Source organism: Mytilus californianus, unplaced genomic scaffold, assembly GCF_021869535.1.
Source record: "Mytilus californianus isolate M0D057914Y unplaced genomic scaffold, xbMytCali1.0.p SCAF_3, whole genome shotgun sequence".
Taxonomy (NCBI): Eukaryota; Metazoa; Mollusca; class Bivalvia; order Mytilida; family Mytilidae; genus Mytilus; species Mytilus californianus.
The window spans coordinates 45,492,381-45,553,328 of record NW_026262679.1 but is presented as its reverse complement, the minus strand read 5'-3'; the positions used below and the strand labels follow the sequence as shown (position 1 = coordinate 45,553,328).

Genomic DNA, 60,948 nt, shown 5'->3' with positions numbered 1-60,948 from the left:
GTAATTGTTTCCCGGACTTTCGCGCATACTATTGTATTTCTCAATAGACAGATAATATATTACAGTCGTTCCTTAAATGTTGGAGATGGTGGCCCAAATGTTGCTGAACAATTTTACACTTTACATGATACTGTAGTGGTGAAATTGTAACCGTGAGACTGCAAACTGGAATGATTATGATAACGAAATGCAACCGATTGTAAAAATTGGCGGTGCCAACGATAGAAAATGCATTCGTCTGATGTGTTTGAGCTTTTGATTTTGCCATTTGATAAGGGACTTTCCGTTTTGAATTTTCCTTGGAGTTCGGTATTTTTGTTATTTTACTTTTTTTGTAATGTAACGTAAGCTATTATTACGTGGTACGTATCTACGAATCTATAGAATCATAAAGCATCTCAACTAACAAGACATTATTTTCTTTACATAAGTCTAAGACGTTAATAACCCTCAAAATATTAGTACCGTGGCGAAAACGGAAAGAAGATGAGTTCGAAACTCAAAACAGTCCGAGCAGCACATCGGCGAGCAGTGATAAAGCTACTGAAGAAAGGAGACCCGGCAGAAAAATCACAACGAGATGTTGTAAAACTATAATCCATGAGAGAGCTGATTAAAACGAAACAAAAAACTTTGTCCGATCTAATAATGAATGAGAAGATTATGGAGATTATTGAAGAAGAAGAAGACCTCGACGGAATCATTTGAAGAAGTTGACAGATACGAGTTGGGCATACAGATTGGACTCATGAAAATTGAGAAGTACATCAAAGAAGTAAGTCAGTCCAAATATCAATCAGCATTAAACCCTAAAGTGCCAGATTTCATATACACTAACCCCAGCATGCAAGAACATTCAAATCCGATAAATTGGAACTTAACACAAACAAGCGTAAGACAGTCAAACATGCCGACATCTATGTCGTCAAATCATTACAACAAATTGCCTAAACTCAACTTTTCCCACTTTTGGCGGAAACCTACTAGAATGGTCAGCCTTTTAGGATCCATACAATTCTGCCGTACATGAAAATCCTTCATTGAGTGACGTATAAAGATTTAATTATTTGAAATTGCAATTTTACGGAGAAGCTATCTAGTGTATATCGGGAATGCAAATTACTAGTACAAATTATAACCAAGCAATACAAATTCTACACGAGAGATTTGATCAACAACACAAAATCATAAACGCATACATGCAAAACATGCTAAATTTGCCTGCACCAACGCCCGGCATTAAGGAAATCGTTCAGTGACACAATAGAAAGTAACATACGTGAACTCAAAGGAATGGGTCTATATCAGGAATCGAACGGAAGCCTATTAATACCAATAATTCTCAACAAACTTCCATGTTTTGTAAGACAAAACATTACCCGAGACCACGGTAATGACGATTGGGAAATTTCAAGTTTACGCAAAGCAATAAAGAAAGAAATTTGTATTTAAAAGGCCGCTAACGCCAATCGTACCGAAACCGATATTATCCCATTCACATCGTTCGTAACAGAAACTACAAATAAAAGATGGAAGTCAATAGGGTCTAAAGATAGTAACGACAATGGTAGACTTAAGAATAAAAGGCCGTGTTTGTTTTGTCACAAACCGCAATACCCAAAAGAATGTTCAAAGATCACAGATACAAATGTCCGCATGAAAATCGCCAAGGAAAAAAAGAGTTTGCTTTAACTGCTTCAGTAATCATAAGGTTTCGGAATGTAAGTAACAATAACATAAATCCTTAACAAAACCTGCCCATGAAGATGTACTAAGTACTACAGAAACACAGAGCGTCGCTATGCATTCTGCCGTTATAGCACATACCGAAATTTTATAAAAAAAAACTGCCGTAGCGCCCGTTTGGCATCATGATAAAAGTATTATGACTAACATTCTACTCGACGAAGGCGCCCAAAACTCATTTATTTCTCAAAAATTAATAGAACAAGAGGCTCTTAAGAGCCTGAATCGCTCACCTGTAATTTTTTGCTTAAATCTTTGATCAATGATTATTGTTGCTTTTCAATATATATTAATGAGTGGCTTAAAAATGCCATTTAAATGTTCTTTGTATCTGTCATATTTTCTTCAAAAGCCCAAAAAAAAAAAAAAGCATTTTACCCTTATGTTCCATTTTAGCCATATTGGCTATGTTTCTTGACATACAAGGAAATAAAATACAAAATTTATACTAGATACAAGTTTGGCTGAAATTGATTCAGCAGTTTCAAAGGAAAAGATTTTTTAAAATAAGCAAACTAGATGAACAAATTGTGAAAAATTGTCTTCAAAGAGCAATAACTCCTTAAAGGGTCAATTGACAATTTTGGTCATATAAACTTATTTGTAGATCATACTTTGCTGAACATTTTTGCTGTTTACAGTTTATCTTTATCTATAATAGTATTCAAGATGATAACCGAAAACTGCAAAATATCCTTAAAATCATCAATTCAGGGGCAATAACTTAAAAATCAGATACCCGATTTAGCTGGTAATTTCAGAGCAGGTAGACCTTGACCTAATGAATACTTTAACTTCTTGTCTGTTTTCCTCTAAATGCTTTAGTTTTTGAGATATAAGTCAAAAACTGCATTTACCCATATGATCTATTTTTAGCCATGGCGGCCATGTTTTTATGACGAAATAAAAAATAAAACACAAAGTTTATTCTAGATACCCTCAGGATTATTCAGCTGAAGTTTGGTTGGAATTGGTTCAGTAGTTTCAGAGGAGAAGATTTTTTAAAGTTAGAAAACATGATAAACAAATTGTGTAAAATTGTCCTTAAAGGGCAATAACTCCTGAAGGGGTCAATTGACAATTTTGGTCATATAAAACTTATTTGTAGATCTTACTTTGCTGTTTACAGTTTATCTTTATCTATAATAATATTCAAGATAAAAACCAAAAACTGCAAAATTTCCTTAAAATTACCAATTTAGTGACAGCAACCCAACAATGGGTTATTAGATTCATCTGAAAATTTCAGGGCTGATAGAACTTCACCTAATGAACATTTTTACATCATGTCAGATTTGTAATAATTGTTCCAAATTTGCCGCACCGATACATATGAATAACGTGTACACATCAACAGCTTGTCGTATTTAAGAGGATTACAACTTGCTCACCCAGTCACTACTCGTTGGAGCAGATTACTATAGGTCTTTAGTACAAGATGAAATCATTTGAAGTAACGGACCGACAGCGATTAAATCCAAAATAGGCTATTTGCTTTCAGGACCGATGAATACAGATATTAACACTAGACAATGAAAATCAACAACGATGAATGTTTAAGTTGCGCACAAACCCGCGGAGTGCAATTTACAGAAATTTTGGGAGATTGAGTCGAGCGGATTAGAGACGGACTCTGATGAAAATACAAAAAAAAACGTACAAAACCTAATGATTGAGTACCAAAACTCTAGCATAACTTTTCAGGAAAATAAATATGTCGCCACACTTCCATGGAAACCAGATCACCCAGATTTACCTACGAATGAATATGTAGCAAGAAGGAGGACCCAAAATGTTATGGCTAGGTTAGCTAAAGACCAGAATATGTTACATTTATACGATAAGGTAATCAAAGAACAGGAGATGAAAGAAGGTACCCTCTACAGAAATTGATCGCGAAAATGGACGAATCCACTATAAACCGCACCATCTTGTTAAGAAGGAATCAAACACAACCCTTAGAATTGTATTGTATATGACTGCAGTTGCCGTGGAAATCCAGATTTACCCAGCCTTAATGATTGCCTATTTCCAGCACCACCTATTTTGAATAAATCAACAAACATTCTAACAAGATTTAGATTAGGAAGATATGGATTCACAACAGACATAGAAAAGGCATTTTTACAAGTAAGACTTTACAGAGAAGACCGAGACGTCACAAGATTCTTTTGGTTGTCTGACTCAAATGACCGAACAAGTGACTTGACAATTTACAGATTTAAAGTTATACTTTTTGGAGCGACGTGTTCTGCGTTCATTTTAAACGCGACATTGTTGAAACATAAATCTATTAATGCGAGCAAAGTATCTACAATTCTACAAGAAGACTTATATGTTGATAATGTGCTAACTAGCATGGACTCCTAAGAATCAGCAGTGAAATACTTCAAAGAATCTAGAGAATTACTTAAACAGAGAGGCTTCAACTTAAGATCATGGATGTCAAACAGTGGCAAACTAAGAGATGTGGTCCAGTCCGAAAAAGTACTAGATGCAGACAAAGAGACAAAAATATTGGGGACGCGCTGGAATGAAGATTCAGATACACTCAGTTTTGCCGAAACGAAACAATTAACTTAAAAGATGGACACACAATTGACAAAACGGGATCTTTTGCGACAATCTTCTGCTATTTATGATCCGTTAGGACTACTCGGACCGATAACCATTTGAACCAAAATACTTATTCAAGAACTTTGGAAAAAAGGATATCCGTGGGACGACACACTACCGAAAGAAATTGAAAACTCATGGACCGATGTGAAGAATGACATTATACAAAACTGAAATTACAGAGACGAAGAAACCAGCGACTCTACTCTACACTTTTTTGTTGATGCAAGTCAGAAATCATATGGAGCTTCCGTTTACTTGAGTAAAGGCACAGTTTCAACAATAGTTATCGCAAAAAAACGAGTTGCACCCTTGAAAGTAATAACTTTACCGAAATAAGAATAAATGGCTGCAGTGATCAGAGCAGACTCGAAAAAGATGTAATAAAAAACTAAGGGACAAAAAGACCAGTATTATGGAGCGATAGTCAAATAGTTCTACATTGGCATACCTCATCGAAACCGTTAAACAAGTTTGGTGAAAGTAAAGATATTACTGAAACTCATAAATGGAAATATGTACCATGTGCTGACCTATAAATACGTCGAATAACTGCATCGCAATTTGAGGATTCGACATTATGGATGAATGAACCACAGTGGATAACGGATGAGCGTAAATGGCCCACGTGGACCGGACATGTGGAAATAAGCACTCAGCTATCCAATATCACAGGAACAGAGACAAACAGAATTTACGATAAAAACCCAAGTGATCCGCAGGGAAAATCACAGATCGTAGATATCACCAGGTATTCTAATTCACATAAACTTTTAACAGTGACTGGATACTGTCTTTGAAGTTCATACATAACTGTAAGAAAAAGCGACCGTATCGACTTAGAAGTTCACAAGGTGATAGTAATCTGACTACACTACTAACAAAAGAAGAAATTGCGCTAGCTATGAATTTATGGATCAAAGAGACACAACAGGACAGGTTCATGAAAGAGCTGGAAAATATTTCATTGATTCCGAAAATTAGATCACTACCGCTTGTACAACAGTTACATTCATATCTGGATGAAAATGGAATCATACGATGTAAAGGCAGAATACAAAATTCATCTCTAGAAGAAAATGCAATGTTTCCTATTTTATTACCAAAGAACCACAAACTTACCGATTTTGTTATTATTGACGAATATCTACGTAATCTTCAGGCAGGAGTTGGTCAGACAATAACACAGATAAAGCAATTCGACAATGTGTGATCATTGTCTTACGTAAATGCATACAATTCATGAAAATTATTGGTAAACCGTATAACAGACCGGAACCGCCACCACTACCAAAGGATCGAGTAAAAGACGCTATTCCATTTTGCAATACTGGGATAGATTTTGCCGGACCTCTACACATCAAGGATACATCAACACAACCGCGGAAAGTATACATAAATTATGTTTATTCACATGTGCATGTATACAAGCTATACATTTGGATCTTGTACCTGATTTGTCATTGAACACTTTTACCTTAGCATTTAGAGGTTTTATCAGTCGAAAAAGAACACCACAAACTGTTTATTCCGATAACGAATCTACTTTGTAGCCGCATCAAATGAATTACAAAGTCAGCTGAATTTGCACATCAACTGGGAAAACATTCCGAATGGAGTGCCTTGGTATGGCGGATGGTGGGAATGTCTAATTGGCTTAACGAAAATGACATTAAAGAAAGTTTTTCGGGGGCGCTCGTCAGCGAACAATCATTGAGAACAATACTTACGGAGATTGAAATAATTATAAACAATCACCAACTTACATATATATCTTCAGACATAAGACATCCCGAACCCTTTACACCGTCTCACCTTTTACACGGAAGGGTTATTTCTACGACAGGTATGCCCAACGACATACACAACGCGAATAATCAAGAAATTGATACAATCACTTCAAACAAACTATTTAAGAGAAAAAGACTTTATTAGACCACTTTTCGTTGGTCTAACGAATATCTTACCGGATTACGTGAATATCATCGAGCCTCCGGAAAACATAATGAACAAATAATATCTGTGATGTAGTTCAACTAAAAAGTACGGACTTCTAGAGACTAGTTACCACACGACTAATTGTGAAGTTATATCCCTTAGAACTAGTTCCTGGTGAATAATGACTGTTAAGTGATTTTTGTGAAGGACAGTTAACGTAATGTTAAATTTTCAAAAACTTTTTTTCAATGTGTTTTATTTATCGAACTTTAATTGTTTTGATTATTTATCATTCTTAAATAATTTAATTTCTTTTGCATTTTGAGGCCAACAGAATGTCAAGACTTTAGAACGTAATGTTATGTAATTGTTTCTCGAACTTTTGCGCACACTATTGTAATGTAACGTAACACTATTGTTACGTAGTACGTATCTACGAATCTATAGAATCATAAAGCATCTCTACAAGCAAGACATTATTTTCTTTACACAAGTCTAAGAAGTTAATGGCCCTGAAGATAGGTGGAAGTCCTATATTTAATCATTTTAGGGTGAAAAATATGTAATTATACAAATTGGGCGGATGATGTCATTTCGACTGCAGGACTCTCACTGAAGTAAGAACTTCAGAAAACATATTTAGACTAAGAATTTTGCTAGGTTACAATTTTATAATAGATTTAGGTTATCGAATGATAATTAAAACATACATTGTACAATTAACACTTACAGGATTAACAAAAGAAGATCATAGATGACGGATTACAGACGTGTTTGCACTAAGTAATTTCTTACGTCCCCCTTTTTCGGAATGTGACCTATCGAATTAGACTTATCATCGGGTTTGTACTTACATGAGCAACACGACGTGTTCCACGTGTGGCGCAGGATCTGCTCACCCTTCCGGAGCACCAGAGATCACCATTAGTTTTGGTGGGTTTCGTGATTGCTCAGTCTTTAGTTTTCTATGTTATGTTTCGTGTTGTCTGTCTGTCTGTCTTTTTCTATATTAGCCATGGCATTGTCAGTTTATTTTCGACTTATGAGTTTGAATGTCCCTTTGGTATCTTTCGCCTCTCTATTACATAATGAATAGAAACAATTTAACAATTAGAATGCTTATAATCATCATATATATATATGTAACGGAACGTTTTAAAAGGATTCTTATCCAATTTCAAAGTGAATGAAATTACATTGACGGAAAAATATACTGCAAATCAAATGTTTTTGACAAAATAATAATTAGTAAACAATATTGTAAAGACAATTTATGACAGAGCAGTTCATCAGTTCAAAATAGAATAGAGGATGGAGACGGGGAATGTGTCAAAGCCACAACAACCCGACTAATGATAAAACAGCCCAAGGCCACCAATGGGTCTTCAACGCAGCGAGAAAATCCCGCAGCCGGAGACGGGCTTCAGCTGGCCCCTTAACATTAATATATATATAATATATATATATATATATATATAAATAAGGAGATGTGGTGGTTCAGCGAAACGGACGCCACATATAAACATTCGAAACATATAAATGAACCAAAATTTAAAAAACCAAACAAGACCAGCAAAAGCTAGAGGTTCCTGACCTGGGACAGTAGCAAAAAAGCGACGGGGTTAAATATGTTTTGTGAGATCTCAGCCCTCCCCAAAACTATAGCCAATGTCAAATAAACAATCACATAGCAAAACGCACGGTAAAACTCAGTTTAGTAGAAGTCGATGTTTGAAAAGGTAACAGAATGAACTAAGCAAAATTACAATGATAAACATAAATTAACAATAGACTACTAGCCGTTACTAGTACTGACATGCCAGTTCCAGACTTCAATTAAACTGATTGAAAGATTATGTCGTCATCATATGAAAATCAACCACAATCCTGTTAGGGGTTAAGTGTCATGCCATCATAAATTATACGAGAAAGACATGCCCCATATCATGCCAACAACTGGTTTTAGAATAAATGTGTTTATTTCCGATGCAAAGACCCAATGAGTGCATCAATAGTAGTTCCAAAAATGCCATCTTTAATGACTTGACAACAGTATCGTTACTATATCTCTTGTGAATAAGTCTGTTTTTAAGAAGGTATTTAGAATAGAATAAGCTATTTTTTAAATTCATAACTAGCAGCGAAAGAGGAAATGGTACACATTTTATCTTTATTACCATCATACTTAAAATGGTAATCAGATATACAAAAAACAGAAGTACTTATAGGAAAAGAATTGAATTATGGATTACTAATCTTGACCTCTTTATCTAAATAAGACTAAATATGCAAAGTACTGATCTAAAAGTACATGCATTTACTGAAAGCTATAGGTCAAACCCAATTACAACTACTAAATAAATCATGTTTCCCTGACTAAAATATCAATCAGTACACATCCAATGAATTTAGTGTAGAGACATCATAAACAGTCTGTAAAAACATGACCTTGCACAATGCTTTAGTATAAGTATCTACAGGATGTGACCGTAAGTGTTCAAAACTGTATATGAATACATAATTATTTAGTTATATTTTAATGTATTTATGTTTCTATGTTAGTACCGATAAAACAAGATCTTATTACAGTGATAAATTGATAACCTTTTGAATAGTCTGTTAAATTTACTAGTAACATTTTTAGACTCGCGTGATTTAAGCAGAACATACTGCCTTTGTCTATTGTTAGAACACTAAATGTTGACATTTAGATGTATTTCAGGTTTTTTTGTGCTTAGTTAATAATTGTAATTCCCACACTTCCTTATACAAACATTCTGATGCAGTCTCATTGAAAAACTACTATAGATTTATGGCAAATTGACCTAAAAAAAAAAATTCACATTTAAAAAAAATAAATGTTGGGAATGCTGACCCAAATGTTGCTGAACAATTTTACACTTAATTACAATCATACTGCAGTGGTGAAATGACAAGAAAATAATACGAGACAGGGGTTAACTGTAAAAGAGAATGAAGTATGTATATGGAGCTGCTACTTATTTTATCCTGCGTCGTCAAAGGCAAAATCAGGTGTAGTAACCAATCAACTCCGTCCTTTCGTCTGTTAAAAAGACCCTGGGTAAAAAACTGTCGTCAAACTTTTCTTTGCTTCTATGAAAGGAAAGGATTTAATAGTTGGTATGCAGCTTTATAATTCTCAGTTGCAGCGTTAAAGTACTAACTGTTTGCCGATAATTTGAAATTTTACAACACTCATTGTACATGGAATATTTTCGTCAAAGTTTCCTTTGCTTCAATGAAAAGAGAATTATCAATCATGCTTCGCCATACATGTTACCACCTTGTAATTCAGTGGTTTTTCTTGGTTGCTGTCTGTCATATATGTTTTTAGTTTATTGTTTTGTTATAAATCAGGCTGTTGCTTTTTCGTTTGAATTGTTTCACTTTTTGTCATGTCAGAGTCTTTTATAGCTGACTATAAGATATGGATTTTGCTAAATTTTAAAGAGTATGGTGACCGGTAGTTGTACATGGAATATTTTCGTCAAAGTTTCCTTTGCTTCAATGAAAAGAGAATTATCAATCATGCTTCGCCATACATGTTACCACCTTGTAATTCAGTGGTTTTTCTTGGTTGCTGTCTGTCATATATGTTTTTAGTTTATTGTTTTGTTATAAATCAGGCTGTTGCTTTTTCGTTTGAATTGTTTCACTTTTTGTCATGTCAGAGTCTTTTATAGCTGACTATAAGATATGGATTTTGCTAAATTTTAAAGAGTATGGTGACCGGTAGTTGCTTGAATCCGCTTTAATTGGTCTCCCTTGGATAGTTGTCTCATTGGCAATAATGCCACATATCCTTATTGTTATACCTTTGGTTAACTTAACCAATATAATGAGGTATTTTAGAATAAACTCATCAAAGATACCAGGGTTAAAATGTAGTACGCCAGATGCGTGTTTTGTCTTCAAAAGACTCATCAGTGACGATTTAGACAGCTGGGATTAATCGGTCCATATATTAGTATAAATAATCTACAAAAATAAGATTTTAAGTTATATTTTAATATCCTACTAGTATAAAGATCCAAAATTTAACAAGTTTGTTATTGATCTTACCAGTTTCGCACTTCTTCCTATTAAGCAAAAAGAAATAGCTTCTTAAAGGGTGTAACCTGGCGAACGGTCAGAGAATCAAAAGTGGACAATATGGAAGGAAAACTACCAATAAGACACAGTCAGTAGTACATCATCAAAGCAAAACCTTATTGTCATGATTAATAAAGAACTTCTTTGTATTTGGGTATCCACAGCACAACCCAATATTTTGCAACCTAACGATGTTAAACAACAATATTTTGGCTTTGTTGTGTCGATTTAATATACTTAGAAAAGTATCATAATCAACTGAAAAGCCATTTGTTAGCAGATTTGGATATATGTCTTACAATAAGAAATATACAGAGCTATGAAATGTTGACTATTAAAATCTACATCACACAAAAATGGAACTCAGATCAGGTTGCTTATTTATTGTTATAGGTTTTGAATGATTCCTACATTACTAACTTGAGGCTCTAAAGGGCCCGTGTCGCTCACCTAGGTCAATATGCATCTTCAACAATCTACAATCTTCTAGATTGGAATATAATTTATGACTAAAATCTTTTTTTTTATTGATCTTGTATTGCTAATCGTTTTCCTGATGACAGTTTTTCTCAATCTTCTTATTGTTTTGTCCAAAGCACAAGAATGGTAAAACTCGTCATTTACGGGCATATACTACAAAAAATTAACAAGAAGATAACTAACAATTTTATCTATGCTGACCTATTTTCATATCTACTTCGTTGATCATAAAATAGAGAATAAAAACGGAATGCGTCAAAGAGACAACAACCCGACCAAAGAGCAGAAAACAGCTTAAGGCCAACAATGGGTCTTCAACACAGCGAGAAAATCCCGCACCCGGAGGCGGGCTTCAGCTGGCCCCTAAACAATAATGTATACTAGTTCAGCTAATGGACGGCACACTAAACTCACGCTTAACGGGGTTAAAGATGTGTTGTGAGATCTCAACCCTCCCCCTATACCTCCAGTCAATGTGGGATAAACAAACACACACCAATACGTACAGTAAAATTCAGTTCAAAAGAAGTCCGAGTCCGATGTTAGAATATGTAACAGAAGAAAGTAAATAAAATGACAATACTCAACATAAATTAACAAACGACTACTGGCAGTTACTGGCATGCCAGCTCCAGGCCTCAATTAAACTGATTGAAAGATTATGTCTTCATCATATGAAAATCAAGCAGAATCCCTCTCGTTAGGGGTTTAGTATCATACCATCATAAAATATACGAGAACAACATACCCGTATCATGCCAACAACTGGTTTTAGAATAAATGTGTTTATTTTCGATGCAAAGATCATATGAGTGAATCAATATTAATTCCAAAAAATGCCATCTTTAATGACCTGACAACAGTATCATAACTATATCCCTTCTTAATATGTCTGTTTAAAGATTTGGTTAGCTTTTGAGGTGAATGACAACAGTTTTGTGCTTTGTTTAGAATATGATCATAAAAGATGGGATGTGAAATACCTGAACGTATAAGATGTCTGCACGTTGATTTATATTTACGAATGATGTCCTTGTACCGATGATAAAATTTAGTAAAGGTTTTGATAAGTTTGTGTTATCGAAAACCCAGGTGTAATACTAGTAATTTCTCAATTATACAGAGATTTCTTTCGTTAATATCAAATACGTTGTTACATACACAGGCAAATCGAACAAGTTGAGATATATAAACCCCATGCCAAGGGAACGTCACCATCTAAAAATGGATAATTAACAATACGAAATGAAAAATCATCTCTTTTATCGTAAATTTTAGTATTAAGCTTTCCGTTAAAAATATAGATATCAAGATCCAGGAAAGGGCAGTGTTCATTGTTAGTATTAGCTTTATTCAAAGTCAGTTCAGCAGAACAAATCTCTTTAGTGTGCATACTGAAGTCGTCATTATTGAGAGCCAATATATCATCCAAATATCTAAAAGTATTATTAAAATTGTGTATCAGATGCTGTTTCGATGGGTATTTGTTTTTATGTTTCTATCTATCTATCTATTATAGTTTTCACGATGAAAGGCAAAATCGCAAAAAAAGTTAATGGTAAAAAATGTCATTTAAGGGCACTAACTTCTTAATAAATTTTGAGTTGACAATTTCAGCAATATCGACTTATTAATTTGTAGATCTTGCCATGTAGATCCTTTTTAGTATTTAAAGTTTCTCTCTATCTATTATCGGTAAAAAAAAATAGGCAATAGCACAAAAAATTGCTTAAACTCGTCATTTAAGGACAACTAAGGAGTTCTGCACGTTGACATGATTATAGATCTCGTCTTACTGATCATCTTTGCTTTTTAAAGTTTTTATTCACCTGTTATTGCTTTCAAGATAATAGGCAAAAACGTAAAAATCGGTTAAAATCATCATTAATAGGAATAAAACCCCTAATTCATAGCCCCAATGCTTTCTATGTTAAAAACTCAATTTCAAACATTCATAGCTATTTAGTCTTAATAAGTTCAAATAAAGTGACAATTATTCCATGTCAAACTACTTGTAAAAAAATCAACATACCTTTAATTGCATACTAGAGCTCACTGGTTCCCGGAAGTTTGGTAGCACAAAACAGGTACTTCTGATCAGAACAACAGATATGCCCTCCTATTCAAATTTCATATATTTTTAATTACTTAATAGAAACTTTCAACAATGGTTCTACAGTGATCCCAAGTCCTTAAGCTTTCATTTGGTACCAACATTATCCAAATATTTTACTTATTGACAAAGTTACAGCTATGCCTCGAACTATTTGTTTAAAATATGTACTACTTTCTTGTATGATCTTTCTGATTCTGAGTGGTTCTACATCTGAAGGGCAATAACTACAGTAAGGAATGGACTGACTATTTAGGCCATGTTGACTTAAGGTTATTATCCGTATAATATTGTAGTTTAAATCAGGCCATTGGTTTTCTCTTTCAAACTTGTTTTCACATTTTGCCATAAGAAAGGCATCTCATTTAAAAATATAAATTTCCAAAATACAAATGAAAATTGGCCTATTGGATTATTAAGTTGATCTATTACACAAGTGTTATTATGATATTGACTTGATATTAAGCAGCAATTTAAATTTTAATAAACTTGGGTAATACATAAAAGTTGTATCGGTTACGTAATAACGGTAACTCTTTGTCATAACAATAACTTATAAGCAAAGGGAGTTAACTGTTATTGCTCTAACTTGACTATCATGCATTTCTTTTTTGTAAGCTCATTCAATAATCTCCATAAAAGCTTCATATATGAGTTGCATCTGATATTTTATAATACATTTTATTATATTTTTCCTGTACTTAATGCTATATATTATAAAATTGTGTATTTTACTTTTTAGTTTTGATAATGACATTAATTTCTCAAATATAACACAAACTGTAGCCAAAAAGGGAAGTAATTTCTCCGCCTTTAAAACAAGAGGCTCTTAAGAACCTGTGTTGCTCACCTAGGTCTATGTACATATTCAACAAAGGACACTCTCATTGTAGACAAGAATTCTCTTTTATGTTGGTCTTGTTTTGCTGAACATTTTGTCTGTTAAGTTTCTATCTTTTTTACTTTTGCTCAAAACACAAAAGAGGGTAAAAAAATCCTTATTTCAGGATAATCACTCCAATAAAGAGTGGCAGTCTACTAACTATATTTGCAAAATTTAACTTGTTTGTAGATGTTGCCTTGCTGATCATTTTTGTTATTTAAAGTTTCTATTTATGTATTATAATTTTTATCATGTAAGGCAAAACGCAAAAAAATTGGTAAATATTGACATTAAAGGGCAATAACTCCAATAAGGAGTCGTCAGACAATTCCTCCATATTTGTCTTATTTGTAGATCTTGTCTTGCTGATCATTTTTGCTTATTTAAGTTTCTATCTATCTATTATAGTTTTTAAGATATAAGGCAAAAACGCAAAAAATGGTAAAAAATGGTTTCAAAGGGCAACAACTCTAATCATGAGACCTATTTGTAGATCTTGTCTTGCTGATCATTTTTGCAATTTAAAGTTTCTCTGTATCTATTATAGTTTTCAAGATAATAGGCAAAAATGGAAAAAAAATGGTAAAATTTGTCATTTAAGGGCAATAACTCGTATTAGTCCACAAACAGTTTGATGTAACTAGGCAATTGGTAGAGCTCAACATACTGAACATTTTTGCACCTGTCAGATTTTCTCTATTACAGTTTTTTAAATATTAGACAAAACTTGCATTTTACCTCCTATGTTCTATTTTTAGCCATGTCGGCCATCCTGGTTGGCAGCGGGGTCATCAGACACATTTTTGAAACTACATACCCTAATGATGATTGTGGCCAAGTCTGACTTAATTTGGTTCAGTAGTTTCAGAGGAGAAAATTTTTGTAAAAGTTAACGGATTATGATAGACGCCAAGTGATGTGAAAAGCTCACCTGGCCCTGTGGGCAAGGTAAGCTAAAAACTACCCATTGGTTGGGTCTGGGTTTTTTTCATGCGAACAAATTTTACATTATTTGTTTTGATATATATATTTTGATAAACAGTTGAATGGTTCATAGAGGTTAAAGCTTTGTTAAGCAATAATTGCAAAATATTCTTTTCTCACGTGACTAAGAAAACTAATGACATGCTACTACTAGTCTTTTTAGTGTTTCCTGTATAATTTTTATCAATATTTTGCACACAAAAATATCCTTATATGAAGCTTATTAACCATCTATGTGTTTTCCTTGCACACATTACCTTCCTAAAAGATGCTTTGTCAACAACTTGTGAAGCAACCTAATGCAAAAAGATTATGGTCAGAAATTGGAGCAGGTTTATAAGCTCCCATTATTTTCCCCTTGCAGTAATTGACATAAGGGGGCCGTTCATTGCTTAATATATGGTATGGGAGGCAGTACATTGACTTATGATTGTTCAATCCTTTAGTCTATGGATAGTCATCTCACTGGAAATCATACTTATCTCAATATTTTTTAATGAGGGTCACATTCAACTAGCAAAAGACATGATGTAGTGGCAAAAGTAAATATCTGGTTAAGGTGAAGTGAATCTAGATTGATTTATTGTTGATTATGTGAATAGAGAGGAATACAATGCTTTGAAAAAAATATTTATTTACTATCCACAAAAGCATATAGGAATAAGCTGGACGGACTTGCTTACTTACAAAAGTTAAAACAATGTAATAAAATATTCCATAATTTCACAACTTTTCTGAATAAATAACTCAAAATGAAATTTACTTTCATATTCATATAATCTTAGTTCTATTTTCCTCATGATTAAAAAGTATAAAAATATATTTTATTTTTCAATGAATATAATAACTCATTTTTTTATAGTTCCCTTAAAAATATAACAGATTTAATATAACGAAAGATATACATAATCACACATCATGTCGTAACTAATGCAGCTGCAGAATAACAACAAATCTACTACGAACATCAACAACAATATTTCTACAGATATGTATCTTAGAGCAAACATTATATCAGACTTAAAATGATAAAGTCTTCATTTCAAATCTTTAGTGTATGTCATTTTCTCTTTCACAATAAAATCATACTTCATCTCAAAGAACATTTCAGTTTTACATTCATTACCATTGCACATCATTTGAACAAAAAGGGATTTCAGATTTGATTACATAAAAACAGAGCTTCAAAATTGACACAGGAAATCATCTTTCATTTTATATAAATTTTCCAGTTGGTCACCTTGTAAAAACATTTACTTTTTCCATGTAAAAAATTTCTAATGTTCTGTCATTGCCTAAAATGTTTAGTTTTGTACAAAAAATGTAATGTCTGAGTTGTCATATCCTGTCACACAGAAGCCACGCCCACCTTTCTGTATAAACTGTCCTCCTACTAATTGTAAATCTGTTACAGACTCACTATATTTATATTCAATCTGAAATTGGAACAAAGAAAGTTAACATGAGATTACATAATATTTGTTATTCAAATAAATGTGATCAATATCATGATTTATTTGTTATCATAAGTAGATAAATGAAATCTATACAACTATCAAAATGTATAACTAAAACTCAGTTTTTTAAAGATATAACCACAATCCGTTTTCTTTTATGTTCTGAGCAAAATTATTAATTTCTCAGTACTTTATATGAGTAATATTTAAGGTGCGCTGATTTTCACTATTTTGAGGACACAAAAACTGAGAGAAAATATCAGTACTCACAAAAAAAAGCTTCTTTTCACAATAGGACACATTCAATATTACTCGCATAAAGCAAGGAAAAAGTCTGCAAACATTCAGACAAAAATAAGATTCATGTCTATGCATAGTATTCAGCTAATTTGCAGACTAAATTCTGCATATGTAACAGATTTAATCCACCTCCAAAAAAAGGGAATTGCTTTTAAACTAGAGGCTCTCAAGAGCCTGTGTCGCTCACCTGTATTTACTGATGCTTTGGAAATCATGTAAAATAAGGTTAAAATCATAATTAATAGTATTAGATATTAGATATTATAATGATATCTAAGATAATAAAAAAAAACTGCAAAATGTTTGTAAAATTACTAACTCAGGGGCAGCAACCCAACAACGGGTTGTCGGATTTGTCTGAAAATTTCAGGGCAGATAAATCTAAATTTGATGAACATTTTTGCCACCTGTCAGATTTGCTCTACATGCTTTAGTTTCAGAGATATAAACCAAAAACTGCATTTTACCCTATGTTCTATTTTTAACCAAGTCGGCCATGATGGTTGGAAGGCGGCGTAATCGGACAAATTTTTAAAACTAGATACCCTAATAATGATTATGGCCAAGTATGGTTAAATTTGTCTCAGTAGTTTCAGAGAAGAAGATTTTTGTAAAAGATTGCAAAAATTTACGAAAAATTGTTAAAAATTGACTATTAAGGGCAATAACTCCTAAAGGGGTCGACTGACAATTTTAGTCATGACAACTTATTTGTAGATCTTACTTTGCTGAACATTATTGCTTTTTACAGTTTATCTCTATCTATAATAATATTCAAGATAATAACCAAAAACTGCAAAATTTCCTTAAAATTACCAATTCAGGGGCAGCAACCCAACAACAGGTTGTCAGATTTGTCTGAAAATTTCAGGGCAGATAGATATTGACCTGATAATCAGTTTTACCCTATGTCAGATTTACTCTTAATGCTTTGGTTTCAGAGATATAAGCCAAAATCTACATTTTACCCCTATGTTCTATTTTTAGCCATGGTGGCCATCTTAGTTAGTTGGCGGGGTCATCGGACATATTTTTTAAACTAGATACCCTAATGATGATTGTGGCCAAGATTGGTTAAATTTGGCCCAGAGGTTTCAGAGGAGAAGATTTTTGTAAAAAGCTATAGACGACGACAACGGACGACGGACGCCAAGTGATGAGAAAAGCTCACTTGGCCCTATGGGCCAGGTGAGCTAAAAATGTACTACTTTACCTCTGGCAAAGTTCCTTCTTTTAACTGCCATACTTTGGCAAAAGTATCTTCACTAACAGATAAGATTCTCCCTGTTTCTGGAGCTACATCAATGGCATTCACCCATCTAGCATGGGCATTGACTGTAGCAGCTAACTTGGCTGTCTTGGCACAATAAACTCGTAACTGACCATCACCATATCCTCCAACTATGATATCATTCCACAGTACTAAACTACTGCATGGTACTCTGAAAAGATATATATATATATTTAGACCCCTCTAACAAGAAATTTGTTTTGCATGCACACGTATAAAAATTGCGGTTTTTATTCAATGCAATCATAGGTTTGAACGTTGTTTTCAATTTAGACTTGTTTATATTTATACAAGTCTAAATTGAAAACATATATATATATATATATATATATATATATATTTCTCTCATTCTTTGCCAATTTAACCCTTTCTGAACCAATTGTTAAAATAAAAGAAGAATGTGTCTGAGGACACAACTGCTCCAGCTCAATATTTGAAATTTTCCAAGTTGAAAAGTGGCATAATTCTTAGCATTGTGTATGAGTGTCATAAAATTTGCATGAAGCAAACTTAAGTTAAGAGTGCGGAAACAAAAATGGGATGGACGGCAAGACAGACGGATGGTCAAGGGTAACACTTAATGCCCCTGTTGCCTACTGGAGGACAGGGCATTAAAATTTAATCAATGAGTGATTGCCGATGATCTCAGTAGATAATTGGTTAAGTTAAAAAGTCATAACCTTTCTCAGCTTTCAGGCTAAATGACAGCTTTGATTTGAAATGTGCTAACACGTGTTACAGAAATAGCATTTGACAACTTTATGAAAACTGTCACTACACCGAAATAGTTCTTGTTTTAAATAGTTCTTTCGTAAATGTGTCAATGGATTATCAGATTTATCCACTGGTACCAATGTAAGAATCAAAATATACCAGTTACTAGCTTTATATATATAACAATGAAACCTATCTAACTTGAAGATTTTGATCAGATAAGAGGTTTCTGTCAAAGCATTGAAAAAAAATGCACTGATATACATTCACAGTTCACTTTAGACAGGTAACACTTTACTGATAACTTAAATAGCGTAAATCTCATGAAGGTTTCAGCTCTAACAATTGTCTACTCGTTATGTGCATATTTTTTTTCAACAAAGAACCACAGAACTTCTTTTCTAAAGGCTGCAAACTATCTCTGGTAAACAGGAATCTACTGTAAATTCAGAAATTATTGCGTGCATTTATTACTGCGATTTTGTCATTTTAGACTAAAATGCGATTTTAATTTTTGCGATATTGAGAAAAATCCTTGTTTAATTCATATAAAAAATTTCAAAATGCGAGTTTAAATTATTATGATTATAACCCTGTCGCATTTTTCGCAATAATAAAAACATCGCAATAATTTCTGAATTTAAAGTACTAAAGTAATGTCTATTGAACCAGTTATATTTTTGTAATACTTTGCTTTTTTGAGTTGTACTTGTCTTTTAAAAAATGTTTTAAACTAAAATGAGAAAGGTCAGGCCAAATTCCTAAATAAAATCTTGTCACATTTATACTCTTCCTTACCCTAAGATAGATTCTGTCTGTTTCAGTAAACTTTTAGATTATGTTAATTTCTGTGAACAATTAAGACTTACCCTTTCCCCATGACAGATCCTGTCTGTTTCAATGAACCATTAATACTCACCCCTTCCCCATGACAGATCCTGTCTGTTTCAATGAACCATTATACTCACCCCTTCCCCATGACAGATCCTGTCTGTTTCAATGAACCATTAGGTTGTAATGACCATATAAATATATTGCCTTGTTCATCACTACTGATCAGTTTGTTAGGTCCTGATGTTAAATCACATATTGGATGTTTATGACCTGAAATATAAGTCACAAATTTGTTATATGATAAATGAGTTGTTGAAATATTACCCAAAATATGACAACAAATCTTTACAAATATTGTCCAACCTATACATTATTAGCCCCCCAAAAATTAGTATAATGAGATGACCTATTACAAGGTATTTCAGCTGATAAAATCACAGTACGCAAATTCCACATGTACAGAGTACTCAATTTGCACACATTTTGAAAAGAAAAAAAATGTAGAGGAAATCTAATAGGTCTTCTTAGAGAATAAGTAATTCCCATTTTTATAATTTGCCATTATGCACATCTTTCAACATAGCTAAATATACTCAAAACGGTCACATTGTATTTCAACAAATGAAGTATCCAGTGCAAAAAGTAAAATTTACGGAATCGTTGCATGCGACGTACACAAAAAATATCATTTTCAAACACAAGCAATCAAAATATGTCCCAGGCATTTTTTTTATTACAAAAATCTTAGTAAGCATGGCTTATTGTTAAATAGTCTAAAAATGTGAAGAAATTAAACAAAACACCAGTTATGTGAAGTTAAGCATGTATGAGATTAAGGTACTATGCCTCCTCATCACAATCAAGGTTAATTAGTTGTCTGACAACTGAAATTTTCTTCTTCAGGCGACAGATAAACTATTTTGTACTGGACATTGATCGGTCTATGTAAAGTTACAGTCAAACCTAGGTAAACCGGTAAAACAGAGACTGATGCTACCAAGGGCGATTTGACATATGAGGATACGTAAAAAAAACAGTATAATACTATTTTTTTTGTGTCTGGGTGCAACTGATATCTGAAATTTCTAAAGCCAATTAATACACAATCGTCGATAATACAATGGTAAGCAGGCAGGGACACAAATCATGACATAACTTTTAATAAATAGATTATTACTGTATTTGTCACAAGTCAATAACTTCCTGTCAAACCTGTAACCTGAATAAACTGACGAACTGTCCAAACCTGCTCTTTTTCATAGTCGCATAGATGGTCTGTTCATACAGGTTTTACTTTATTTTCTAAAATTTCACTGGTTTGCATCTAATAAATTTAGTAAATATTATTTAGTATATCAGAAACACACATCAAAATATGATTTGATGATAATTCAAAAAGGTAGTTAAACAGGTTTTAAGCAAAAAAATCATCAAAACCATGTTGTTTGAACTAGTATATGTGTGCACGCAATTGTGCAGGTGTGAGATTTGATTATGCATCCAAATTCTTCAAAAATGCTAAAAATATCATTGATACCTTTATCTAACATTCATTTCAAGTATTTTCTTGCAGAAATAACCTGATAAGAACTACTTAAACTCATTTGTGCTTTGTAATGGTACATGGATTTTAAATATCCATCTCTAGTAATGTGTTTTACCATTTTCAAGTCAACATCTGGTAGTAAGAAAATGTGCTTTAAAAAACAAAAGTGAAGTTTTTGATCGAATAATTTTTGCATTAATAAAGAGTCTAAGGCAGATTTTAATATGCTGATGTTGCACACAATTTTACTCATTTGAATCCATATTCATGCAAACTACTATCTATTCCTTATCTGGTATAGGATATGCATGGGCTTAGCATGTTTATGTCCTTAAAAAGAAAAGAATGTCAACATTGAAAAGTGAAATAAGGCAGCTACTGGGAAGATCACTTTGGTTGACCGATTCTGCTCTAAAAAAATCATTCAAATACAGGTAAAACGGTGATTTAAATATTTTTTAATCATGACATGAAATCAAAAATAGAAAAATCATCATTATGCAATTGCAGGTGCTTGCCTGTGTATTTTTGTTTACATCAAGTCATATGACCTAAGGAATTCTTCGGAGATCAACTTGATGGTTAATTAGACGGCGTCTATTCTAAAAACACACGAAAAGAGGATACATTATGACAACTATATGAATTGTAAATTGTTTCTTTATGATTTATTGTAATTTGGATAGACGTTCGTTCTAGTATGCTATAAATAAAATATGAGATTTTGAGTCGAATTGGTTAATATGAATTTGACAGCTAATGCCACTTTCAACTGCTGATAAGATTTTAAAAATGCATGTATAATGTAAAATTGCTTCTTCTGATTAATGTTCTGAGTAGAATCCATATCTTGCACATTCAAATTCGGAATAGACCTTTATTAGACATAAAATATTTCCTTTTCTTCTTTTTTTTTTACTTTTAAAAGCTGGAAAAAACTTTGCCTTTAGAGAATATAAAATTTATTTGTTACAAAGTTTCACTTACCAACCAAACTTTCTTTCAGCATAATGTTAGTTCCCTTTGCAGGAACATTAAAAACATGAATTTCTCCAATCTGTGTTCCTGTAAAATATTGTACAAATAACCTCTGAGAGTATATATGTTGAACTTGCCTCAAATAAAAATAAACAACTGTAAAAATGAAACTTTAAAGTCTTTAAACAGCAATTTCTGTTGTAAATTCTCACAGCAAAATCCATAAAAAAAATTTCATCTGTCAGAGAAGAATTTGAAACAGTTCATTTCATTCAACCAAAAGATTAAAGATGAACCCATTATCAAATGTAAGAAAACTGCTTCATTTTTTTGGTAAATCATTATTTCTCTAAAAAAATCAATTTAAATAGAACTAGAAAAACTCAAGACCTCACATTAAATTATCCTTCATACTCCCCCATATGTGAAGCTATAGTAAAATTAATGTTTTGTATTGGGAAGCCACATACTCATTTAAATTAATAGATGAAGCACAACAGCAGCAGGTACTCAAACCCTGATCACATATACTGCCCGCTTAAATATATAGGGAGGGGTTCAAAATATAAGCTTTCCAGCACATATATACTTTTGCAGGATAAAAATATAACCTTAAAACACAAATAATACTACCAGGGGATAAAACTATAACCTTACCAAAACATATAAAACTATCTCCATAAAAATATAACCTTGCTAACACATATAAAACTACCAGGGGATAAAAATATAACCTTACCAACACATATAAAACTATCTCCAACTCCAGCAATACCTCTTCCATAATTGGTTTGATCTGAATAATAAAATATATTACAATGTATGAAGATCCTGACAATATAAATAAGAAGACATGGTATGAGTGCCAATGAGACAACTCTCCATCCAAGTCACCATGTATAAAAAGTTAACAATTATAGGTCAAAGTACGGCCTTCAACACAGAGCCTTGGCTCACACCGAACAGCAAGCTATAAAGGGCCCCAAAATGACTAGTGTAAAACAATTCAAACAGGAAAACCAACGGTCTAATCTGTATAAAAAACCAGAAATGAGAAACAACTATTTAAATACATATATGTGTTCAATGATAAACAAGTTCTTTAAAATGCTTTTCAAAGTAAGTTTTAGCTGTTACAATGTAGTGAATTGACTATATTTATATTTGCAGTGTGTTTTGTAGGGAAGCAAAAGACATCAATTTTAGATTCTTTGGCATGTCCTGGTACAAAAATGCAAATTGTATACATAAATGACAGGATAGGCTAAGGGCCTTATTTTGCCTAATTTTTAATGCAAAATCTAAACTTTTAAATTTCAGGTTTCCATGTACACATGTATATCTTTTTTCTAGATGCCAGGAAACAAAACTTTAAACTAAAAACAGACAAATTAGGATCCATGATGTCACAAAAATCACATGCTATTGTAATAACAGCAATATTTCATTCTTCAGTCTAATAGGTCCCTTAGAGTACATCATCCGTTCTACAGAACAAAATTATTATTATATTTACATTCATAGAATTATACTGAAAAAAAATGTTCTCAATATTTTAAAACCTCTAAAATCTCTACATTTTACTTACCTTGTGTATCAGAACTGCTAGGATCACCTAATGCATGCCAATAAATCATAGCCGATCCATCTGATTCAAACATCTACAAAATTAAAATTTGTATAAAGAAGTTTGTAAATATTTTACATTCAATTATGTATATAAATATTATATAGTAGGTCAAAACGATTATTTGCAACTCATTTCATGGTCCAGTGATCATATTAAAGGTGTCAATACTTAAGATTTAATAACTTTGGAATCAACAGTTGAAGAAATGATAAAAACTAACTGTTTATCTACCAGAGGATATTTGTTTAAATTTTCTGTGTTGTATCTGTGTTTTTTTTTCAGTGACTGTGTTGTTTCTAAGGTCTGGTCTATCCTATTTCTGGAAAAACTCTTTTCATTTTAAAGGTTCAGGCTCCTATAAAGTTAAAACATACATGATATCCAGGGAAGGCACTTTAAAAATTGGGTAACCACCTATAGAGGCAAATTAAAATTTCACTTACATTTCCACTTTGCAAAAACAAAGATGACACCCACCCATAGTTGAGATTTGGAAGTGCCTTCCCTGGGTCCCATGTTATTTTATATGGAACAGCCCTAATGTTTAAGATATTTACCAATCCATCATTTTGTGATAATTCTAACATGGTGACAACACCATAAATGTTTCATCAACGGATTTAAACAGACATAACCACTACAGGTGTCTGACCTTGTGGCACACATGAATCAACCTCCAGTTTTTAGCCAGGTTCTTATTTCTCAGTCTTTGACTCTTTTTTGTACGGAATGTTGACAAAAAGCAATTCACAGGATCAAAATTTATAGTGTTATTTTTTTTAAAGCTTTTTTTTACATCTAACCCCCTTGTTTTATTAATTTTGTATTTACATTGTGTCATAGATCAAATTTATTCGTTCAGTGTATGTTCACTTGTTTTTGTTAATATGTCTTTTGAACGAGTTAAACCATTTCAATTGATATATTATAGTGTGTCTTTCTATGTTGTAATGTTACAATATTGTTTCAGGTAGGGTGAAGGTTGGCGCCTATTAAAACGTTTAAACCTGCTGCATTTGTTTGCACGTGTCCTAAGTCAGGAACCTGATGTTCAGTGGTTGTTGTTTGTTGATGTGGTTCATAAGTGTTTCTCGTTTCTCATTTTTTATATAGATTAGACCGTTGGTTTTCCTGTTTGAATGGTTTTACACTAGTCATTTTTGGGGACCTTTATAGCTTGCTTTCGGTGTGAGCCAAGGCTCCGTGTTGAAGGTAGTACTTTGACCTATAACGGTTTACCTTTACAAATTGTGACTTGGATGGAGAGTTGTCTATTGCACTCATACCACATCTTCTTATCTCTATTTATTTGCTGCCTAGATATCAGTATACCCTTTTTATAGTGTAATATTTGTTTACCTTGTACATAAATGACATATTTATTTTTATATTTACGTGTACATGTTTTTGTAAAATACATTTTCTTGAATATATCATGATATTACAGCTTCATGAATGAGTTGTTGTCTCACAGACATATTCCATGGAATCCCTAAAGTTCATGTACATTTGTATTCATTTACATGTACATATAACAGCTTGCATAACTTACTTGTATGCCCCTTAAAGATGTAAGGACTAGTACTGTTCTGTTAGGTAAACTTATCCATTTTGCCTAAAAATAAAAACACATAAAATTAAATTATTGGTAGTTTTGGAATGTAAATCGAAGTGTTTCTTTGGAAAATTTTAAGATATTTTTGTGTATATGGCCACCATTTGTTGATGCATTAAAAGTTACAAAAGAAAATACACCAAGACAATTCATAAATTTTATGTTCAGAAACATAAGCAATAATTCTACAAGAAATCAATATTTGACATGATAGTTCTTTTCCAGCAATAAAAGCATTGATATCCTGAAAAAATGCATCTGTCATGCCTGTAAAATAACTCCAAGCACTCCATCCGGTTTAACTTTTTTTAGACTTGGATTGATTGACATATTGTATAGACAACTGTCTCTTTGTCACAAGAATCTTGTGTTGACCTTTAGATAATTTTGGTTAAATTGTTAGATTTCTGTCTCATAAAATTTGATGTAAACATATACCCTACATATTATTTATTCACGTCTAGGATTATTTAAGGTGAGTCCATGGACTCATTTCTTTTTGAAAGGAATGAGTCCCAGCTGATTTTTATGTGTCCAGTGTAAATTAATTCAAAAAGTTATAATCTGTGTGTTCTAGTTGGGATTCCTCCGATAGCATGATCTTAGTGAACAGAATTTAAACTCTGGATTAATCAGATTAATAGTAATTTTTGTAAATAATAAATTAACAAACAAATCTTTTGCAACCCCAGAGCTTTTTTGTTTCATGATGTTAATTTGTTTGATGGTGATGCTATTTAAAATGGTTTCTTTTGGATGTACTGCTACATGTACAAATGTACATGTATACATTGTAGAAAATTTCTAAAAAATACCTTTTTACCAGGTTGGTGTATGAAATTTATAGGAAGAACAATCTGAATTCAATAGCATACACATTGTACTAATGCAACTTTTGAAAAGTACATTGAATTCAGTCAAAATTCCATATATTATCACACACGAATGCACAGAAACCATGCAATAGATCTAGAGATGAACAAATACCAATGCTTTTGTTTTGGATGAATCAAATTAACATGGAACTAATTTTTAACTTCACAATTTTTTTTTCTTAGTTTAACAGTAAACACTGTATTCAGCATTTTGCCTTTTTAACAATAAAGTTCATTATAATGCATCAACTAATGTAAATTAAATTGAAAACATTAGAAAAAAAAAGTGAATATAAGATAACTTGTCATGCTTGTGATTGATTCTTTAAATTTAACAGCTCATCATGACATTACAAAGATGATACATGTAGGTATGACATGGTATATCCAGAGTTCTCGAAATCTTTCTTTCCCTGCTGGTCCTCACTATTATTTCTATTGCAAAATACCAAAATTGTGTCAGCCCATTGAAAATTTTGGTGGTAAAAACCTGTAGACTCCCACTTTTCAACAACTCATGGATCATATCATACATTATACCGGATGGATGGCTGTATGACATCCAGTGGAAAATTACAGGCATATTCAGGACAAGATGATAATGAAATACGAGTATAAACCCTGCTTTGTACTAGACCAAAACACTGAGCCAGATTTTGTATGTGCTATTTCACAAGGCCCATTTGGTTTTTAAGGGCGTCTAAATTTGCAGCCATATTCCCGTAAGAATGTGGCTACAATCTGATGCCTCCTGTAGAGAGAGTGCCATGTGCTGTTAAGAACCCTCGCTTCAACTCTTTGAGGTGTTGGCCATAAGTGGCCTGTTGCAAGGCTAAAATTCAGTCCCTATCAAATCTGGGACTATTATACTAATGGGACTTGAAACTGATCGATCTGTTGAGATTTTATTGCCCAGATAGCGGATTATTGATTTTTTGTTTTGATTGACAGCTTATCGTGTCACGTACATTCGGAACATGAATGTAAACAATAGACTTCAGCAAACAAGTCAGCATATATATAATACTGTTAATAAGTAGTCAAAATATTAGTGTTGAAAATAAGCCAGATATAGTCAAAATGCCGGCGCTTTACTTGACCGCTAAGAAAACAACGTGTCAAAGGTTAACAGATCATAATTAATCCTAAAAACAATAAATGTGCAATAAAAACAATGTTTACAACTTCAGTTCATAATTTATTCATATAACAAAAGTTACCCGGGTCTCATAAAGATATAGCCACATTGTTTTGAACTTTTGTGAACTTCGTGTTTACATCAATATTTCAATATGGCTGTGAACGGGCCTACTTTTGTATGTCTAATTATGGAACCTAGTGTACATATTTTCACGAAGTCATATGCTAATGCCACCAGAAGACCATTACTAAACTAAATTAACCCTGATTATAATAAAAATATTGCACACATAAAAAGGAGTAGGTAATTTTATAGGAACAGTATAATTTATTTGAGCCGTGCATGTGGGTTCTGGTTGTAATGAGAAAGAGATTTATATTCCACTTTTTATTTAAAAAAGTGACAATAAAAATAGGCAAATCCAAACTATAACCTATAAATATGATTTTACAACAAACCGAACTTGCGTACATGTATCTCTTTTCAATCAACAGTTATAAGAAATTTTATGAATCATATACTTTTTTCCACATCGTCCCCACGCTATTTTCATCCTGAAAATTTCAATCTTTATGTGTCATTTTTTACACTTAAGCAGGGCCTAATCTAGGATTTTGAAGAGGGAGAAGTGACTTCTCCTTCCATGAGAGAGAAGGGAGAAGTGGTCAACTTCTTGGAGAAGTGAGATTCCATTACCCTTTCGGTTAAGACAGGATTTGGTGATTAATAACAACTGTCAAAGATTGAGATATCTTTTATCATTATAGTAATCATGTTTATATTAAGCAGTGCTCCAGCTAGAAATTGAAAGGGGCAGGGTGCCAGTGGAGGGCAGGGCACTTTTTTTAGGAATTTAGGAAAAGGCACTGCTCATTTTTTTGTCTACGTTTCTGTGTGTATCACGAGTTCACATTGTTTTTTTACTGTATATGTTGACAATAAAGATAATAAGTTGTTGTTTTGATTATTTATTCTATAAAATTTGCATTAGAAAAGTCATTCATACTACAATAACATGTTCATAATACATGGCAATACACGTTCATACATCACATCACTATTAACCAAAAGAGTCAAAATAACTATAACTATAACCCCCCCTCCAAAAAATAACAGCATAAACTAAACATCTCATATTTTAGAGTTGTCTCATTTAAAATTTTCAGCTAGAGTTTGGACCTCTCAACTTTTTTTCATTGTTCCTGTCAATGAATTATTTAGTATAACTTCATCCAATTAACTTGTAATGATAGTTCAGCTAGTCCTAACTCGATTTTTGTAGGATTACAGCTTAACAACTTTCACCAGATATAATTATAATCTAAATTGACAATGTCTAGATAGAACATGGATTGATAAAAGTATGATTATCAAAAATGAATTGCAATATATTTTTTTTGGTATGTTCAAAGACAGTTTTGATCTTTAAGGCCAAAAAAAAATATATGTCTGTTTACAGTTACCCGACCGACCCTACTTTTGAGCGCCGACCCTAAGTCATTTTATTTCCGTCGTAAAGTGAAAAATAAACTGAACTCGTGTCAAAAGCGAAGTTAGTGTTGCAAATGATATAAATCAATTGCCTGATACATCCCAATGTTCACAATCGTGAATATGACAGCTGTTTTAAGGAAATTCGCAAATCGTGTGATGAAATAAACACTTTGCTGCCATTTTTTTCCAAGGGAAATAATCCAATCATCAAAAATACGGGTAAACTCGTCCCATGATCAACTCGGACCACGACAAGTCGAAACGGCATGACTCAAAATCATGTCACAAAAAATTAAATGAAAAAATAAAATAAAATGGAAATACCGACCTACCTACCCTATTTTTTTAAAGTATGTAACCTTAAACAGACATATATTTTTTTTTGGCCTTAGGTAACATTCTTATATAATTTTGTATTTAATTGGTACTTTATTCCTATTTTCAAAGATAGATAATATTTTAGTAGCACAAATTTGTTATAAGCTAAAACAGGGGAAGTAACTCCAAAATTAATTTCCAACAAGTTTACGATGAAGTTGAGATGGACGGCGTTCTGAGAAGGCATAGTTGTATTATGATGACTTGAATTCTATACTAAAGTCATGAAAGTCTTCATTTTTACACTCTTCCATTGGGACTTGGAGATCGAAAATGCCGACCCAAGCTTAAAACACTCGCCAACACATTCATCAATTTATATTCAATTTGACAAGGTACATTGTCTTAATTAAATTACCTAGTTATTTTAAAACACCTTTGAAGTCTAATCAAAAAGTAAAATCACAAAAATACTGAACTCCGAGGAAAATTCAAAAAGGAAAGACCCCAATCAACTGAAATTGATTTTAATGACATGATTAACCTGGGGGCAATCACCAGGTGTCATATATGTAATTTAACTTTGTGATTAGAAATCGATGAGACAAAAACCAATTTTTCCAGTACATTGCCAAAACGGCACAAGGTTTTTTTTGGGAAAAGGCGTCAGGGCAGAAGGGCGCAGATGAGGGCACACAGGGCGCGGCTGAGGGCACCCAGGGCGCGGCGCCCTTCTATTTTGGGCTAACGAGACCACTGTTAAGGATTATCATTTCCAATAACTATAAAAGAAAAAAATAAATTACCGAAATTATAAGATCAAGGCAGGCTGTCACTGTCAAAACAATATGGCGTATTGATAAATAGCACAGGTAAAGTCTCGTTCTAACGACCGTGGTGTTGATATTATTACACTGATTGGTGTAACGGTTTCCAGTCCCGTTAGTAAAATAGTCCCAGATCAAATTAATCCTCATTTTCTTGCCCTTCATCCAAGTCGACCCTGTTAACGAGACCTAACTCATGCTAATTTGTTCCCTTCTGAAATATTTACAACTGGACGTGAAGCAAGAAACATAAATTTGGGCGATTTATACCCCTTTTCAACCTGGCATAAATATGCCAAAATCACTAGCCTTTCCCCACATTTATGAACTATTATATATTACTCTTTCAGGTATTGGCTTTGTTATTTTAAATTTTTATAAAAATGATAATTTGTTCATGCCTGTATAACCATAGGTGTGTTCTGTTGAACGGCTGATGGTTCTTTGCAGACTACTTGACGATTGGTGACTGTGGAGCCATCAAGTGACGAAGAAATTACATTAACTACAGATTTATGTACGACAGCATAACTCATGGAACCTTTTTCTGGACTTATGAACACTGTAAGATTGTTAGTTAAAGAAGAAGCACTGCTTTTTAAAGGTAATGGTTTTTCTTTTCGATACATTTTTTTCTCCTGATGATCTTCCGGTTGCTCGGTACGCTGCGCTTGCGCAATCTGTAACCTGAAGAAAAATATTTAGAACAAAATCGGACTTTTTCCCGGGGCTTTTCCTGGATTAACTAAAAAAAAAATTAATTAAAGGCCAAGGACTGGATGTATAATACTAATACAAAAGACTTATAATGCCATAATGGTTTAATCATATCTCTCAACTTTTACCGAAAAGATGGAAAATATGAACGAGAAAGCGATTCCAGCTAGAATTCAGAATATGCATAGGCCTACTATATTCTTATATATACATGTGTATCTCTTTTTTTGGGAGCTCTCAAAGGTCCAACATGACGCAAAGAACCTATTTTGTCCAGTTTTATACGAAAACAAAACTAATTCAGTACAGCATTTCATATCTTTAGATTTCCTTCAAATATTGTCACCCGCGCTATTTTTGCGTTTTCTTAGTGATATTGTCCAGTAAAAAGTAAAGTAAGTAAATTTTATTTAGAGTCGGGCATGATATGTACAAATTAACACAGTAAACATAAGCTCTGTAGTGCTCTTAACCCACTTGATATTTAAAAAACAAACAACAAATTATATAAGCACATTTGACAGAATACACAGCACACATAAAAATAAAACACATGCATAATATAATAGATAAGCAACTTGAGCAAGCTAAAATAAAAAAGAAAAGCACATTCTGCAATAACTGGCACAGAGACAAAAGCACTATCAAATAATTGAAATAAAAGCAAACAATAAACAGAACACTGAGGACTAGAAGACTTCAGCTGTGGGACAGCAAAGTTATTGTTAACATGACTCGCTACAGACGCAGTTATCTGAAGAACACCATGTTGAAATAAAATGTTTGAATACGGATATCTGAGGGTAGTACGAAATCGAAATCACTTTATACCAAAAGAGAAGTGTTTCTTATTTCTCCAGAGAACTGAATTATAACAGGATGTCCGGTAAAATCCATGCATTGCCCTGCAATTCGTATGTTTTGCGATGTCATCGTATATGATATTACATTTTAGAATTGTTGTCGAAGACTGGAATGACTACACAAAAGTACGACGAGAAGATTATTACGAGAGACGTAACATAATCCATAGTTTGCTATTTTCCTATCAAAACTAGCAAATATAATGGGAAATAAAAGAGATTGTGACTCTCCGAACATGGGTAAATTCTCCCCTTTTTCCCGGGCAATCAATTTTTACCTACTTCATATTTTTTTTTAAAAACTTTAATCTCCAACAATCCGATTAGAGTGAGTTTTGTTATCAAAATCAGATTTTAAAGGTACGTCTGCATTTTCCCTAAAAAGGACAACACTTACATTTCGACTTTATATAGATTTTTCCAACGATTCTATCTTCATCAATCGAAGATAAAATGTTTCCAGCTGTAATTTTTAAGAGCTTGTGAATGTCTTGGAAAGTGATTGGATTTAATTGATTGTCGGTTGCTTAACGTGCAGTGGCAAATATTTCATGCATGTTCAGGACGAGAATAACTTTAACAATACATGATCATACAAACGATAAGTAGATCCTGTAATAGAGGTCACTGACGGGATGAAAGGCGGGAAATTTGGACTGCCACTGGAAAATGAGCGAAAAACGGATAAGGACAGAAATTTAAGAGTTGTTGCAAGGGTTCTTAACTAGCAGAGAGCGTGGCACTCTTTTTACACGAGGCATCGGATGTAACGCCCCCATTCTGAACGGACGTGGCTGCGTCATTATACATCCCGCAAAGCCAAACGGACGCCCAACTTGGGCAAGGGTTTTATTGCCTGTCGGAAAAAGTCCTAAGTGACAATATTTCTATTCCCAATCACCCTTTTGGGTTCATTTCGTGTTGGAACGATTAGTGAAATAACAATGGAATTTATTTCTTGGTGAGACTTAACTTTTTCTGTTTAGTATATACATCGTATCAATAAACGGTGTGCTCTTGATTATGGAGTACGGTAGAGTTGTCTCGCTTTGTGTAGAGAGTCGGAACATTTAACAGACGTATACTTTTTTGTTTCGAACATTATCTACCGTAATTCCCTATAATTCTTCTAAATATAAATATTCAATCTATAGGAAAAATTTATAAGAACGTGAAAAAACTGAATTATGCATAATCGCTTTTATATTTATTAAACATAACTTTATACCCATTTTTCATTTGGACCGTACCATTAAATAGTTAATATGGGGTTAAGGAGTGCAGTCTTCATGGTCTAATCATTATTTTCCAATATGATGATGTCAGATTTAGTTAGGTACATGCAAGATGAAGCATTGTAACTAAACTAATTGATAGAAGTATCCACTGAATGCATCCTGCATTATTGCCAGATATCCGTGACACAACCATTCAAGAATTTCTGCTCATTGTGTCAGGCATATCTGTCCATTCACATTGTAAACGAAGGTGTATAAGACAATCATTCATAATATGCACTTGATCATAATTTATTATTCAGCTACCGGTATCCTAATATCTGCAGTTCGTTGACTTAATACAAAAAAGATTAAAAAAAAATTATAAATACATGAATAACAGTTTTCACATGATGTATTATGTCAGTATACTTATATTTATATTTCGCTTATATCGCTTCTTTTTTATAATTCACAATATCTACATATTGTCACAACTAGATATCCAAGAAATTTTTTTTTTATTATTATTATGAACTATAAGCAATCATAGTATTTGTTTAATACTTTATTATCTTCAACGTCGTTAGTTACATGTACTTGAAAACGCGAGTGTGAATCCATATATGTTTTATAAAATTCCACTGGATGAATTTGGGGATTTAAATTTGAAAAGACAAAGCATTTTACATTTGTATAAGACTAATAATTGTTGCAATTGAAGGTCCATGGTAGTCCACATGACAATGACATTACAATAGTATTGAAAATCAAAGTAACACAATACAACTATACATCTTATTCAGACCAGAGTTGTATAGATGCAAGAGAGTTCCAGAACCACAAATGAGGTAACAATAACCATTGTAGGTCTATACTAATTATACATTTCGTCTAACATCTAGACATTTATTAATATATAATTAACTAATATTTCAGTGCCGACAGATTTTCATTAGTAAATAAGCAGATACATTTTGCATCATTTGAGAGGTCTGAAAATTCTGACATATATTACTGTTTACCTGATGCCCTGTCACTCAATTACTAGCATTTCAACGAGTGTTTGTATTTCATAAATCACAGAGAAACTAGAAGGTCTGCTTCATATCTTTATCTTTAGTTCCCTAGATACTGACACAGATTAACGAATCCCATGATGACAAAAACTCACTAAGAAAACAAGGCTTATGATTTGGTGACAAACTTCATGATTCCAATTTCATTTGTCGACCCACTTCATTAACATGAGTGCGCTCCTAACCAAAAAAAAAACTACTCCAACAGAGTTATAAGGAAAGCGATTGAAATCAGCACTAGTCTACTTAAGGTTCACGGTAACCATCACGAATTGGTTGACCGTGTGTCTCAAGTAACTAGCGTCATGTTTTCGCGATTTTTAATTTTTAGAAACCGTATTGGTTACCTGATTTTTAAACTTATCGATTGTGATAATTCTACTGAGTGTGGATTCGCATGGCGGGTGATGCATACATATCAGGAGACGCTTACCCTGTCGACGCACCCAATCTCTCTCCTTCTTGAAGTTCATGCAAGTACCTCAAGTTTTTGTTTTATCTTGAGTTGTATCTCCTTAATGGATTTATGTGATTTGAAAATCGGTAAACTACCCTTGCCTCTAATTAACCTCTTCGTAGTATATTTCCTTACTATTTTGTATACTCGACAACTTTACTAGTCAAATGAAATTCATCTTCAGTTATAGATTGAGATAATATATAAAAAAAATTATGAAGATGAGGTATGATTGCCAACAAAACAACACTCCAGAGACTACAAATGATGTAGAAGTTTTACTAAGTCTTTAATGTATTGCGACTTAAAATTCATATATCTGTCTCTTTCTATTTTTTATAATATTTTCTTATCGAAGACTTAGGATAGTTTTTTCATTGATTCTCCGTCCTGACATTTCTCTCTATATGTTGCCATACACAAATGCATTTTTACGAGAAAAAAAAATTTATTTATTTAAATCAGATTGTCATTGTGTGTATTTTTTGTTTGGTGGTTCATAATGGCGATATTCATGATCTCTATTCCTAATGTTTCTTTATCAAATCCATCCGCTTAAAAAAATTATTATACGTCTTCAAAATCTCTCAACATTTTGCACTAATCTAAAATAATACCAGTAGTCTATTATTATGTGAAAGGGTACAGCTTTGTAAAACCATTCGTGAAATAAGTTTATAATACTTTCGCCAAAATCTAAATACCAAAATCGGGCATGTGCGGCATATAATTTTTCAGAAAGAACGATAAGGTATAGATATTGGGGATTTTTGTTCTGAAATTGAGTTGATCGAAGCATTGTTGTTTGAAGAACTGGAATTTTATTGAATTAATATCTTCTATACAAGCCCCAGTTCTATTTTTCTAGACAAGATAAGACAATATACTTCTACGAGGAAAAAAATGATTTAGACTGTTAGTATATATTTAATGTATTTCTTCACAGTATCTCTGTATTTTCTTTCAAAGTAGGCATGACCATTCCTCTTTTTTTTTGAACAACCGGCCCCTTCATGAAATCTTGTGTATAAGCATGCTAAACAAACCTTGAATCACGTCCACTAAAACGCCAATAGTTGTGAGACCTGTCCGCTGGGTTGAGTAAATTAAATATCAAGCACAAATGAAAAAAAGCTAAAGTGTATTTATATAATTATGTAGTAAATGTGTTGAACAACCCAATTACACTAGGTAATAAAAAATGGGTCACTATATATGGGTTTTTTCAACTACATACAAGCAAATACATCGCATGCAAGCTTTATGATTATACAATTTGTGAAAGAATCAACGGAGACAATGATGTATCTGACAACACACCCTACTTCCCATAAAAGTGCGAGAGACAACAAATGATCAGATATTTTACTAACGCATGCGGGGTTTGGTCGTATATATTCAACCCTGTATTTATGAACTTATGAATGGAGTAACAAAAGCTACAGTTTGAATACAAAAACAAATCGATTGAGAAAAAAATCATGTTATTAAATGTGTCGGTATCATAGAAGATGGGAAGTCACATAAATACTTAACAATATCGCACCAAAAATGCTGACAAATACTTAAACCTAAATCAAAGTGTTTTATCTGTCTGAATAGATGTTGAAATTGTATTTAACTGTGATCTATCTGACTATCACAGTGTATGCTACCTTATGTATACTAAACTCCAGTCTGAACTAATTTGTTCAGTATTGTCGATTTTCGCAACGTAGTTAACCAAAATCAAGTGGTCTTATTTGATCAAAGATACCGCTAAGCAGAGTTCAGATTTGGCGAGTACAGTACAGATTATTAGACTTATCTACCATCCATGGGTTGAAGACAATGTAGTACATATTGGTACAGTTTAGGTATTATAGATAAGGACAAATCAAACAAAATCAAGACATTCCGAGATTGGTTTCGTAAAATTCAGTCCATTTCTGTAGAAAAAACTTAAATTTATTGAGACTTTCCCTTGTTGTATAGGAAGATCTTTTTCAGAACAATAACTTTAACATATGCCATTAAGTTTATCTAGCCAAATAGAAATATCCAGTATACAGACTGTCTTTGGAATTTCCTAGACTTAACAAATTGGCTTATTAATAGTTTCATGCCTGCCTTAAATGTTTGTATTACTGTTTTATTACATTGGAATTCTGTATTTTATCTTTCGTTGAGAATTATACGAGAATATTGCACATGACGTTGCTGTATGAAATCTACTTCATATTACAAGTCAGTAGGTTATGATTTCGGCAGGTTAAATACATTGAGCTTATGTTCAATAGCATCAGCATATATTGTATTGATACGGCTTTTACTTGTATCTGTGTGTTTGTTGTCTATTATATTGGTATTTTATAGTTCAGTGCTTTTTCCAAACTGATTATACAATAAGTTCTAATATGAACCTTGTGTTATTTTGCTGATCGAGATTAAAAATGGAAGGGTACGTTTCGTGCTAAACCGATAGCTTAACCCACCACATGATCATGTGACTGTCACACGTCAGGGTCGATCTGTATTCTTAAGTTCATATCATAATTTTCTATTTGTTTTATTATTTTTGGTCTTTTTAGGGAATATACTATTAGTGTTGATTGCATTACTTTGATAGTCTTTTATAAACATAGTCACAAGTGTTTTACATTAGTCCGGTTAGAGCATGACATATTGTGAAGACACCTGTCTATTGCCGAAGAGTATAACCATGTTGATCTTAGGTTGTCTTCAGATTTTCTTATGTATTCTGTTTGCTGTTTTATTAATTTGAGGTATATATTCTATTTTGTTTTATTCATATTTGAACTTTGACATACCTCAAGAAAATTACCATATACAAGAGAAATGGAACTTTTTTTAAATCTTCTCAAGGCAATGGCTTAACAACGCCACTCCGGACAAACAGTGGAATTCTTACAAATTTCATGAGGATGATATATTCAAAAACATTTCGTAAACAAAATATATTGCGGAAGAATACAAATTCTCTTCGATGAAAACAAGTACGTTGGCCCCTACTCTTGATCTTTGACGTCATTTATTGTACTAGTAACTTCTCATTACCATCTACCCGGTCTGTAGGACAACAGACACAACCTTACAATAGCGTCTTAACCATCATACAGTGCCAGAATCTGAGCTATTCCCAAAGTTATTACAGATCAATAATGACCGAAATAAGAAATAATAAGGAAGGCGTAATCAAATGTTCCTTACAAAAAAAAACTAAGAGGAAATTAAATGTCTAAATAGTAATGTAGTTAGTTTTAATCTTGAACTTTGATTGGCGCTGGATTAGGTTGTACCACCAACCTTACATGAAATAATTTTTAGAAGAAAATCTCTGAATATCAGTGTTAAACATTAAAGGTTGATGGGTCAGTATTTTGATTTGCAGGATAAAAACTAATCTCATCCTATCATCTCAAAGCACACAGAAACTCAATTTGTCAAAAATCTACCTAAGATTTTGATCTCTATTGAGATATTTAAAGGATAACGATACTTTAATTAATGTTTATTGGAACAGTTTAAAGCTGTGAAGATAATGTGGGTGGCCAATCATTGCTTAATTTACCTATCTCATTTAAACAGTCGCTTGTAATACAAAGGAACTTTGCATGAAATTGCAAAAACGAAAGGTCAAAACTAGTTAGATAAAATGTGCCGATGTTACAAATCAGATAGATAAATTATGTAATCTGAATATAGTCCAGTATGCAAGAAACAGCTTGAGTACTGTGTATTCATGTTACTTCATAAGCAGGTGTTTTATTGGTTAGAGAAAAGGGTCACTCGATTGATGATCCTCGATTTTGAATGGTAATCATCAAAGCAAAAAAAGAATATATATCCTATTGAGAACATGAAAAATATTTGTTTCCCGTTCACCTAAAAGCCATTACTCGAAAGTAATCCAATTTACTGTAAAATTGGAATTGTAAAGAGGGAATACCCAGTAACTTTTCCCTTGAATAATTATAACATGTAAACACATTTCGCCGTTATCATGGCAATGAGCAATTAAAAAGCACAAAAATACCATCTGTGTTGCTTTTTTAATATGCATCTCCAGGTCTGAAACTGAATGAAAAAACTCCTCATAGATACCAAGCTTATAATTTTGTTCGCCACTCAGACGCGCGTTTTGTCTACAAAATACTCGCTAGTAACGCTCGAATGAAAAAAGTTAAAAGGCCAAATCAAAAAGTAAAATAACAAAAATACCGAACTCCAAGGAAAATTCTAAACGGAAAGTCCCCTATCAAATGACAAAATCAACAGCTCAAACACATCTAACGAATGGAAAACAACTATCATATTCCTGACTTGGTACAGGCATTTCCTTATGTAGAGAATGGTGGATTAAATCTGTATAAAGTTTCATGGCTTTAGTGTTATGTAGAGAGAAATAATCTTTTATGTTTAAAATGTCAACGTTACTGAGAGGTATACAAACCAGATCAAGTATCAGCTCTGGTTACAAAAACAATGTCATCCATATGGGTAACGTTCAATACAATCAAGAATCCTCAAAGTTTCCCATACATTAAGTGATTTAAGTTGATTTCATGTCACATACAGTTTTAATCGAAGAGGATAAAATTGTATCAATAATATTATAATTTACCAGATAAGTGTCGACGTTCAGATGTCTTTGGCCAAATCACTTTGATAGTCGTAAATTGTATTTAGATTTGGAATTTCCTTCGAATTAAGTGGTGATAGACCCACTATTAAATGACATGGTATTGATTGTGGAGCGTCTTAATCGATTGCTGATAGGATACAAATGTTTTTATCACTGTAATTTGCCGTGGAAATTAAAAGTCATTTGCTAATCCAACAGTGGTGTTTATTTGTGTCAGACTAAGACGGGAAACAACCTCCTGCATTGTAAAATCAAAGTATAGGGCTTTTTGATAGAGATCCCTAGATTATTAATGATATCATATTTAATGGTTCGATATTTGGTCAAAAAGCCAGGTCAATATAAACGTAAACTAGTGCTTAAAAGTAGACCAATCTCCGAAGATATCTTTATAAAAAACAATGGTTGACAAAATGGCCGATCAGAATAAAAAGAAAAAGAAAACTAAACCGAATATGAAGTTTATCACAATTATATATAGAGATACTTTAAAAAAAATTCAATTAAACTATAAGCTACTATAAATTTTATTGTTTTCATCAGATCTTTAGGTTACCCTGTTAATCCTGTTAATTTTTTGTTTAATAAAAGATGTGTAGATCAAAATGATTCTACTGAGCATACAATAAAAATAAGAACAGGAAACGAACTTGACCTTGACCATCTATTATTATTTTCCACTAATAGACCAATAGAGGGTCAACACTACTGCTATTGTTATATCGCATGGAAAAGCGCATGCCACATTAAATAAGTGAAAAAAACTTTAAAATATTACAGAATAATTACTGTAAAATTAAAAAATAATTAAAAAAATTAAAACAAAAAAAATATTTAGAAAAAGGGGGGTATATTCCACAAGGGTCGAAAGAACACAAGCACAAACTAAACAATCAAAATGAATAAACAACATCGTTTTAAAGAATGATCTCATTTACTGAAAGTAATCTCAAAGAACTTACTTAACCTGCTGATATGAAATCATGTCCTAAACTCACTGGTTAAAGATTGGAATGTTTAAAACCTAATTGGATTCTACAATTGCAGAAGGAGTCTACACAATATACTTAGCAGATTTATGTATAATTGAGATTTACATTGCTATTGAAGGCAATTTTGGTATACTATTGCAAATTTTACATGTATGCTGTTGTCACCAATGTTTTTTGCTACATTAACAAAACAAGTCATAAAATATCTCAGATATATCTAGTTGGTTCGTTATGATTTCTCGATCTTCCTGTAGTATGGTTTCTTTTTGGCAGGTGCAACCTTTGTTCGTTGTTCGTAAGAAATGGCTTTATAGTTGGACAAAAGTCTTTCGACTTAGGACCCCTGTGAACCGTTCTATGAAGTATTTATTTATTGATTGTTTTTCAGTTTTGTTTCTTTGTGTTATATGCCTCCACGGTATTGCTGGTATTCCTTTTTTTCTATTGTAAAGTATTTTCATTTTGATTTAAGCTGTTTGTTCATGTAGGGTATTTTTTTGGCAGTGCTTTCCTTTCTTTCAAAGGTGCATGTTTGTTTACCATTTCTAAAACCTTTTGATTGAAATTTTCATACACAGTGTTCACATTAGTGTTTAGGTCAACATCCCAGTTTTTCTCTTGCAAATCAACAAAAAAATTATTAATACATCAAAATTTTTAAAACTTTTACATTTTCTATGTTTAGGTTGGACATTTGGTTGTTCACATTTTATCTGAACGCCTATCAAGTTGTGAACATCACTTAAACCACATCCAAAATTACATATATTTCCACATTTTTCTCTTGATTTGTTAAAATCACATCTAAAAGAGTTGATTTAGAATTTTTGTTATTGTTATTATTTACTACAATAATGTAATATATGTTCCCTATTGGAATTTTGAAACAAGTATTAGAATTTTCAGTAAAACAGGTTGCTTTACTGATCAATTTCTTAAGACAAAAGATATCACACTGACAGAAACCTAGAATGTCGGTTTCGGTGAGGAATGTCATGTTTATTAATTGGGAAGCGGTACTACAATTTTCTAGGATCCATGTAAATAAACTCTTCAAGGATTGCAGGATTAAAATTTTGTACGCCAGACGCTCGTTTCGTCTACAAAAGACATTGAGGCTCGAATCAAAAAGTATAAAGGCCAAATTGGCAGTCTACGGCCATCTGTAACCATAATTTTGATAAATTTCAGAAATATGATGTAGTCAGAGCACCCAAAGGAAACGTGTGAAGTTGTGACATAGTGAATTGTAGTAAAACGGGGTACATTGTTCAAAGACAAGTCCAGGTAAAAACTGAAAATAGTTGGAGAGAAAACAATCGGAATCACATGACTCGTAAACACAGCAACACATTATGCGTTTACGGAGTAGGCATCGAAGACTGTACAGTTTGGGAATTGGTCCTGGTGTGAGATAGTAATTCTGGGGAAAATTGGACGTACCTATTTGGCGCACTTAAGTACTGTAACAGATGGTGAATAATAATTATTTTTGACGGTCTCAACAAATGACAAAACGGACTTAATTTTAATGCTCGATTAATGATTGCGAAAAACTCAGATTCAAGTCCAGCCCACAAGTTTGATATTTTGTTTTCTCGAAAAAAAATTTTTTTAAAGAGAGATGGTACAAAAAAATATAAAATCATCAAAAAACATTTTTTCATTGTGATATTACAGCAAGGTTTAGATTCCAAACCGTTTCTTCATATGGATGAATAGAGCATTTTAATTACCACCACAACTTCTTGTCTTAAGGATTTTGTCTGATATATTCCCCTCGAAGCAGCTGTGCACTTGTTAAAATAGTTTAACCGTTTAAGGTAGAAAGTGAATCAATATTCCAAACAATTATCTCTCTGTAACCGCCAGTCATTTTAAACGCAGTTAGCTTTGATTGTTCATGAAAAACATATTTTATTCTTCCCATCAATAATCGTAACTTGTCAAGAGTAGTTAACAGTTATTAACAATCGTTTTCAATTACTTATCGTGTGTATTCCTGATGTTTCTTTGATTTTCCCACGGGGAACTTTTGCGGATCATAAGCTGAAATCGCTCATTAAAGGAATCATTACTTCGTGATCGGAGCAAAATCATTTTAAAGCTGCAAATTGCTTCTTGCATGCTATAAATGAATCATCTTTGGCAATTATAAGTTCTGTATCAGTGGACATTTTGGAATCAGTGATACTAATTAGCGTTTTAGACGCTAATAGCCTGACAGCGTAGGGGAGCGATAAGAAAATAATTTGACGTCGTACAAATTATTTGTTTTATAAATGTCTGTCAAATGAACAAATTAATCACGTATTGATTATTTAAATGATCTTAAGACATGTTTTGTAGTAGTGCTTAATTATTGTAGTTCCCCTGATGCTTTGCAATTTGTAACTTTCAAGGGTCAATGTATGACCAATTTAAAATACGGGCAAACAAAAATGGGTTTTAACCAAAACAACTATGGCATAGTTTTCTTCTGAATGACAAGAAGAATATTAAAGTTCAAAGGTGATTACGACATTCATAATGTAGTATCGCAGAACCAAAATATCTGTTTCCGTATAAAATCGTCGAAAAATGTGTTGGCCTTGACTCGATACGCTCGGTGATATCATAAGTATGGCCATTTACGCCCTTTCACCAAAAAACCGGGGTCAGCACTAGGTGTTGACACACAAAACAATGACATTTACAAACACCATCCTACGTGTATATATTGTTATGAAAATATTGAAATATAATAATTTATAGCTATGATATATAATTATCTATAGCTATGAAATATAATAGTCTATAGCTATGAAAACGTCTTTAAAAGAGCACTTTATCTTTAAATATTACAACTACGGCTTGCTGATCTTCATATTTGTTTCATTCTTTTTCATGTTATTATATAATTTTTTTTTGTTTCAATTGTTCGATTTTGATTTTAGTTTACTTTGATTTGATTTTGTTTGATTAGATTTGATTTTTATTTATTTATCTGTTTATTTTTATTCAGTTTTGTTTCTTGGTGTGCAGTTTCGGGAAGATCAGTGAAATTAAAAAAAAAAACCTCTAGCTTTATAAGTAATGTGAAAGTTTGTCTAGGGAAGGCGTAATCAGATATGGGTACTATAAAAAAAAAACTTAAATATATAAATATAAATATAGAGTTTTTCAAAAAAAAATTTAAACTTTTTTACTCTTTGCACTAGTATTTCAAATTCTAACACAGATCGCTTTCATAAAACATTATTACTTACATCTAGAAATTGACAATAAGGGTAGATTGAAAACGAAACATTTAGGCAAAAGAAATGATTTCAATTTTCCGATTGTGAACCTTACATTTGTGTGTAGAACATTCCATCAGGCCTGCATATGAAATATATATGCAGTTGATACGATATACCAAGGCTTATTTTTTTTATCAAGATTTCCTTGGAATGAGGTCTACTGGATAGGGGCAGACATTTTGCCTTTCAACAGGTCTTGCAACTACATACCAATTAAAGAGGTGTTGCATGGGTTCTCCCTTAGCTATCGGATTTAACATCCCCATTCGATCGGGCGATGCTGTGTATTTATACATCCAAACGGACTACTTCTTTAGCATGGGTTTTACTGTCGGATTGGAGAAGTCTAGTGATTACCATATCTTTATATACCAAAGTCAATAAATAAATAAACTGGTGTAAGATTTATAGACACCATGTACAATACATGTATACATCACAAAAATGCAAACGACAAATCAAATTCATTAAATACATAAAGCTTTATAAAATATTTACTTATATATACGATTTCAAAATATTGAACGTGCTGTATAGATGAAAGTAAAACAAATATAACGTTTTGCATCTATAAATCACATCAAGCTTTCGTTTTCAGAAATTTAATTAAATCCATGTGATGAAATCCAATTGCTTGTTAATATGAGTTTACCAATATATTTCACTTTACATCGCAATAGGAATTAAGGTGTATGTATCACTGACTTCTAAACAGGAATCAAATACTGATTACAACAAATCACCATGGCGGATTAAGCCAGAAGACAGCAAAAAAAAAATTGGAGAAACAATATAAAAGTACATTACACAATACATAAATATGCATACACGTTAAAAATGTCAAAGGACAAATACATTGAAACATTTGTTGGCAAAGGTTTATTTTCAGACGTAAGACCGTACATTTTCTCCTTGATTGTTAATTTGCATTTTATTTAGGAATTTTGAAATACTAAAAATCCAAGTTTTGAAAAGATCATGCACAGTACACAAGTGAAAAAGTGTCACTCATATCAAACCGGAGGTGTTAGATTAATTTGTTGTTGTAATTCATGTATACATGTCAACATAAGAAGATGTGAAATGATTGCCAATGAGACAACTATCCAATATAAACCAAACTGACAGGACAAGGAAGTGTACAGGTCACGTGGTACGGGTTACCATATATCATCCAAAAGTGTACAAACCAATACCGTATAATAAGTTGCAAAAGGCCATGGGATAACAGTTCAAAACAGAAAGTTTTGTATATTTGTAGAGATTTCTGAAGTTAAATGTGTTTTCTTGGCTGTTTGCACTGAATACTCGTCATATAAAACAAAATGCATTACAATCTGTTAAATATTTTTGAGCCAAATATTTTAAACAACCGAGGGCACCAAAACCAAAAAAAAAGCAAAACCAGGTTAGATAATTTTTCCCAATCATATAAAATAAGAAGATGTGGTATAATTGCAAATGAGACAACTCTCCACCACAGACCAATTGACATAGTTTACTCTGCAGAGTAAGCGGGTCCACTGGACGTTAAGCAAACAACAACCAATAAATCAACCTGTTAAGCGCTCTTGAGGTGTGATTAAAACTATCAAGTATATCATTTGGAACGTCTAAAACTTACAAGAATGTAAGATTGAAATGGAACCAGGATTACTCTCGGGCATCCTGAAAGAACATTTTGTTGGAATCACTATACATACGTATACTATACGGTATATATGAATGTTCTTAGATTATAGTCTATTTCTATCTCGTCCATTGCATGCAATTGTTTACATGGTACATGAAGTAGTACATGATTCCAAACTATGAAAATAAATATATTATCTTGCAGCAATTAATACAATTGTTGTTCACGTGGACCTTAATTGCTATATTGGCGACTAAAACAGATCTGAACACTTCAAGATTTGTAATAATAAAGAAATTCCAGAATTAATTACAATTGTCTGAATCATTGTTGCCTTTATTATTAATACATTTCTATGCAATATGCTATTACAACAAACCGACTATCCAAGATAAATTGCCTATTATCGGAAACTAAAAACCGCTGAATAAATTAATAAGAACCACTAAATGTTTGATCGAGTGTAATTGACCACTTATCAAACGTTATGCGGGTAACACGGTGGTTACACGCACAATTTCTTGTAATTAAAGAAATCTCTCGTAACAACTCTAGAAATTAATTGAATCTTTTATAAAGACAAAAACGCATTTATCTTCCACTGAAAATTGACATCCGCGCAAACATTAGGTACAATATCTTTATTCGAAGTTCTTAAACGTGGTGAATATGATTGATTATCAGGCTTTTTCAATGCTCAATCATTTGTAATAGAAACGTTTATCTCATAGAATTATCCGTTCAAGAAGATTCAAAACTCAAAACTTTTCTTGTAAATACATGTATTATACTATATTTACTCGAATAAATATTGATAATAAATTTTAAGACATTACGCATGTTATATTTTATACATCATTAAATTTAAACAACACCATCATATTTTGCAGATTTTGTTTACAAATCTATGTTAAAGAAATTTTGCATAATTAATGTAAGGAATATGAGAAGAGAAGAAAAACAATCGTTTGCAAGTAGGATTATTCCATAACATTTTCAAAAAAATGTTTTGATCTTGGCCTTCGAGAAAAGTTTTTCTTTTATTTTTAGGTGTCATATTTTCTCTGATTTTAGAAAATTCATTTAAAGTTAAATATTCCCTTGGAAAATATGGTAGGTCTTGTGGTTCTGAAAGATAATGCAAGGAAAACATTTTTACAGTATAAAAATTTGTTTCTGGTAATTTGACGACATGAAGAGTTTAACCTCAAAGGGATTTCTTTTTTTTTGTGTACGTCGGCTACATTTTAAAGACAAAAATTACATAAAAGAAAAAATCATCAAAGATTGTTCTCCGCATATTTTTTTCAAAAGTTACAGTTTTGCTTCGTGAGAATAAAATTGGATTTTAACAATTTATGACTCTATAGCGAGCTGCTTGTGATAAAATCCAATTTCATGTGAAAATCACTAAAATTACAAAGGAAAAGACAATAGTGTCCAAAAGAGCTACAATTAAAAGCAGATGAAAATAAATGTTCAATCCTCAATCAATCAAGAAATCACGTTTTATCCGCAACTTAAAAAACATGCTTTAAAAAATACTTAAACAATGCACCAAAATTACATTTTCGTAAATTGTCGAAAAGGTTATTTTGAGGTTCCATGCTGTATTCCTATAAAACCTACCTAAATGCTGTATTCATCGAAAACCTACCTTTTCCTTTTAAACAGTTATGGAATAGTAGTTAAATTGGGGGCGGGGGGGGGAGGAGAGAACACAATCAACAACCCGTCAATGTACATGAAACATTTCTTAAAGTCTGATATTGAAAATGCATGTATCAAATTTAATTACCCAATCCAAGTATACTGACCTGAAATGTTAAAGTAAAATTTGACGTTTACTTTATCAGATCTTAATGGTTAATGAGTATCATATTATATGTAACTACGTGTATTTAGCTTTGTTTTTATGTGCGGGTTTGTGACCTTGGCAATGCATTGGACAATTGTAAAAAAAAAAGAGGCAAAAGAAACCAAAAGGACAATAAAATATCATAAGTCGAAGGAAAAGCGCCCACAACATGGCAAAAAGCCCCGAAAAACGACGAAAAGACAATTAATAGCTCTCCCATCTCCAACAAGAATCATATTATGTTTCTTTTAGTCGTATGACTCTTCACGTGGCTCGGTATTTGTACATCCAGCGTTCTGTTTTTTGGTTCTGGGCGTTCCTGGCAGAGGTGCGATTCCGATGCATGAGGTGTTTATAGTGTTGTTATCATTGTATTTATATTTTACTCTATTTGTACTTTATCGGGAAAGTGTATACAGTTTGGCAATATGTTTAAATATACTGTATGTACAATCAACTACAAACACTTTTTGTGTTGGGTCTCTGTCAAATTTATTTGTAATACTGTGTGTATTATCTAATAAAAACACTTTTTGTTGGCGTCTTTGTCAGATTATTTGTATGTTTGTTTGATTTTTTTGGTCAGTTGTGTTGTATTTTTACACAGTTTTGACTGTTGAATCCCAATTATTGCCACATTAACCTGAACTATAAACAACTATCATACAAGTGGAAGGTTTAGCTAGCTATAAAACCAGGTTTAACCCACTAGTTTCTTCGGAAATGCCTGTCGGGAATATGACAGTTGTTTTCCATTCGTTCCATTGTTTGATATAGTCTAGCGTTTGGTTTTTTGTCAGGTTTTATGGACTTCCCTTTTTTTAATTTACCTTGGAGTTCGGTAGTTTTTTAATACTTTTTTTGAACTGATTATTTATTGAATTGCCAGTATATGCATGCACATTGGTTATTTGAAATATATATCTTGAACGGAGGAGGTTTGAAATTGCAAAAATATTAAACATATCTCAAGCCATTCCTTGACAGTGCAGAAAGGTCAATATGATGATTGTGGCCAAGTTTGGGTAAATTTGGTCCAGAAGTTTCAGGGGTGAATATTTTTGTAAAAAGTTAACGGACGACGCCGACGGACGACGGACGCCAAGTGATGAGAAAAGCTCACTTGGCCCTATGGGCCAGGTGAGCTAAAAATAGATAACTAACCAGGGGGAAATAGTTATTGATCTGCTCAAATTTTTTGTGGTATCAATATTCATACAAAAATGTTCGTGCTGTTAAATTCTGATAAATCGTATTTCGAACATTTCAATGATTTGAGACGAGAAAAGAATACAATTAAATTGTTCAAATACTATTCAAAAATATAAATACCTGCAGTCTACTAAATATTGGACAATTTTCGATGTTCTGTTCTGTTTTGTTTCGGTTTGGTGTTAATGCTCTTGTGATATTTAAATTAATTCATTTGGCTTCAAACAACTTTGGGTCTGAACCTAAATAATGCAGGCACACATCCTTGTATTACAATTCAAGGTTTCAATGGATGTCAAAACATGGCGTGAAATAAACAACCACAATTTTCTGTCACCGAAGGCTGGTAAAAAGTGCTCACAGGAACAGAAGGCAAATTAGAAAGATAATAATATAACGGTTTTTAGCCATTATACATATACATCAAATTATAGGGACCTTTTCCATGCAAGGATATAGCTCAAGTATTGGTCTACACATAGATGTATAAACCATATATGGTCTACAGTAAATGTTGTGGTCTCTCAATTAACTGGCCAAATTACAGATCATTCTGCTTGTGGAATGTTGAAAAACGGTGTATTTAAATACGCATATTTTAATTCGAGATCATGCTCGATTAATTGGTAATCAGAATCAGAAATAGTTTATCTTATTGAAAAGTATATCAGTAAAAACTCGAGCACCTGAGTAATTTTTCTTCTGCACTGTCAGAAACCGTGACAAGTAAGATATTAAGACTAATAAAATAAAATCTTATTATCTTTATTACTAGATAAATATATATTGCTTACGAAAAAGTTGAACTGAAACAACAAACGACACTTAGCCTCGCACGTGGTCAAGATGGGATACTATGAAAACATAAAGAGTATCATCGGCTGAAGTGAGCGGAAATCCTGGAACAGCACCATCGTATTTCTTAATTGCCGATCCATTATTCAATAAATATAACATATAAACACAGCTATTTAGATAAATAAGTAATACTATTACCGTAAAAACTAGACCGATTTTGCTTAAGTTATCTGATTGATACTAATTATCAGATAATGGAAGCTAGAATAACTGTAGACACGCATAATTTGCTTTATATTGGCAAAACTGAAAAGCACCATGTCTATGTAATCAGCTATTTTCAGAAAGGTTTTATGGTCGTCAATATCCCAGGAACTCTTCTTTAATGGAAAACACTTTTCTTGGTCATATCCGGTTTAAGTGTCGAACATGATCATCACGCGAAATTTTTGTATCCAAATCATTTAGAAAATTTAAACACTTGTCTCGAATCTAAATTGCTACAGACACAATAAGAAATTAAACGAATGATCAATGCCAAAGCACTTTCCTTAATCAGATGGAGCGATGTAAACGGAAACGAATGCCTTTATTGCCGTGGTATTAATATGAAGATTTCATGTAGTCAAAAATACTTAATTATCAAGAGGAAAATTGTTTTAAGTGAAGACTAAAACAATGATATTACCTCTAATGAAGCCGTAATCTTTCTTATGACCTATTTAGCGAATTAAAAGCTCACAAATGACTGTTTATCACGTAAGAAATTAATAATTGACGCATTCTGCTCAATATTATTAAAGGTTATTGCACTTATAGCTGCTCATTCTAACGTTTTTTCAAGATTAAAAGAAAGTTAATGTTTTGAGGATTTTTATTATTTAATTGAAACCGCAATTAGTTAAAAATTGAGCGTGTAATAAAATTGTTTTAAAGGGCTTCAGTCACGGGTGTTTGGATGTTTCTACAGTTTTACAGCGCAGAATCATTTTGATTTTATATAAACACGAACATAGTACCTTTAAGATTAATTGTTTGATACCTTATACATTTAAGGTGCAAGTCGCTAATTATTTTGTGGTGCTTTAATGCACTACCGGAATCTATATATCACTTTTATGACTTTTCGGAGATAATGCTGAACGTACTTGTAGCAAAACCGATCGTAGGATTGGTGGTAATTGCAGCAGTTGATATCCATCATTCACACACACAACACAGAACACACATACACACATACGTAGCGGCAAAAACAAAAGAATTTTCAGAAATTAAAACTGAAATAATAACGTCGACAACAATTAGTATTCTATGTATATACCTTCTATTCGGAACAGATCAATCAGTAAACAGAGCTGGATAGTACATTATTATAGTTAAAATAGAAAATGTATGTAAAACTATACCATGACATTTCTTGCAAAATCATTCACGTTGGGAAGAAGGCATAAGGTCTCCACAAAAATAGTTAATCTGAAATTAGCACATTTTCCTATAGTTCCTAGCTTTAAGCTTTGACAGTCCATCTGTGTTATTTTCCTTATAATCTGAATATAAAGCTGACCTAATAGTCTATACGTTTACTTTATATCAAGTGTAATCGTATATAAGCTGATCATTATTTCAGAAAGGTTAGATATTAAATGACATGACAATCGACAGCATCTATGTTTCTGAGACTAACACTGAATGATTTGTTAAGCGTACACTGAATGATTTGTTAAGCGTACACTAAATGATTTGTTAAGCGTACACTGAATGATTTGTTAAGCGTACACTGAATGATTTGTTAAGCGTACACTGAATGATTTGTTAAGCGTACACCGAATGATTTGTTAAGCGTTTTCTTCTGGACATCAACAGGTTTTATATAAAGTTTAATTGTTAAACCATTTTGCTAACTATGTTACTACTAACGGTTGATTCTATTACTATTATACAAAACAATATTGAGTTGGACAAAGTAACTGTCAAAATGTTCACCTCATTTCAAAATTATATATATATCGATTGCGCAACAAATCATTAAGAAAGAATAAGAACAATTGAGTATGGGGCGGGTGATTCCCTCGGTGGTACCGATGAAATGGTACTTTACAGCCAAGTAAAAGGAACCATTTTTGTCACGTCTGAGTCTATAAACAATGCATATTTCAGGATTAAGCATCATTTAGAACGCTTGAAGTTAAATACTAGGACGACAAAAGTATAATAAATACTTGGGGCTAATTATAAGCAAAATGGAACTAAATGAATAGATAAAACAATCCAATGTCAACTTTTCTGGAAAGATTTGGTTTGTAAAACAATTTTAAGCTGTTAATGTATAAAAACGTTCTTCAATATGGTAAATTTTAATCTTCAGTTTTATGTGGCATGAACGACTGAAATAATACAACAGACAATCATGAACCGTTTGGGAAATCAAAAGAATTTGAAAGATACCAAATTAGACAATCAAACCACCGTTACATAACATGAAAGAACTACTCAAAAAACCCACACTCAATCAAGAAAAACAGAAGACTTAAAATTGAAAATAGAGTAACAAAACCCGAGCGCGGTTAACTCTTATTCAGTCCGTTCGGTTATTTATTATATAAGGACAATGAGAGATTGCAAGTATATTAAATCCAAAAGGAAAAATAACAATAGAGAACGAAAACAATATATATTTTCATAATAATTAGTTTGACGTTTTGTTTCTTGTGAACTAGGTATCCCTAGATAAAAGTATTGAATTTGTCTCCGAATGAAATTTCTGTAATATATGTACTCAAGCTGTGTCAAACGCGTTTAATTTGTGTTCGTGGCAGATTAGATTCCTGGATGGAATATCCTGGTCAGTGTTTGCATCTTTCGAGTTAATGTTCAAGTGCTAGTCCCTTCAGAGATTGTGTCTCAGGAGTATCAATACCATATTCGATCTATCGCTTGGCTATTTGTAAAATATCAGGAAATATATAACTGTATGTATTGCCCAGACGTTCAATGTAAAGGTCTATTTCTAAACATGTTGCATTTTGTATCCGATCTTAAATCTAAGAATATATTAAGAAATTCACCTATGTATGTTTTACAATGTTTATTTGTGCTACGTTATCGAAATGAATATAGATTATTGATTTTTCAGTCCAGTAGAAAATATTTCATGCATATTAAGGACGAGAAAATAAATAATACCATAGGCAGCAGGGGTGTAACTACCTTCTAAATGAAGTGGAATCACAAACTAAAGGGCGAGAGATCTGGGGCCGCGTAGGGCCACCAGCGGGTCCAGATCAAAGCCCTGGTAGGGGGACCAGGAGGGGGGCGAACCCCCCTATGCTCCGCATATATAGCGTTTCAAAACAACCACAACCGTAATAAAACTTTTACCTTTTTGTTGTATTTTTTTGTCAACTATTTGTTTAACTTCGAGTCGAATGAAGACTAAAACATTGTCGTAAGCGTTTTTGTATGCCGTGAAAGCTTTTAAAATCACATCACGGAGGTGTCTTTCATATGCTAGTTACATCTATACTAGTAGTATAGATGTATAAAAACAAACAATTAACATAAACACAATACTATATGTGGAGTTTCTGTTAGCATAAACATATTAAAACAATCAATCTTTTGAATTTCAAACTTGAAGTATATCAATTCTGGTCAGAAAAAAGGAACACCAAACGACGTTTCTTCCTAACTGCAAATGCATCAATAACTTTCTCAATGTCAATTTCCCAATGTTTGTATGCGTGAAGGGAACTGACAGGTAAAATATTCATGAAGCTTGTTACTCAATATTAGATTTTTGCCAGAAACAGCTGAGAAAAATGCCACAAAAACTTCCATTTATAACCATATGTACGAAAATGAAGAGGTCGGAAACAGGAAGTAGGAAACTGAGGAGTATTTTGCTGTGATGAATAGTTACTGAGAAAAATGTTGTTATGGACGGACACACGGACAGAGATACACAGTAACCAGTACACCCCGTACTCCGTTGGGCAAGGAACGGGAGGATAAAAAGAAAAAAGATGTCATTCACCAGTAAGTGCATTAGGAACCAAAACCAGCCGTTTTCACAGGTTGTGGCCACAGATTGCACAACTAATCTATTAACGTAAAATACATTCTGTATATATTGTGCAATTTCTTTATATATCAATAAGAATTACAAATATTCAATAAAAATAAAATTCTCATACAGAATGATTTTTTTTCTGTTTCTTTCTCAACATTGCTTGTTGAAGAGAGGGGGAGGGAATTTCCTGAAAAACAAAGGCTATAAATACCGAAATCCCGAAAAAATAAAGCATTCTTTCCCGAGTCCCAATAAGCGTAAATCCCGAATTCCCACAAAAATAAAGGCCCAACCCGACGTCCCGGAAAGGTTCTTTAGTTCAGTTTATCTAAATTTTCAGTAATGAAAATCAAGCAAAAATATTTTACACACATTCGTCTCCAGACACGCAAATTGATAAAGGTTACTAGTTGGTCTAAATTTTGATAGAAAATAGCCAATGAAATGCATAAATATCTTATGTCATGGGTCATGCACGGACTGTCTTACTTAATAGGGATGTTTTTGTGGCACATCAAAGATAAGACTAACTTTTAACCAGACATTTACCCATTGTACATTAGAATGTACCACAGAACTTAAATTCACTTAAATACATTGACCTTTTATCTTGTCGACTTTGAAGCCAGTCAGAAAACTGGCTTAAATCGACGGAAGAGACTTTGGTTGAAATATCAACAATTCTTAATTTTCATGGGAACGGAGATTTTGCAAGTACGCAGTAATGAATAGATCGTCAATGAAGTAATTTTTAGAATTAGACGCCAAGGTCGAAACTAGCTTTAGCTCATAATAAAGAAAATGTGAACTGTCTTGAAGCAAGAATGTCTTCTCATGTATCTGCAGTTTTGTTTGTGGACAGATGTTGCTGGTGGATAAAGTCGCACAGTTAAATTCGGTGCGACTTTATCCACTCACTATCTGCTTTACACAGCTTATCCGCTATACACGCTGCCTTTAAGAGTTAGACCAAATATTAGTACTATAATAGTAGCTTGGAGCCAGGTTAATTTTAAGAGTTAGACCATTAATATCCAACTCAGCGTGATAGTCTTGTGAAAGATAAATACATTCATACAACATAAACATATCACATAAACATTTTTTTCGGCCTGAATATCAATGTAATAGTTGCCGCTGTACATTAAGCGCCCTTCTATCCATATGTAGCTGTAGGCATTTTGATTTATGCGTGACATCAGTTTTTTATTATATGAGCCTTGTTATTTATTTTAACGATTCCGTTGTAAGGTAGTCTTTATAATGAATTATTTGTTTGTGTTGTCATAAGTTTTTGTATGCGATGTTTTTTCCCTCTTGAAGATGCGTGCAGATGCTTAGCCTGTTGCCCAATCCAATTTAATATAGTTTTAAAAAGAAAAACACATTGTTAAACAAAACCGTAATTTAATTGATATAATGTTTTAAAAGTTCACATCACCGATAAACATATTAATTAGTAAGTTGAAGTGACCAACCTATTTTGGTTGCTTTTTGTCATATTTACTTTTCGCTTATTGTGTTAGCATACTTTAGGTCTTTGGTTGTTTCATTTTATCATGTCATGTAACACGATAGGTATAGTGTTCTTCAGAGATCGTGCGGGTTAAAGCCCCTCGTGGAGGTATCTAAGTCAAATATACAGACATATCTATACTCTTAAATGAGAAGACCTCATTTTGTGCGTCGCTTCTCTTCCTTCCACTATAAATTAATCATCATGCCTCTGTGTCCTATAGGTACCATGCATAGTCGCACTTGTCATCCTCACTTATAATTATTCAGTTTGGGTTATTTTGGAAGGAACACGAAAATAAAGGCGTACGGATATTGTTTCCGTCATCGGACGGACTTTTAAGTCATAGACAAAGACTTCCGTTTAGGACTGTTTTAAAATTACTCATAATTTTCACAAGTACTTTGGGACAGGACAATTATTTTCGCGTTTTTCTGTTTACTATGATCATACATATACTATGAATAAAGTGTATTTGCTATTTACTATCAATTCCAAGTTTACTATCCACGGCGGTCACCGATTAGTTGAATTTGGTTAGCGAAGCAAAATTTTACAAAAAACATGTAAAATTTGCAGTTTTGAATCAAAATATCCTAAGTCAGGAATCTGATTTTCAGTAGTAGTCGTTTGTTGATGTGGTTCATAAGTGTTTCTCGTTTCTCGTTTTTTATATAGATTAGACCGTTGGTTTTCCCGTTTGAATGGTTTTACACTAGTAATTTTTGATGCCCTTAAAAGCTTGCTGTGCGGTGTGAGCCAAGGCTCCGTGTTGAAGACCGTACTTTGACCTATAATGGTTTACTTTTATAAATTTTGACTTGGATGGAGAGTTGTCTCATTGGCACTCATACCACATCTTCTTATATCTCTTTACCAGCAATAGGTAGCGCTGAATAACATTTTGATTTTATAGAACTTTAGTACTTTAGATTGGGAAACAATATTAAGAAAATAATAAAGACTGTTTAATAATCAGTTTCCAGAAGAATTTTGCAACTTTTAGATATTGATCTTGCAAGTTAAACAAATACAGGTGAAATTGGCCGTATCCTTTTGCATCGTAGAACATCCGGCGAAAACAATATATTTTGGTAAATATGCCTATACCAGCAACAGGTAGCGCTGAACAACATTTTGATTTTATGGAACTTTATTACTTTAGATTGGGAAACAATATTAAGAAAATAATAAAGACTGTTTAATAATCAGTTTCCAGTAGGATTTTGCAACTTTTATATATTGACCTTGCAAGTTAAACAAATACAGGGGAAATTGGCCGTATCTTTTTGCATCGAAGAACATCCGGCAAAAACAATATCTTAAAGTATCCATCACATCTTTGTTCATAAATAACTTCGTGAGTTTTTAATAAAGATTGACTTTTATGACTCTAGTGTGAAATGAATTGCCTCTTTTACAAATGTACATTCATGCACGTGGCGAAAATGTATAAATTTCAATCGACAAAGAGAGCCACTGACGTTTTTATTGACTTTTATGCAAAATAGACCTTTCCTTTAATTACACAATATTTTACATGCATATAACTTCTCTGTTTTCATATTTAAATGAAATCAATGGATCTCGAAAATTTTATGACCTCAGAATATCTTTCACAGTTGATTAGTATTTGAAACATCGGTACTAAATATGTAGGACTCGGAGGTGCGATGGTCTGCGCTGCAATTCGATGGTACGTTCGCTGGTGTGCGATGGTCTATATGACGCATGATGGCTAAATTCGCTACAGAAGGTTAACTTTCCCATCTACACCAATAACACCCCGTTTTCCGTAGTATTAAAAAGTTAATATGCCCCTTATTAACTCAAAACCCCGAAAAAAAATGCTTCTAACAAACAAATTGACTTGTATCTACACATCGACATGCAAAGCATTGAAAGTATATAGTTTATGTAGTCCATTGCACTTCAGCGATACCACCGTCGCACTTCAGCGTTACCACCATCGCACTTCGGCGTAGCCATCAACAAAATAGCGTCACAATGCCACCATCGCACTTCAGCGCCAAACCATCGCATATCAGCGTGACCATCGCGGTTCATAGTCCTATAAATATATTATGTTGGAATTTTCTTTCTTATGCTCCGATCTTTTTCCTTTTTTGAAGAGGGACGCATTTATTTTTAAATAAAATGTTTTACTAAATGTCGTGAAAAATACATTGCTTGTTTTGAAATGGAATGGAAAAAATAGCTTGTTTCTCCTGAAAATTATTTTTAATTTAATAAATTTATTTTCAAAATTTTTTCATTTAAGTTGTTCCGAGATGACGACTATTTGGTGCCTTATTTTGTGTCAAGTAAATTGATTTAGGTTTCATTTAATGATAATATTAGGTAGCTGCAAAATAATTGAAATAGCATATGCAAGCAGAAAGCTGCTTGAAAATACCATCTCCCATTATCTTTATGTGCACACGATATAAATTTGATAAAATGTGTTCTCTTTATTACAGCACACAGTTAATAGGGTGTCGAACAATTTAAGAAGGCGGGGCAAACAGTCATTGGTATTCAATGATTTGCCCACCCGTACAAAGTGTTGAAGAGCGGTGATGCTCAAACACATCAAATGGCATTGTCATGAATCAATGACAATGTTGTATAAACAACAAAAGGGGCTACTTCATAATCTCGATTGTGAAATCCTAATTCAACATAAAATTGAAATTTACAAGTAGCTTTGCAACCACGGCCATGATGATGGGTGTATAATTGTTACAATTTATTTACAATTATACAAAGAAGAAATACAACTATGTAGAAAAGATATTCAAGAAGCGAAAAGCGAGGGAAAATGACGAAAAGCAATTTTCCACAAGAAAGATGCATATAATGATTTAAAAAAATGTTCCAACGGCTGTAGAGACTTATTTGTCTTAATGAAATAAGTGAAGTTACTATTACAAGAACACGTTTTACAAAGAAAGAAACAAGAAGTTTGGAATAATGCTTTTTTTTTGCTAGAAACATAATTGTTACAAAAATATTTCGCTATGAATACAACATTTATAACACTCCAGCAATACCTACATGTGGATCATATATCTTCAAGTCAATGGACACCATAATTTGGTTGACTGTTATGGAGTATCTGTAACAAATGACAACGGATATGTTCCACGTGTCGTAGCCGCAATCCCGTCCTCTTTTCCTCCATCACCGAATGAAACTTATCAACCAATTTGTACTTACCATTAGCAACACAATGAGTGTCAATAGTGGAGCAGAAACTGATTATCCTTCCGAAGAACATGAGTTTTGTTTTTAAAGAGGTTTGAATTGCCTTTGCTATGGTTTTCAGTGTTGTAATTTGGGCTTTAATATTTTCAATGTTTGTTTTGTCTCTACCGGTCACAGTGCAAGTTCTCTAATATCGGTGTTTTGTGTCTATTGTTGTTATGTAAGTTGTTTTTGTGCCACGTGTCGATCATTTTTGCCAATTGCAACTGATTTCTACAGTTTGTTCTCACTGAATACCGTCAACTGACCAAGCTCCCATATTACCGCACGAAAATTAGCATTAAAGTACAGGATTCCAGATCAAATGAATGATAAATGTGGCTATAGTTCATTGATCTACCTTTGTTGTTATTTAAATAACAATTAAAAAAATTGTAGAAAACTTCGTGAATAAAAAAGAATAAATATATTTTCTCTAGTAATATGATAATGTTATGAACATGTAGGGAACCACATCTCAAACTAAACATGTCATTGGTATTATGAATCTCGACTACTCATGTATATAATTTTATGTAAAGGCGTTGTTCAAAAACAATGTATACTGAACACAATATCCAACAACGGTTTCGTTTCAAACGCTTCTTAACACACTTTAGAAACAATGACAAGTATAACTTTAATGTGAAACTGAATTTCGTTCTATGCACACATTTTAAGACCGAACTCGTTATTTGATTTAGTTTTTTGTTTTTTTTTGCGATTTCCTATATATCTTTTTTCAGTGCTCTGTTTGAAGGAACAAATAGTATTTAAGTATTGTTTCTTTTCATTAGCTATAATTCCGTAATATATGTATATATATATCAGAGGCGGATTTAGAGGGTTTTTCAGGGGGCCCGGGCCCCCCCTTTTGTGGGAAAAAATTGGTTGATTATATAGGGAATCACTGAAGCATGACTGGAGCGGGCCCCCTCTTAGGCAGTCAGTGGGCCCCCTCTTATCAAAAGTTCTTGATCCGCCACTGTATATACTAGTAGACCATTGAAGACCTTTTTCAAATCTAATACATAATAAAAGCGTTGTCCTTATAATTTTCATGTATTCATAACAACCATTTTTTACATATAATGCAGTTTTACATGTAACGCCAGTTTTGATTTGATGGCGTCTGTCGTCAAAACAACGATTGGCGATTCAAACCAAAAAACAAACGCATTATAATGCTCACACATAGAGAGCTAAAAAAAATCTTACATGTGATATGAGTGAGAATGACAAACACGTCGCCTGTTAATTCTAGTTCCTAACAATGCAAACATGCCACGTAACATTCGAAGGAGGGGGATAATTTAGCACAGAAGTGATTCCCATAATTTTCAAAAGTTTTGTGTATGTACAGACAGTAACAGTAATAAGATATAGATATATTGCAAGCTAAACACGGACTCTACAAAATCAAACCCGTGAGCTATTAATTTAATTTTGACCTTTTTAAATTATAAACCGGGTATCTTTTTATATTTTACTCAAGTTTGCAAATTTTCTGTGAACCTTTGTTCCTTTTAAAACCAGAAAGACGCACAAAAACATCTTTTTTTTTTAACTCATCAATTTTATGTGCAAAACATTTGTTTGATATAGTCTTGCTTTTTTAGGCAGAAGTTTAGGGCAAATTAAGCCTTTCGTGACTCCAATCCTTTGTTCCATATTATTTTATAATAGATTTCATGTGACAATACCATTAGTATATAATAGTAAGCTTAACGCGATGTATTGTGTTGCTCAGGTGACAAAATGTCAATCTTGATTTGTAATCCAGGGATGTATGTATATTTTTTATATGCTGTACCGGTTCTTTATTTTAGGCAGTAACTGTGAGCATTCCGCTCATCTACGTTTCTACTTATATTCGTGTTTTATTGTCCTTCGCGGAGAAGCGGTGCATGCGAGTGACATATAAATAGTGGGCGTCCGTCCTGATTGTCAGCACTTTCAGGCGTACAATTCTTTCAAGATTTTTATATCAGCGATTCATTGTAAGCGATCTAGACGCCAATACAGCATTTTTTATGAAATGTATATCAAAGATTTATAACTGCAATGTCCCGATCGAGTTCAAAAATCAGTGCTGATCAATTATTGTTACAGGAGTTATGTACCTTGGAAATATTCTCTATGGAAAATTGTCTTGTAAGCGCCCTGAAGCCTACATTTCTTGTCAAGATTTTTATGAAATTTTAAAGGTTTATATCAGTATTGTGTTAGACGACTTTGAAAATTCGTTCCAGTCAACTACTTTTAAAGGAGTATATATATATATTGGATATATGAATTATATTAGAATTAAATCTTGACAGTTATGTATAAAAGTTTATTAGGTATTGCGTTAATACTTATCTTCATTTATATTGTTTATCAATAATTCTGAATAAGGAGAGCTCATGGATCTATTTACTCTGAAAATTTGCACATTGTAATTGTATCTGTCTGTAAACAGGAATCAGCCGTTCGCTGTTTAGTTTTAGGTAGGTTACACTTGGGTTTTTTTCCAGCCATGTTTATATGATGCATGAAATTTTCTCTCGACTTTTTTGGACTTTAAGATCATTGATGAAGATCTGATGGTGATCCGACCTCTATTTAAAGCTTGACATGACTAAAAATTTATCAGACAATCAAATACTGAAATTATACTGGTAAAGAGATCAGAACAATATTTTGCAAATCATCATATAGGGGTTATGTATATTTGCCTTATAGATCACTAAATGCAATGGAACAAAACAGTGATATCTTCAGTTACCTTTATTCTAAAGGATTTATTCAAGATATACATATAAAAGAGAATGGAATGACTGAACAACGACGTTGACATTATGAGGAGAAAAAATCTTAGTCATTTTGTTCTCCGACTGTTTCTTTCAGGAGGTCACCCTTAAGATGCATATATACAATTTTACACATATGGCTCCCATACTCAGAGTAAATACAGGTGTGACAAGGAATATACACGTGCGTATTTGAAGAAGAATTTATACAAAAATGTTTTTCCATATTTTTATTTACATTCCACCCGTGTCATCTTGAACGTCTAAGTCATTTTCACTCGAAGAGTGCGACATCTGGGTTTTAGAAATGCTTAATAATGTTTCAGCCATGTTCTCATTTGAATAAACGTCAGGCTTTGTTAGGAATTTTTCATTCATTACTTCACTAATTGCAGGATCAATTTCGGATTTAACTTCCGTTTGCGTGTCTTTGTTATCAATTTCGAATGCCAGTGAAATTTTTTCCTCACTTTTATTTTTCTTGGCTGTCGACATATTGCCGTGTTTTTTCGATACATCCGTGCTTTTCTCTACATTGAGCTTAAGTTCTGCAGCTTCAGCGTTAGAAATGTTCTCCTGTTTCTTCCATTTGGTCCTTCTGTTTTGAAACCATATCTTTACCTGAAACAAAACAAACACGTTGAAATATCGTTTTATAGATAATTAGGAACTGTGTTGTT

The 60,948-nt window shown here is 32.8% G+C and overlaps 2 protein-coding genes across 2 annotated transcripts in view; both read right to left on the bottom strand.

Annotated features, from left to right (window-relative positions):
• Positions 1-15,490: 15,490 nt before the first annotated feature.
• Positions 15,491-30,568, bottom strand: LOC127734674 (WD repeat-containing protein 54-like). The gene is made up of 8 exons (XM_052244674.1): positions 30,295-30,568; positions 25,176-25,238; positions 23,582-23,654; positions 22,733-22,789; positions 22,003-22,080; positions 19,604-19,739; positions 17,844-18,072; positions 15,491-16,309 (listed from the first exon to the last, which is right to left on the bottom strand). Exons 1-8 carry the CDS (start codon positions 30,520-30,522, stop codon positions 16,178-16,180), a joined length of 996 nt encoding a protein of 331 aa, XP_052100634.1. The 5' UTR covers positions 30,523-30,568; the 3' UTR covers positions 15,491-16,177.
• Positions 30,569-60,232: 29,664 nt separating this feature from the next.
• Positions 60,233-60,948, bottom strand: part of LOC127734677 (homeobox protein Nkx-2.5-like) — a 7,558-nt gene continuing 6,842 nt past the window's right edge. The window contains exon 3 of the mRNA XM_052244677.1: positions 60,233-60,889. Coding sequence (XP_052100637.1) covers positions 60,503-60,889 — 387 coding nt within the window. The 3' untranslated portion in view covers positions 60,233-60,502. The remainder of the gene's footprint in view (positions 60,890-60,948) is intronic.

Bases quoted from the DNA above. Each gene is read 5' to 3' on its own strand.
- LOC127734674 (XM_052244674.1), bottom strand. From the start codon at position 30,522: ATGTATCGAAAAGAAAAACCATTACCTTTAAAAAGCAGTGCTTCTTCT. The intron at 23,655-25,175 runs GTAAGTTATGCA...TTAATTTTGTAG, and splicing joins CATCTTTAAGGGGCATACAA to ATGTTTGAATCAGATGGATC. The intron at 18,073-19,603 runs GTGAGTATAATG...ATATCTTTTCAG, and splicing joins GGATCTGTCATGGGGAAGGG to AGTACCATGCAGTAGTTTAG.